General features: G+C 40.6%; 5 protein-coding genes across 5 annotated transcripts; 3 read left to right on the top strand and 2 right to left on the bottom strand.

The window, feature by feature from the left end:
- Positions 1-4752: 4752 nt before the first annotated feature.
- Positions 4753-9949, top strand: NMT2 (N-myristoyltransferase 2; the record flags this gene model as incomplete). The annotated part of the gene is made up of 4 exons (XM_080609616.1): positions 4753-4896; positions 7532-7699; positions 9598-9735; positions 9929-9949. 4 exons carry the CDS (start codon positions 4753-4755, stop codon positions 9947-9949), a joined length of 471 nt encoding a protein of 156 aa, XP_080465742.1.
- Positions 9950-13734: 3785 nt separating this feature from the next.
- Positions 13735-16628, bottom strand: RPP38 (ribonuclease P/MRP subunit p38). Its single transcript, XM_080610268.1, has 2 exons — positions 16566-16628; positions 13735-14662 (listed from the first exon to the last, which is right to left on the bottom strand). Exon 2 carries the CDS (start codon positions 14629-14631, stop codon positions 13789-13791), a length of 843 nt encoding a protein of 280 aa, XP_080466394.1. The 5' UTR covers positions 14632-14662; positions 16566-16628; the 3' UTR covers positions 13735-13788.
- Positions 16629-17964: 1336 nt separating this feature from the next.
- ACBD7 (acyl-CoA binding domain containing 7) lies at positions 17965-25776 on the top strand (the record flags this gene model as incomplete). Its single annotated transcript, XM_080609614.1, has 4 exons — positions 17965-17976; positions 25327-25444; positions 25554-25616; positions 25703-25776. 4 exons carry the CDS (start codon positions 17965-17967, stop codon positions 25774-25776), a joined length of 267 nt encoding a protein of 88 aa, XP_080465740.1.
- Positions 25777-26351: 575 nt separating this feature from the next.
- Positions 26352-32285, bottom strand: OLAH (oleoyl-ACP hydrolase; the record flags this gene model as incomplete). Its single annotated transcript, XM_080609613.1, is given in 8 exon segments — positions 26352-26485; positions 26704-26792; positions 27665-27768; positions 27772-27831; positions 28850-28949; positions 29545-29683; positions 31018-31149; positions 32228-32285. Coding segments are annotated over 7 exon segments (756 nt in total). The 5' UTR covers positions 31148-31149; positions 32228-32285.
- Positions 32286-44781: 12496 nt separating this feature from the next.
- On the top strand, positions 44782-61637 carry CROT (carnitine O-octanoyltransferase; the record flags this gene model as incomplete). The annotated part of the gene is made up of 16 exons (XM_080611451.1): positions 44782-44896; positions 47374-47498; positions 48401-48582; positions 48745-48869; positions 51254-51362; positions 52964-53057; positions 53151-53276; positions 53716-53817; positions 54444-54527; positions 54620-54727; positions 54988-55118; positions 56869-56992; positions 59135-59213; positions 59981-60074; positions 60246-60365; positions 61451-61637. 16 exons carry the CDS (start codon positions 44782-44784, stop codon positions 61569-61571), a joined length of 1839 nt encoding a protein of 612 aa, XP_080467577.1. The 3' UTR covers positions 61572-61637.
- Positions 61638-71636: the final 9999 nt, after the last annotated feature.

Genomic DNA, 71636 nt, shown 5'->3' with positions numbered 1-71636 from the left:
AGAAATTACCTGTTGTGACCCTGACTAACCTGAAGGCCTCAGTGTTTGTCAGGGTGGGGTTTCCATGTCTCCTTCCTTCCTTGTCTCCTTTTATTTATTTGTTTTCCCCCTTCCTTCTTTCCTTTCTTCATTCCAGTGTTTTGGATAAGAACTGGACTATAATCTTCTTGGACTATAATCTAACTTTGGGTTTGTTTATCATACCTTAAATAGACTAATAGATGTTTCTGTTGACCTTCTGGTGGGAGCCATGCTAGCAATGACAACATTGTATACCTATGTTTTTCAAGTGGTCTGTTTCCCTGCTGGGGCACTTCCCTGTTGACATGGTTGCTTGCCAAAGACGGCAGAGCATTTCTGGGAATTGTATGATTTGCTTTTTTGAAATACTTTCATTTTTCCTGGAGAAAGGAGGACTTGATCAGCATTTGATAAAGGTGGGAAGACTATCACATGAGAAGACTTGTATGAAATCAAGGATAATTTTTGTTTGCTTGGGATGGATTTTATTTCTATTTGCAAAAGTTTAGTTCCCGCAGTATTAGTTCAGCTGTCTGTCCTGGAGCACAGGGTACTTCTTCATTTGAAATTCTGTTTGTACTTAGCAACACCAAAGATCCTGTAAGCTTTTGTAAGGAAGGGTAGACAAAAAAAAAAACATGCTGTGTTAGAGTAACTAGGGATGTTCTGTTGGACGATGATCTGCTAGGAAGGGGAGATCTCCTTCAGCAGACTACTTAGACATGAGTAGAGGGTCCTGTCTGTACAACAAAATAAATGTTATGGTGAGATATTCAGGGCAATGTACTAAAATGTTATTATTTATTCTGTAATAAAAATGCTTAGTTTAAAGATATGGTGGTAGCAGGCCTTGCTGAAAGCTACTGCTTGGATGTAACTTTTATTTATATGTTTTTTGCTGAAGCTTCTTACAGGCATAGTACAAGTTTGCTTAGAAACAAATTTGTAGATGAGGCACAGTGCGAGAAAGTAGGGAAATGAATGCTATTCAATCTCATTATTAATTTTATTTCCAGGTATTGGCATCGATCACTGAATCCCAGAAAACTGGTGGAGGTGAAATTTTCACATTTGAGTAGAAACATGACTCTACAAAGAACAATGAAGCTCTACAGACTTCCTGATGTAAGCAGTATGACTTACAGAGAACCCCACAGTTACTGTGAGGCCTAAAATAACCTTCCATCTGTCTCTGACAGCACAGGCTTTTCTGTGGAAAGGCAGTGTGTGCGGGACATTGGGTTAAAAAATAAAAATCTCTGGTTGATAAAAAAGACCTTAAGGGATGTGCTAAACAGAAGAGACTGTTGTTAGAAATGTAGATCTGTATATGGAGAAAATAGAACTTTTGATCTAAAAGCCATAAACAAAGAAAAAACCAGAAACTTTGACTTCTTATACATGTGGGGTTGAGCTAAAGATGTGTAAAACTATTCTCTGTATGATTAATCTAATAAGAGATTACTGGAACAGCAAATCATCAGTTCATGTCTTAAAAATCTCAGAGAAGTCGGTCAGAAAGCTGATCGAGTACAGTGGGGTTGTTGATTTGAGTCTAAATCACAGCTTTTTCTGTCGGAGAATGTTGTTGTTCTGCAGTAAGCAAGCTCAGCAAAAGCCACCTCAGTATGTTGTGTACTGTTTATTTGGATGGTCTAGCGAAAAAAAACCAAGTGTTCTGGCATAGCTAGGTTGGTTACAAATATTTTTCCTTATGTTTGCAGCTAGTAGTTAGGCTGGCAAAAAGCCTCAGAATGCATTTCCAAGACAGGGCAAGTCACTGTAAGTAGTCTGAGATGTACTATTAAAAAATCTCATTGCCGTAATTAATAGCTTATAGAAGATGGCCTGAGCTTTATGATTTGAAAACAATTTCTTTGCTTGTAAAAGCTACTTTTCTATTTGGAGAGATTGCAGAATACCCTTTACCTGCACCATATCAGTAAACCTTTATTTAAACAAACCCTCCCTTTTGGTTAAAAAAAAAAAACCAACATTTTTCTTCACTTGTAGTACTTTGTAATGATTTATCTGCCTTGGAAAATTGCATCTGTTTATATTTAGCTTGATGCAGCAGGTTCTCTTACTACTTGCATATGTTAGTAGTACACTAAGTACTTCTTAGTATAAAGCACATGCCATGGCTTGATCTGGACTCCTGTTGCTGTCAGAGAGACTGGTTTTCTGTGCTGCCTGCCTGTACCTGTGTCTGCACATGCAGGTTCTCCTCTGTTGCAGGGCAGCAGTTTTCAGAGCTTAAGAATTAATAACCAAATTAATTAGGTTTTAATCATGGAGAGCTAAATATAGCTTCCATCAAATCGAGAAGACTTTTTTAATAGTCTGAAAAAGTGCAGTAGACCATTTCAAATACAGGTTTTGATGGCAACTGTAGTACTATTTCTCATGGAAGCGGTACAGGTAAAGAATAAAGAATAAGGATCTTTCTTACAGTACAAAAAGTGTACCTACAGAGAATCATTAGAAACAACAGCAATTGTACGCTGATCATCTTCCTGTCATAATGATAAAACCCCAGATTTCAACAGAAAAATAAATTATGGAAAACAAAGAATACATCGTATCTCGTTCAGAACATGCAGCTAAGGCAAACATACTGTACAGAGATGTGCAAATAGAGAACAGGTGCTTTGAAAAGCAACTTTTAAAAGCAAGTGATGTAGGAGTCCATATGCCCCAGCTGTCTATTTTTAGATTGGATTTGGGAGCTTCTCCCATGGAAAATAAAGATTTAATCTTCATGTTAATGTTTTCTCTTTAGGTCTTGTGCTATGGGGTTTATTTGGGTTTTTTTTGGGTTGGATTTTTTTTCCTTGAGAAAAGGTTTAAGTGCTCTTGAGGATCTTAATCCTCAGCTTCAGGCTATTGCCATAAACAGTACCATCACATAAATTTGTTCATTCGGGCTGCACTGTCCTGTCCCTCAGCACCAAACACTGTTTCTTGCATTTTAACCTCTTTTAGTAGTGCCCTTGGAGTATCATTGCTACTGGAAGTTAGTCTCCCTTTAAGAGGAATTAATCATTCCTAATCACTTCAACACTGAATTAAAAAGGTTATGTTATTAATTAATAAATACCACCCTCACTCAAGGTTGCATTTGTGCATGTACCTATAGATATAATAAATAAAGTGGGTTTTTTTCCTAAGTGTTTAATCTCTTGAGCAAGGAGTTTTCTGAAAGAGATAGATTTTGGCTATGTTTAAATTAAAGACAGGACCATCTTTGTCTCTGTATGTCTTTTCCTGACTGTCGTCCTGAGCCAGGATACTGGCATGAATATGTACCTGGTGAAGCTTGGTATGTGGATCAGAGAAACAAATTTTAGCTGAGTTCTGTATACTTTCCCTTACTTCTGGGGCTGCAAGTAATCATTTACTGGTGGCCATTCAGAGCATTTCTGGGGGATAAAGATGTTCCAGCCCAGCTGCTTTTCCTCCCATCGTGTTCCAGTGTATGGCTGCAGAAGAAAGACAAAGGCTTGGAGGATGCCAAAATTAACCTTTTATAGGTTATGAATGAAATACGGCATAGGAAATGCGTTGATGAGACAGGTGAATACCCTTATGGATTTAGGGCATTTAAAAATCTAGATGAAGTGCTGTTGTGGAGACAAACCGTAGTCCCAGGCTGCTGAGGAAAGCAGGAAGACTAAAATGTAATACACAGGCCAGAGCTGTGGAAAAATATGCCTTGATTTTTTTCATCTTGCTGCTGACTCCCAGAGTATGTGAATAAATACCTCCCCCTGAATAATGCCTTTTGAGCAGACCATAATCAGATACACTAATTTCAGGATTCCAGTAATCAAGTCTCTACCTGGCTGCTCTTGCGATTGACTTTGCTGTGATTAATGTAATATGTGTATGTAGTTCAGACAGATGAAGCAGGATAAATGAGCTCTGAAGAGAACAAGCTTTAGCATCTCTAAAAGGAAGCATTCAGGAAAGCTAATAAAAGCTGTGGAGAAAGCTTTAATCACCTTTGCATGTTTAAACATTAATTGCATAGTACTGGAAAGCAGTATTTCCTTTGGTGATGTTTAAAGCGATAGAAATGACTTTATTTGTTAAAATACTGTAGGTTTTTAATTTTAGGCACTTTGAAGTTATGAGGAGCTTTCTTGTTAACACAACAGCAGTTATGCCTGTATAGAAAGTTGAGTTAGCAGTGGAGTTTGCAAGCATTAATAATAGGTGGACTTTAAAAAAAAAGTGATTTCTAATTATACTTTATCAGCTGACTTTGGTTGAATCACAAGTGTTCTTCAGATTAATTTCTGATACACAAGTTGCTTTATATTTTGTTTCTGTGTCTGGGCCTTAGGTAGTTCAGAAGAAGATAAGAAATAAAGACTGTCCTAAAAAAACTTAAACAATACAAAATGAGTAAAGTCTAGGCTGTTGGCAATGGCGTCTATTTCTCTGGGGAAAAGAAGCTGTTTCAGTAATGAATTATAAAGATTGAAGTGCCCGAAACTGTCTCAATAATTAGAAGAGAGGGAATTTTGATTGAAAGCCGTTTGCAAAATAGCATAATGAATTAGGTGGCTGGGGTAAAGTAGGCTAATAATGAATGCATTATAGCAAATGGATTGAGTCTGCAACCTACTTTCAGCCTTTGCTGTGTATGCAGTTTTCCTTTCGACATCTTAACATCTATTTTTCTTTTGTTACAATAAGGCCACAAAGACTTCAGGTTTGAGACCAATGGAACAAAAGGATACTAAAGCAGTACAAGAATTAATCAACACTTACTTGAAACAGTTTAATCTTGCTCCTGTGATGGATGAAGAAGAGGTAGCCCACTGGTTCCTGCCTCGGGATCATATTATTGACACTTATGTAGTAGAGGTAAAACATACCCTAACTACTTGATGAATGTGTATGTGAATGGTGCTTACAAAAGCTCATGTCAGCATCAAGTTGCTGAAATGCGGACAGTATGAAAAATGTGTGCTATAGGTAGAATTTGATACCATGATTCCAAGCTTTGTTCTTTGCATTGCATCCTGTTAATGTGAGACCGTTTGGTTGTGATAAACTGTAGCTCTTATAACAGGATATTTTTAAGAATTTTAAAAATTCAAAATATCTTGGAAATATTATAGAAAAGAACTTTACATATTTTAAAAAGAACCCTTCCACCTCCATTTATCCATTTTTTTCCATAGAGATATGACATGGTAATAAGCAGCAGTCTTCAAATCTTGTTTTCTAGAAAAAAGGAAAAATGACACAATGACTGAGATAAGGATTTGGTTTGAGTTCAGTATCATTCTCTCAGGTGTCTGGTTTTGCCATGCACTAGTTCAAAATTCTTTATTTTTAAACCCAACTTTAGGGGCACCTGCTGGGGTGATAAGGTTTTTTGATGGTCTACTTCAGTAAAATGTTTTTTTTTCCCAGTAAAAAAGTGTATGTGTCTGTGTATGTGTCTTTACATATATACATGTAAACGTAAAATAGGGAAGTAAAAATTAACATCCCTTGGTGCTGTTGTGAGTGTTGTCAGCTAACAGTTAAATTATCTTGAAAATTACAGTCTTTGTCCGCTAAAAAGATGGAGAGCATCATCTATTCCTAACACTTACTCTTCCCTCCCCACCCTACTACTCCCACCCTCCAGCCTGTTGGTCACAACACTTCTTGCAAAATAAGCAGTGCAGGAATAGATCAACATTTGGATTGGAAATCTCCAAGGCATGGTTGAAATAGCTGCAGTAAAGCTAGAGGAGAAAGAGGCACTCTTCCCTGTGAGTCCATACCAAATCAGTTGTAGAGATTGTACTTAGATAGTGTATTACTTTGGTTAGAGACAAGGTTATTTGACAATAATCAGCACTAACATTCCTCCGCCTACCAGCTCCTCACAGAAGCAGCAGGTTGTGAAGCTCAGTGTTTCCACATTGCAGCCTGAATTTGTGCAGGAGTCTCAGCTGAATTTAGAAACTTACTGCTGCTGGAGATGAAAGGTCCTGCTTTGTCAGTTGTCATTGTCCCAAGCTTAGCTTTCTACTTTCTTTGCAGTGGGTCTAGTGCTCATTGGAGTCTTCCATGGTATAATTTAATTTATTGTCCCTCCTTCGTTCTCCACTTCCTCTTCTTCATTGCCCACTCCCTGGGTTGGTTTTTGGCTTTGTTGGTGAGTTGAAGACTACAGAAAAATCTGGTGATCTATTAGATCACCATGAGTATACAACTGGCAGTGCCATTTTAACTGAACAGTGCAATCTTCACTTGTTTGTTTTACGCTGTGTCTTGAACTAGTTTCTCGCTATACAAAATGTAGATTGGTTAGTGCTTAAAGACATGTGTGACCTGGAGAAGTTGGCATCAGATTTTTAAGTCATATTTGTAATGTGCAGCGCTAAAACCTTAAAATAGACTATATAATTCCTGAATTAATATTTTTATTGTCCTTACTGAATTTAGTGAGGGACTTAGTAACTTTTCTGTTACTTGTTTTTAGTTTATCTCTACTATAGAATCTGTACCTGCTCTGAGACAATAGCTTTTTTGCATGTGGTGGGTTCAACTCTCTTACTTTTTACTGTAGAAGTACTATCAATTTAAGGATCCATGTGAGGTCCTTCACTGAGCTCAAAATAGTGGGCACCAGTCATTCAAAACAAACCAAACAAGCAAGAACAAGCATTTGTGTGTCTCCTTTGCCTTATCTTCTTGGAGATATCAGGAGACCCAATCGGAATAGCAGGAGTGAAAATCTGGGTAGGTTTTTTGTGCTCAGCGTGTCAGTCGTAACCCATTTAATGATTATTTCCCGTTTCATACTAATCTATGCTCCAGCAGGTAGTTAAACTGTGTTCGGTGCATGACAGATGAAGAGAGTTTGTGTAGGATACTTTAGATTTCTGTATAAGTACCTTTTTTGATCGCTACTGTTCTTAATAGAATGTCAGTGTGCTTTAGCAGTTGTCTAGCAAATGGATTAATAATTGTAGCAAATGGATTAATAGTTGATTAATAATCACTAGAAGTGATTTAACTATGCTTTGTAGACCAGCACTGTACATTTTTTCCCTGGTATTAGAAAGTTGAGAAAATTACTCCTCACTGAACATCAGTTCTAAAAAGCATTCTTTTAAAAATTATTTCAGTTGCAAACAAATTTCTGTACTTTTTTTGGAAGTGTGCTCTTCTGATATCGGGCTAAGCCTGGAAAACAAACTGTAATGCTTTGCAATTGCTTGTCAAAATGTTATTGGCGTAATAGACTAGAAAAATCTAAATTATTTCCTTTTCTGAAGTGAATATTTCAGGCTTCAGTCTCACTCTGATGTATAGATACATCCTTGGCAAGAATTCAGTTTCTTCAAACCTTAGCCAAGATTACCTGTTACACCATAATACTCACAGACCACAGAACTGTGCTGTATTTATTACTTTCCTTAGAACAGTCGTGTTAGCGTAACCAATACCCAAGCGGTTACTTCTTATTAATTGACTTCGGGTTTTTTTTTTGTAGGGCTCAAATGGTATTTTAACAGACTTCCTGAGTTTCTACACATTACCGTCAACAGTAATGCACCATCCTGTTCATAAAAGCCTCAAAGCTGCCTATTCCTTTTACAATATTCATACAGAGACCCCCCTCTTGGATTTAATGAATGATGCTCTCATTATAGCTAAATTGGTAAGTTATGCTGGGTGGTTTTTTTCTGCTTCTTTCACAAAAGTATTCTTAGGAGAGCTGGCAAGGTAAGAACCGGCAGGAATTTTTCCGTATCATTGCATTCTGATTTCTTCTACTGTTAACAGCACAGAGTGCAGCTGATGAGACATATACAATATATATATATATATTAAAGTATAAAATGCCATGCTTGTTTTTCCTTTGAGTGATGTTAGAGAATGACAAGTGAATGAAGATCAAGTGTTTGCAATAGCTTGGGCTCTGTAAATAATCCAAGAGCACACTCATGACCATATTCACTAAGTACCAGAAGAATGGAAAGTATCACTAAAATAGTTTCCCTTGAAGATGAGTTAATTAGTTCTATTAAATATATTTTGGTTTTTTAAAACTATTTTTTATTTCTACAAAATGTGAAAGGTTTTTTGTTCAAGCTATATAATTTTATATTGCTGCCCGTAAAGGTCTGTTATGTTGTAGCTTTTAAACACACCTTCATGCATGGAATTACACTGATGTATGGTTTAGTTGAATGGAAGGGAAGAAACTATAAATGGAAGTTTATGAACATAGGAATTTTAAGAGTTTGGTGCTGTCTGATGAAAAACTTAATACTCGGCCCTTAATCATCAGGGTTTCATGGGCCTGCAGTGCAAACACCAGTGGCAATATAGTACAGAGCCGTGCAAGTAATGCACATCCCAGCACTCTGAATTCTCAGGGACCTGTTTAGCCCTGTCAATTCACAGCACTGCACAGGCTTCATCCAGTCCATGGTATTCATTCTAGCAACCGTTCCCAACATGCTGCAGAGCAGAGGCATGTTTTCTGCTCCTCATGCTTGAAGCTTGCCCCTCCCATCTGAAGTGTTGCTGCTGCACTACTTGTGGTATTACACCTACCAGATTGAGTGCTCAATGCAAGGAATTCTAGCTGTGGTCCAGCAGACCACATTCAGAGCCATCTGTGCTTGCATGTGGCACAGGATTTCTGTGCTGATCCTGTATGATGCCAGGAATGGTCTGCAAAGGCTGTATCTGTTCAGACTTCAAGCTACATGAAAGCAGTCACATGCGTGCCTAATGTCCTGCTGGCACAATGCCTTTGTGCTGTTAAGAGTTCAGGTTCTTAGGTCAGACTCCCTCACAGTTAATTGCAAGCAAATGGAGTTTTATATCCAGATCCCCAAGCAAATTCAGCTATTTGTACATGATTGTCACTGTGATGGTTTAGCTGACTTTATTTCTATGTTGCTTGTTAAGAGTTCACAGTAAGCTGGAATTCGGGTATGTTTGTTTTGCTGCACAGAACCCTGAGAGTAGGTCGGCTGTGTGGCTGTTCTGGGAGCAGAATGGCTCTTTGAGTGGTGAATTTGGGAGGCTGAAGAAGAGAGAACTTGGTAGAGGGTGCATGAGGGAGAGTAACATGTGGAAGATTTGAGTTCTAAATAGAACGGCATTTCAGAAAAGGGCCAAATCACAGAAATAAAATGTTTACCATTAACAGAATGATAAATGGCTGAAAGCACCGTAAGCTGTATTTATGCAGCTTTAGCTGGAGTAGCCCATGTGTGTCAAAACACTGTATGTGACTGTAAAAAATACTTACCTGTAGGATAAGATAATGGATAATGCTTTAGGGACTCTTCAGACCTTTACCCCTGAAAGTGGCTTTAAAATTCCTGCCTTTTTGGAGGGAATCTTCAAGCAAATTGTGCCTTATACTTCACTTTTTATTGGGAAGATTTCTTTATGTGTGTACCTAATTAAAAGGGAAGATTTATTCCCTTGTCTTTTTTCCCACTTAATTAGCCAGTCTCTTGGATATTGTATGCCACATTGTATGCATCATTTGAAGCTTTAAAAGGTAAAATTTAAAAAATGTTTTGCTATTGCCAGAAAGGATTCGATGTATTCAATGCACTAGACTTAATGGAAAACAAAACATTCCTGGAAAAGCTCAAGTTTGGGATTGGAGATGGAAATTTGCAGTATTATTTATACAACTGGAGGTGTCCTGGCATGGAATCTGAAAAGGTAAGGGAGAAAAAAAGAGCTCCTGAATTCTCTTTGGTGTAAAGGTACATTAATCTACACTGGCCAAAATGTTTTAAAATAACTTTTTCAATCGGTCATATTTAAGATCTGTAATTGAAATGCAGAAAAGTAATGCGATTTAGATTTATTGCTATAATTGAACTAAAATGCTGTCTTTTTCTTCTTCCTTTAGGTTGGTCTTGTATTACAATGAGGACACTTACGTTTCTAGAACTTTGAGGTCATCGTTTGAGTTAATTTGATCTCCATAGCTCTTGGAACGGTGTTGTTCAAGAGAAGTAAAAGCACAATGTCAGTGATACTGAGGTAGTCCATTAAACCCGAACAATGAAGACATCCATATGTGACCAAATTTATGCATTTTCAGATAGATCAGAAGGTCCATGAAACTCTTTTATTGTCCATGAAAAGAATAAAAGCACATTCATTTAAGTTTCAAAGCTTAGCTTGCACCTTGATGAGAAGAAGGTATTTTTTTTCCACTCTGTAGAAAAGACTGTTTTGTACAAACTGAACTTCAGTGGTGGATTAGGGTACAAAAATATTTGCTATTATGTGGATGAACTGCTGCATTTCTATTTATTAAGTGGTGGTGTATGTTTGTCAGTGTAACAGAATGAAGGATACAAACTTGAGTATCTTTGCTTATTTACTTCACATGGATATCATCATTTGGGGGAAAAACAATGAAGTACAATACGTTTGTAGCTCTATGGAAGTCCTGGATGTTTTTGTAACTAGAGCAGTATGACAATGTACTGGTTTAACTAGTGCATTTGTTTCTCCATAAGCAACGCTGCCAAATCAATAAAAATAGATTTGTACTTTGATCTTCGATAGATCAGTGGATTGATTTAACGGTATCGCACTGTTCAGTGCAGGTGTTATCTATGTTGCCGGAATGATAATACATTACTGTACTTAATTTACAGTTGTGGCACAAAACCTTAGTTTTTCCTCAGTAGAATAACATCAGCCTGTGTGTAAAACTAAGAATTTTAGTAGTGCTATCAGGATATTTATAGTTTGAATGTTTTCAACGCTTCTGCAAAATTGCACATATTCCTTTGTCTACTTTGATTTCCTATGAAGTCTGTAATTCTAATGAAAATTATCTTGTGTAAATACGTATTCAGAAATTGTTCCTGGTAGTGTTTTTATCCTGACTTTGGAACAAGAAGTTTTACTATGTATGTGGCTGGTAATCAGAAGAGAAACGCTCTACCCTTAGTCCTTGGAAGTCTTTATACTGCGCTTCCTGAAATGTAGAAGGGCTGATCTTTGTTGTTGGGGGGAGCTGTTAATTCCCTCATGAACGCTTAGCAACCAGAGTGGCTTCTGAAGCACTTTATATGCATTCCAGCATAGTGTCATAGCTAGGTATGATAGCAGTTCTTTCAGCTCACGCATGCTGCAGTAACGTGAGCACTGAGGAAGTCTGCAGTAAGAAACTGTTCTAGCTGAAAGTGCCAAATTGTGGTAGTGAAGCCTCCGTGCTGTAAGCATCTTTTGAATGTGACATGAATATCTCATGAAATGCAAATGTCTAAACTTTCCTTTTAAACATGCCTGTAATTCTGAAAGCAGATTTTGCTGAAAGTTGAGTTCTGTACCTGAAAACATCAACTTAGATGAAGATAAATTTTGTCTGTTCTTCATAACTGCTAGCCCTACCACCTCCTTATAGCAGTGGGGTTCTTCTTTCTTCCCACTCCTTCTCCAATGTTTGGATGGTTTGTGGTTTGTTTTCTTTTTCTTGTGGAATTGCCTAGAGACAGTGATAAATACTTTCCCTTATGCTCTATGATTAAAGCATTTGACTTCCTTCAAACAAAGGAAGGGGTGGAACATGATTTGTCTGACCCCTGAGTGTGCATCAGCTTGGGACCTCATTAATTCAAAAGGGCTTCAGAGGAGATCTTTCAGACATCTAATGGTGCAGCTGCGCTCTACAACTTTGGCCCTCTGATAGCTGTCTGCTAGTAGCATTTGTAACAGATGGTGCAGAGGGAGCTTTGACTCCCTGTGTGAGGCCTGAGCAGAATTAAGTGCCTGAAACTGTAACTGATGGTAATGATATCTGAGGTTTCAAGAAGGATTTAATCTCAACTCCATCACAGACTTAGTTCTTAATTCCCAAAAGGCAGGAAGGTGCCTTCCTGGCTGGACATTGGCATTGGAGCCTGCTGGGATGCGGAGGAAGGTGCACCAAGGGGCTCAGTGCGTTCTGCTTCAGCTTTAAAGGCAGAGCTCACTTGGGTGCTGTTCAACATGAGGTGAGACAGCCGGGCATAGCTCTGTCTTCATGGCTAAGGTACTGAGTTGCTAAGAAATGGTTGTGGCCAGGCATTCCCTTACCTTGAGGGGTGATCTTGAATGCCAGGTGAAAGATATGCTCACTGTTTTCTGCCTTCCCTTTTCTTCATGGAAATGCAAGTGGAAGAAGGGATAGCCAGACCTTTTCTCTGAAATCAGAAGGGAAATCTTCCCGAGCACTATTGTTTGGAAAAGCATTGAGGCCATGATGGGCTCAAATACGTCCAGGTAGAAGACAGACTTGAACCTGGCTTTCTGCCCTAGTCTTGGGGTAACTGCACATGAAGGAAGGTGTGTGGCCATCCTTGTGCTGTATTCTGGGAAAACAGTGCCATTTGCTTCTGAATCTGAAGGGTAAACTTCCCTGTTGTGTAAATGTTACAGTTAACTAGCATGGCTAAGTACACTAGTGCTAGCATGCCTTCAAGTTTTTTGCATACAAAAAGCCAGAACAAGGGCTATGTATGAAGGACTACAAAGCCAGGCAAAAAAACCCTCATCTCTTCTCACCACCCTCAGCCAGAGATGACACAAACTTTGGCATTAAATATCTTTTGTTTAAACTTAAGGGAGTATCACAACTACAGAATCATTGCTACTGCCTCCATTTGCAGTTGGTATCATGAACTAAAGTCACGCGTAAAAAAACCCCAAAATACAGATTAGGTATCTGATGGTACTGGATATTTGGATTAGCAAATTTCTGAAACCTACAACATGTAAATTCCATTTTTAAGAATACAAAGTAACTCAAGGTATTTTGTGTTTCGTCTACAATACCATACTGATGTTTGCTTAAACTGCAGAGCGCCAAGTTCCTCGGCTGTTTATTTTGATTGTCTGAATTGCAGCACTATTCCCCCTCCTTCCTACAACACAAGTATCTCATTAGGAAACTATTTGTAGTCTCTAGTAAAACTAAAGAAAACTCAAAAGATATGTGGAATGTTTTCAGTCTTGTAGCAGTTACAGCTGTCACCTACTTTATACCCAACAGTGTATGGCTTATCTAATTTCCTGGGAAATTAGTAGACTCCATTTAGAAATCAAATGGAGTTTAGGTTAGCTTACATTTTCTCACAGGGTGTGTGTTAATAGCTTGCATAAGGAATTCATCCTTCAAAATGCAGCAGTAGTAATTTGGGTTTGTTCTGTATTTGAAAATATTGTTCCTTCAGGATATGAGACACCAGGTATTATGGAAGTCAAGTCTGCCTGTGTTCTTCACCAGAACAAGGTTATTGTTCAGCAAACTATGACAGTTTCAAAGGGAAGTCCAACTGTGCTGTTTACTTGAAACAAGCATTGAACCAGCTTTAAAAGTTATACTGGCATGGACCTTTGTTTAAATAAACTTTCACTTTTGGTATTGACTTGTTTGAATAATTATATTTAAATCTGTTTTGCTTGAAGCATGTTCATCTGTATAAAAATACAAAATTTGTTTAGTGCTTTGCATTAATTCCAAAGATGTACTTATTATGATTTCTTAAATTACATCAGCATATTCATTATCAATTTTAACTCTGTGCAAATGAAATATTTGCTCCCAGGTAAAGACTCACACCCAAGTTTGAGCAATATTCTTTATTAAAGCAGAAAGTACCTCAACTGAATGCAACATCAAGTCCACCTTGTATTCAAGTGCTTTACACCCTAAAGCCTAACAAGATAGTTCAGTTAGAGCTGTACTTCACATTGCATTTAAAAAATCAGTTATGCTGAAAAAGCTTTCTTCTTTTTGCGAGGTGGCTTTTTAATCTTATTTGGATTTGGGACAAGTTTCTTGATTTTCATAGGCTGCAAAATTACATTTGAAAGATTGCTTTCCATACGCTTCCGCTTCAGGCTCATGAACTCATCCCCCAGCACCTCTGCAAGCTGCTCAGGTTCCTCATTTTCTGAAGAACCTTCATGAGCAAAATCCACAGATTCTTCAGTTCTGTACTGAAACCACGGCACTTCCAAAGCTGGTATCCTGGGAATTATTGCTGCTATTGCTTCTGTAAATTTATCAGACTGCTTCTTAAAGCCTAGTGCTAAAATGGATGTTAAGCCGAGAAGCGGTGCAATAGTTTCGCTGAGGCGGGGAACCTGCCCTGCTGGCGTGGCTCTACTTGCGCTCAACTGAATGAGGTGCGATGTGATCATAGCAGGCTTTGCAGACTTGCACACCAGCAAGAGAACAAGTTCATCTTTTTCCAATGCTTTTGTAACTTCATTAACTCCAATAGCAAGCTGTCTTCTGATACTTGTGTCAGTCCACCCCGTTTTTTGTCGATGGCCTTCTGCATTCTCTTCCTTAGGGAGTTCACTGGTGCTAGCGTTACACTTTCTTTCCATTTGTTTTTTTGTAAGGGAACGTTTTTTCACTCTTGGAGTCTCAATCTTTTTAAGCCCAGTATGTTTAATCCTTTCTTCTAAGGTCTGTAGTATAAAATGCATGTCTTCTCCATCAATGGTTTTCCACTCTAAAACAAAGGGGTTATCTAGACATGTTTTTACAGCGGCTTTCTTTGCTTTGCGAAGTGTTGCTGTCCCTTGCTGAATTACAGACATCCTGAGCCTCTTCTGTGTTTTGCCACCCTAGCTGTGAAGGGAAGGAAGAAGTAAATGTTAGTTCAAATACTGTGCTGGTTGCTGCGGACATCAGTACCAGAAGCTGCTTTTGGGAACGCAGAAGAGAAATGTCACATCTCAAAGTGACACTGGCAATTATTGCCCTCTTCATATAAGCTCAGTGCTGATCCTTAACACATATTCCACCAGGCAGATGCTGTGCTGCCTCTTTTTAATGAACAATAATTAAAACAGCAGAGTGGACAGGAAGGCAACACCAGTGACAAGAGACCTTCTGAAGCTCACAAGCAGATGGAGATACCATAGTTCTAAAAAAAAAACCATAAAACCCAGAACCACACAAGCTGAACGACCACTCAGTTTTCACTGTTGAGCAGCTACGCTGTAGCAGGATAATGACATGAAAAACAGCAAAACCAAAAAAAGCAGAATCACAATGTGAAACAAGCTCCAACTTCCGAATTTGAGGATTTTTAAAACTTTATAATTTGCCTTTTCATTCCATAATCCATGTCTTGTGTTTGTCTGCATTTAGAAGGTATGATAGAAAGCTGCAGACTCTTATTAATAAACTTATGCTTTCCATGAAGGAAGGGAATCCTCTATGGGCTTCCAGAAAGTTCACGTGTCTTTTACTCTTGTGTGACCTAGACCATGCCTTTAGGTTCAATGAAATGGGTGTAGGGAGAGCATAACTGTTACAGCTCTGACTGATCTAGTCCTGAGTAACAGTGAGAGCAGGAACACAGGCCTGACTACAGTCCCTAGTAACTTACCCAGGCCCCACACTCCTTGGATTACCATTCACCATCTCCTTGCTGAATCAGTGATATCTTCATTGTTGCACAGCTAAGCTTACAAACAAGAGTTTTATCAATGCAGTGCAAACTGTGATGGTGTCATCCATGAGTCAGAAACACAGGAGTGATTTTCAGAGAACAGTGAAACTGAACAGGTATTTCAAAATGCAGCAAAGCACTGTGCCCTCTCAGTACTCTCAGAACCTGCGCAGTGCCCTGCAGGGCATCCAGACCATGATCTATTCATCCCAGCTGTTTGCCACCAATACTGGGAACTGGAGAAATTGTTTGGGGAGGGCAGGGCTGCCATGAACCTCTGCTCCCAGCCACACAGAATGGCTCCATCAGGGATGGAAGATCTGCCAACCTATTTCATTAGTCCTTAATGGAGCTATCATCCATGCAGTTATCTGATCCCCTTTGCTTTATCATCACAGTTGCAACAACCAAAACGCAGTAACAGCTGTAGACTGGAAATCACCACTAGAAATCTTATATGTGACTGAACTGGAAATGGAAGCTTATGATAAGTTAAAAAAAAGGAGCTGAGGGTTATTGTTTTTAACAGCTTTCAATTAGGGATGCTCTGATGGCCTTTTGCAAGGGTTATCAAGGCAAGACAGCCACTTATATCTGAGAAAGGAGCAGGAGGTGAGAGATTTTTCAGTTTAACTTTTCAAAATGGGCACTACTGAGGAAAACATACGTGCAAGAACAGGAAATAAAGCAACGATGAAATAAGACACGCTGAAGTCCCGCACCTCGCACCACCCTCCCGGCCCCCTGCTTCCCGCGGACGGGAGAAACGACCAAACCCCGCGCTCGACCACGTCCGCCAGCAGCCAGCCCCTCTCCACAGGCTTCCTGCGCACCCGCTCCGGCAACGCGGGTACCACGCGGCACCAGCAGATCGCGCTGCAAACGCACCGACCGGCTCGAGGCAGGGCCTCCACCGCCTCCCCGGAGCCGCTGGGCCCAGCCTGCCAGCGGATCAGCTGCAGGCCGGACCGGGACCAAAGTGCAGCCACCGCAGGAGCGGGGCGCCCTCCCCTGCCCGTCCCAGGGCCCGGGCCTCAGCCGTCCCTCTCCAGCCGGCAGCTGAGCAAGCCCTACCTCCGCTGCGGCCTCCGCCACCCGCATGCTCCCCGGGCACACGGCGTCGCTCGCAGCGCGTCGGCGCCCAGAGCGGCTCCGCTCCGCCCCTCGGCCCGCCTCTGCGCTGGCGTGGCGGGCTCCGGCGCTCCTGGTGACCGCCTCCCGGTCTGGGGCATGTGCTGGAAGCGGGCGGAGAAGGAGCTGCGCAGGGAGGGAGGAAGAGGAGCGCGTAGATCGGACGGAGGGAGAGCGAAGTCACCGGGGCCCGGCTGCACGCGAGCGGTAGCCAGTACCGGGTAGACAAACAGCGCATTGGCCTCTGAGCGCCGATGGTAGAAGCTTGCTCTCGGCATTTCCTCGTTCTGAGTGCTACCATAAATTGCTTTATAGGGGGTTATAGATCTGATTTGTCGTACATCATCTAATGAAGTAATGGCCAAGTCAAAAGGCACTTCACAGCGATAAGGAGGTGTGTCACTGCTGTTCAATGTGTGCCCTGCTGCATGTATACATCGTATTCTGTCACAGTAAGGTGACAGGTAAGAAGTAGCTATGCTCAGGGTTTCCCACAACCTGCTGAGAGCCAGTGACAAATCTGTACAAGCACACTCAGTTTCTTGGTTTTATCTGGCTTTATAGGGGTTAAAACGCTGAAGCATGTAGTGGTATAGCTTAATACTATACAGATACATGTAGATTAAACCTGTTTAAGGAATTACAAGTGTACAGAGGCATGAATATGAGTAATTTATGAGTTGGCAGATAAGGGGGGATGGAATTTTTTCTGTTAGTGGTTACCATGTAGGTTAGTTTATCAGTTAATATTCGTTTTTTTTAATCTGTATTTAGCAAAGCAGAGGAAAAACAGCATTCTCAAGGTATTTTCTCTGTGTGTGACTGCTGGCGTGTGGTGTCCCCCAGATGACGCCTGTATTTTTCAGAGTTGCAGCTGGAGGATGCAAGGTGCCAGGCAGGGCTGTGGCAGAGGAACAGTGGCAATAGCTGGGGTGGCTGAGGTTTAAATCACTCAAGAAATTCATTTTTCAAACAGGGGGCTTGGAAGTCTTGCTGTATCTCTGCTCTTAGGAGGGCAGCCTAATCCTCAGGGGTGTGGAAGCAAGCTCAAGCTCTCTGAAGAAGCTAGTGTGTGTTTAACACTTAATGCTTCCACCAACCCTTCCCTGGCACTTGTCGCCACTCAGTTGTCCCTGCAGTGTGAGCAAGCCGCCGTGTCCTGCCCCAGCGTGGCTGGCAAGCGTGCCGTGGCTGGCAAGCTGAGGTCACTGGTACGCAGCCCAACGCCCTCCTTGGAGCTTGTCTCCACCGCCGCGCTCACGCCACAGGACTCAAGAGGCAGAAGCGGTACATCCCCACCGGAGAAGGAGGGAGGCCGTTCCCTGGGCATCCTCGCAGCATCATGACTCTCGAGGTAAGAAATTCTGCATTTGGTGGGGAAGAGGCACAAGGAGAGGAGAGGGAGGGGGATGTGCTGTCCATCTGTGCCGTGTCGTGTCGGAGATCAGCAGTGTTTCTCCAGCATAAGGATTATAACTGCAAACTCAAGGTTACCTTGCAGCTCAAGAAATTTACCTAAGCCTTTGGAAGTTAAATAGTGCATTACTTCTTGCAAGTGAAGGATGAGAGACATACTGCTTATTTTGAACTCGCAGAAGTCATGTAATTTTTGGAGCTTTACCTGTTTAGAGAGTGCATGAATTGTTTGTGTGTGCAGCTGAGTTTGCTAGGACTGCATTATGCACTGAAAGGCAGTTACATATTTATTTTTTTAGGATTTAGCTATAAAAGGAGGAGGGAAGCTTCCAGCACTGAAGCAGCGGTATGTGTGCATTTGGAAAGCATGAGTAATTTTTAACGGAGTTGTGCATGTATTTTTAGAGTGTGTGCATGTTTGGAGTGGTGCATTTTGATGGGCTTGTGTTTTGTTAGGAAAGCTGCTTGCTTTCTTCTTGGCTAGACAGCTTCCTTCTACCTTGTCTCTGACTACAGAGTTAAATAGTTCTTGAGGAAATTATCTCCATTGCTGGCTTTTAGCCTCCTACCTTTGTAGCAGATGATGAATACTTCCCTTGTCCTGCTCATGCCCTGATGGATTAGACTGTTTTTCTTCATTAGGCTTTCTATTATCCCTTTCACTTCAAGATTTGCAAGCCCCTTTATCCCAGTCGCATTATAATGTCCCTCTCAGCTTGTTTAGTGTACATGTTTTGCAAAGAGCAAGCAACATAATGCTCTGACCTAGATGCAGAGAGAGTATTGCCAGTAGCTCAGCAATTTTCTTCTGAGCTCCAGTTACACTGAATGGCACAGAGGTTTCATTGTGGTGTTTTACAGCGAAGGAAAAGACTTACGTCTTCAGTGGGTCAGAATTGTCGAATCCCAAACATAACACCAAATTAAACACTTTGTTTAATTAGTGATCATTGAAATTACAGTTTGTTTTATTCTGCCTTGGATTCACTCTAGAGAATAAATTTATTAGCTTGACAATTATGCAGTGAGCCATAAATCACATTGGAAAGAGCTGAGTGCAGTATGATATGCCATTCCTTTGCTGTGTACAGTTACACTTTCACATAAAAATCAGTGCTTGAATGCTACGACATGTTACACATTCTGCATTAAACATTATAGAGTTTTCTATCCACTGTGGCTTTGGTTGACAGCTACCATCCATATCCATAAAAATTCATTGACTCAAACTGTATGGGAGTGAAGACAAAATTAATAAAACAATTTTTCCATCAGGGAGGCTGTAAAAGATTTATAAGTTTTGCAAACTGGTAAAATACTCTGCTGTAAATTAATTCATTCAAGCTTTTTTCTTTGCACAAATGGAGCCTGTGATAATAATCTGATGATTTGTGCATTTGCGGTTAATGCATGTGTGTATGTTATATCTGTATATATACTTGTCGTGGTTTTAAGCCCCGGCTGTAAATTAGAACCACGCAGTCTACTTCCCCCCCCCCCACTCCCCAGAGGGATGGGGAGGAGAATCAAAAGAATGTAACTCCCACGAGTTGAGATAAGAACAGTCCAGTAACTCAGGTATAACACAAATCACTACTGCTGCCACCAATAATAATAATGATAAGAGAAATAACAAGGGAAGAAAATATGATACCGCTCGCCGGAAAAGAGCCCGACCGAAAAGAGAGACGTGCCCTTCCGGGTAGCTCCCAGTTACATCCTGGGCATGACGTGCTGTGGTATGGAATACCTCTTTGGCTAGTTTGGGTCAGGCGTCCTGTCCCTGCTTCCTCCCGGCCCCCCCTCCTCCCTGGCAGAGCATGAGACTCACAAAGTCCTTGGTCAGTCTAAACATCGGTGTTATCAGCTCTGTTCCGAGGCTGAAAGTCAAAAACACAGTGCTGCAACAGCTACTAAGAAGGAGAAAAACTGACTGCTACTGCTGAACCCAGGACAGTATCCACCCCTTATTCCATACCATTCACGTCATGCTCAGATCCCACATTTTCCATATACCCTCACTCTCATTTCAGTGCACTGTTATCTTAGTGCACGGACCAATTCCTATAGAGCTACTGAGTCCGTTCGGTTCATGATGTTGGGCTCCATCTCTTGTAACAGTCTTTCAGAGCAGGAGAAGCTGTGTGCAGTGTTGGATCGTTGTCTGCTGATGCTGATCATTCCTTTACTGTAGAACTCATCCGGTTCTATCAAAGTTCATTCTCTGTTGGGATGATGGTCGGAGGGAAGTCAGGGCCAGTCGCTGGTGCCCTGCAGACTTCTAGTTGATGGCTATAGCAGGCAACAGCGTACAATTGAGTTCATTGTCTGTTTTCCCCTAAAATCAAATCCCCTTGAGGTACACATCGGACTTCCCCATCTTCCTGCATTACCCACCAAGTATATCCAGGTCCCTGAGCAAAAGCAATCCCACGAGTGGGTTTGCCTTTACCTGAGGCAGGAATAACCCAGACTGTCTTCCCCAGCAAATTCTTCATGTGCACCACAGGAACTTTGTCCCCCTCTACAATATGTAAAAGTTCTGACGGAGCTGGGCCAGCCCTGTTGGCAGATCCTCTGGTATGACCAGGATGACAGCACACCTCATTTAAGTGTTTTACTAATTCTTCTGGATTTTGCAGTTGTTCGGTGGTGAAATTCCAAAACACTGGAGGGGCCCACTGACCTAGATACTCGCCCATACTATCCCACACACCCTGCCACTCATGGCTGTCCAGCCTCGGGGAAAATCTCTCGGTCTCCCTATTTTGTCGTCTAACCCCAGACAAGACCCAAACCCGACTCTGCTTAACTCTTGAGATCAGACGTAATGGTTGTGGACAAAACACACTCTGTATGCGTGCCAACATGGTGACCCCCATCACAATCAGCAAACAGGTCTCAACAATATTAAAAGGCCACTCAAAAACTTCAAAACTCTCAAACGATGCTGTAAACGGTCTGGGAGGGGCACTGGGAGGGTAAAAGAATGTCTCCTTCATAGGTTGACCACCCAGGAAGGAGAAAAAAGATGTATAGTTGCTAAGCATTTGTATTATATACCTCCCAAAGTATAAAGGTGGTGACCACATTGGGAACACAAGCCAGATCAGTTTCATGATCAATCCTTCTATTGTATTACAAGTCATTGCCACAAAATACAACGAGACAACAACCTTAGCCCAAGCCCCACACTTGAAAAACACCAACACAGCAAATACCGGCTGTAAGTAACCTACGGCATATTGAGACTGTGAGATCAAAAACAACAACTTTGAGAGCCAATAAATCAGCATTGTGACGAGTGACTATTAATCTAAAACACTGAATGCTTATCACAAATATGACTAGACACACTCCGGTCAGATCTGTCGTTATCTCAACCCTTCGTGGGTTCGAGCCCCACGTTGGGCGCCAAAAAGAACTGTCGTGGTTTTAAGCCCCGGCTGTAAATTAGAACCACGCAGTCTACTTCCCCCCCCCCCACTCCCCAGAGGGATGGGGAGGAGAATCGAAAGAATGTAACTCCCACGGGTTGAGATAAAAACAGTCCAGTAACTCAGGTATAACACAAATCACTACTGCTGCCACCAATAATAATAATGATAAGAGAAATAACAAGGGAAGAAAATATGATACCGCTCGCCGGAAAAGAGCCCGACCGAAAAGAGAGACGTGCCCTTCCGGGTAGCTCTCAGTTACATCCCCGGGCATGACATGCTGTGGTATGGAATACCTCTTTGGCTAGTTTGGGTCAGGCGTCCTGTCCCTGCTTCCTCCCGGCCCCTCCTCCTCCCTGGCAGAGCATGAGACTCACAAAGTCCTTGGTCAGTCTAAACATCAGTGTTATCAGCTCTGTTCCCAGGCTGAAAGTCAAAAACACAGTGCTGCAACAGCTACTAAGAAGGAGAAAAACTGACTGCTACTGCTGAACCCAGGACAATACTTTTGCTTTTGATTTGAGGAGTTAAAAGGGAATTTTATTGGCATGTGATTAAAAGGAAATTGTATTTTGATAGGCTGCTCCTAAGTATATTGTGTAAGCAAGCGAATCCTGAGCAACAGTGTGTGCACAATGATTAGCTAGAGGGAGATGAAGAAACAAGTATTTGCATTTTATTTCTGCATATTTCTTGCTGTGTAAGATATGCATTTGCATCTTTTTAAAACATTATCTTGTGATACTTGCCAATAGATCCAGATAGGATATAAGTGTATGAAGATAAGAAGCTTATGAAATTAATGGTTTCCTTTCTTAATTTTTTTTTTTTGAGTTAATTTTTGTTTTGTACAAGTCCAGCAAGGCTTCTAGTTCATTCTTACTGCGAAGTTTAGATCAGAAAATAATTCAAGGCATGTGGAAGCTTTCCACTGACTTGAATGGTCCTTGTACATCAGTGCTGGCAGAGGCCCACATGCAGCAGTGGCCACAGTGTAAAGGTGAAGGTAGATAGAACTTATTTAAACTTTAATCAATTGTGGCAACTCAGTTATGTTTTATTATTGATAGCACTTCTTAATCTTGGTGTTAACAGAGCATGAATGCTGCTTTTGTTTGTATGTGTATGGATAGTATTAACAGATGTCTGTGATGTAGGAGTCTGTGATAGGTATAGTCAAGAATGTCACAATCCTGGTGTTTGGATTTAGAAATGAATACTTATTTTAATAAATTCTACCTATAAATGAAATCTCAAGAGTGGTGGGCCATCACATTTCCTTTGGTAAGCAAAGGTACATCCCTTTTATACATCTATACCAACAGAGTGAGTATAAATGCTTTGCTTTTAGGACTGTCAGAGATGTACAGTTCCAGTTTCCTTCAGACATTGTTAATTCAATGATGTTAGTTGCGTCGCTGATTTTGTTTCTCTTTGTTGAGTGATTCTGCGTAATAAATGCTATACATCTATTCAAAATACTGTTGTATTTTAAGGAAATCCTTGAGCTTAGTTAGCTGGAAACAACTAGATGCTTTAATGATACTTGAAGTGTTTGGGGAAAATGTTTGCTTTTATTATTATTTAATTTTAATCACTAAGCTGCTAATATGGCCACTGTTAAATGGGACCCTCCGTAGACTTTCCAAGATTTGTATACTATGACTATATACTATGTCCAAGATTTATATACTATGACATATGTATGACTATTTATATGGTACCATCTGTGGAATTTTGTACTTTGTCACGTTTCTAAGGGGAACATCAGGCAATTATTACTGTCTGTATCATTAAAGTATTTGGAAGACCTAGCCAAGAGTGCTTGAGTTCTGCAAACAAGAGCAGAAAGGTAGGACTGGCTTCAGGGCCTGCAGCTGTCAGAAATCATAGAATCATAGAATAGTTAGGGTTGGAAAGGACCTTAAGATCATCTAGTTCCAACCGCCCTGCCATGGGCAGGGACACCTCACACTAAACCATGTCACCCAAGGCCTCATCCAACCTGGCCTTGAACACCACCAAGGATGGAGCATTCACAACCTCCCTGGGCAACCCATTCCAGTGCCTCACCACCCTCACAGTAAAGAATTTCTTCCTTATATCCAATCTAAACTTCCCCTGTTTAAGTTTTAACCCATTACCTCTTGTCCTGTCACTACAGTCCCTACTGAAGAGTCCCTCCCCAGCATCCTTATAAGCCTCCTTCAGATACTGGAAGGCTGCTATGAGGTCTCCACGCAGCCTTCTCTTCTCCAGGCTGAACAGCCCCAACTTTCTCAGCCTATCTTCATACAGAAGGTGCTCCAGTCCCCTGATCATCCTCGTGGCCCTCCTCTGGACTTGTTCCAACAGTTCCATGTCCTTTTTATGTTGAGGACACCAGAACTGCACACAGTACTCCAAGTGAAGTCTCACAAGAGCAGTGTAGAGGGGCAGGATCACCTCCTTCGACCTGCTGGTCACACTCCTCTTGATGCAGCCCAGGATACGGGGTTTCTGGGCTGCGAGCGCACACTGCCGGCTCATGTTCATTTTCTTATCGACCAACACCCCCAAGTGCTGAATTTTACTTCAATGCAAAGAACAGGTTCTGCTCACATAGCTGCAACTCTGGAGTGAAGATTTTAGTTTGTGTTTAAAATGGAGACAAACAAGCCCCACAAATGTTATTTAAACTCTTGGGTGAATTGAGGCAGAAGACACTTTATAATACGTTTTCTCTTTCAACTGAGGTGAGGAAGCTTGCACTCCCATTTTTTAGCCTTCAGGAAAACAAATAATGAGGTTTTGTATTTCTGACATTAAACTTTGTAGAAGAAAATATTTACATTTTCTTTATCCAGAGCAAAGAAGAGAAAGAGCTTTTGTTATCCATATAATCCATTTTCAATTCTGATACAAGGGGATTAAATCCAGTTACTTCAATTAAAATAGTTTTCATAGTTTTTAAATTAGATACTAGGAAAATCTTCAGCATGAGGGTGGTGACACACTGACATCCACTCTGGTTGCCCAGAGAAGCTGTGGCTGCCCCATCCCTGGCAGTGTTCAAGGCCAGGTTGGATGGAGCTTTGAGCAACCTGGTCTAGTGGAAGGTGTCCCTGCCCATGTCAGAGAGGTTGGAACTAGATGATCTTTAAGGTCCCTTCCAACCCAAACCATCCTATGATTCTATGATTCTAGTATGTAGAGAGAATAATGGCTATAGCTTTGAGTTGATATGAGTGTGGGTTGCATGATGATGAATGGGGTAAATTTAATGTTTTCCCCTGTGTTTTGAGTTGGGTGTTGAAGGTGGTCCTGGCAATAGCAGGCACGTCTGTGCCAACTGTTGGTTGCCTACTTCACTGTCAGCAGAGAAGTGGAAATGAAGTAGGAAGTACCTCCCAGAGGGTATTTGAGCTCTGCAGCTCAGGTCAGCACTATGCAGTCAGGGCCAGAAGGATTTAGAGATCACTGCTGGGGTGTAAAGTTCAGTGAACATCTTCATACCCCCAGTGTGACTGTGGAAGACATTTGCACTGTGTTGATTGTATAGACTGCTTGCATGAGTGTGTTTGTACACACCCTGACACTAGACAGGCAGTAATGGTTCCAAGTGTTTAGATGTAAAGCTGTTGGAAAAAATAGGTTTACTTGTTTTAGTGGTGCTGACCCCATCAGCTAAGTAGGCTTGGTTCCCTTTCTAATAACTTATGGTTTTATTAATCTTTCATGGGAAAATGCCTAGATTTACCACTAAACCCAAGTGAGTAATTGCGAGTGTCTAATGATACTACTGTGCGTGTTATCCTTAATGTTTTAAGCACACTCCTTGAGAGGAAAACTTTCTTTTCTTCCATCAGGCTGACTTTAACACTGCTGCAGAAGATGTAAAAAAATTAAAAACAAGGCCAACTGATGAAGAACTGAAGGAACTATATGGATTATACAAACAGGCTACTGTTGGAGATATTAACATTGGTACTCCTATTCCTATATATACTTCACATTTACTCCCACATCTTGATGAAGTCAAGCAAATGTTATGTAAATCTACGTGATAATTAAAGGTATACATTTATTTTGACAGAATGTCCAGGAATGCTAGATTTGAAAGCCAAAGCCAAGTGGGAGGCATGGAACCTGAAAAAAGGTGTTACATCAATTAAATTTACCTCATCTAGTCACGTTTATAGGATGACAAATATGGAAGGATAATGACTCTACTTTCCTTTGCAGGTTTATCAAAGGAGGATGCCATGAAAGCCTATATTTCTAAAGTAAAAGAAATGGTAGAAAAATATGGGATCTAGAATAATCAAAATAATTCCCACTAACAACTAACCCTTCAGTAGCTAATGAACTAATGCTGTTGAGAAAAATGCAACACTAACTCCTTAACTCCTTATTGTATAGTCTAGCAGCAAAATCTTTTAATCATAACCTGGTTGACTGTAAAGGGTATTTGCATACCCACTCTATATTTTAGATTGTATCTTATTCTAAATAAATTTAAACCTAATAAATTAAGCTTCCTGTAAGAATTGTGGATTTTTGTGGGTATTAAATTACATTAAGCATATTTACAGAGAAGCTCTAAGAGTAAAATAACGTAGCTGTCGTTTCTTGGAAATGAGGTTATGAAATGAAGTGAAGGATTTGTGCACATGCAAGATGAGAAGAGGGAAAAAAGAAAGATGGAAACAGTTTTATTTTTAAGCCCCAAAGCCAATGTTTATTTTCAAAAAATCAAAAAACTCTCTCTTCTAAAGGAAGGAACAAAACAACTCTTAGGCATAACTGCATGCAATTGTACAGAAAGAATGACTTATTTTGAACTGCTGTGAACTAATCTTACACTGTCTGCCATTAAAATAGAGGGAAATACTTATATGCCAGCATGTTCTATACATCTTGTTATATGTTTTACCAAGAAAATTTCATTAGAGGGCTCCAGCAGATAAAAGTGACCTCCAGGAAGTTTGTAGAAGGAAGTATCTCCACTTGTTAGATCATGCCAGGCTGAAAAAGATATTTAAATGAGAAATGTCAGAGAAATGTTAACAATTGGAGTCATTCTATGTAACAATTTCAAAATTACTATTTAATAATTATTTTAAATCCCGTATCAACTGGTTTGGTTCATACATTGAGACTGCTTTGTTGATTTAAAGACTGTAGAGAAGCTCTTCATTAACTGATTTGATCAACAGGCAGATGTGTAAGTGTAAGCAAAGTACCTTCTAAATCATGTGCTTGCTGATCTTCAGACCCATTAAAGCAGGTAATATCACAAGAGAAGGGGATATTCCCATCTGCCATCTCAAAACTGTGAACATAAAGCAGTATGAAAAGCAGTAATAAAACTTTCCATCAGATAACCCCAAATACACGTTTCTTCCACATACAAATTAGCATTTTCTTTCTCCTCCAAAACATAACAAACTTCAAGAATTAGATTTTGCAGAACATCGAGGGAAGGAATTACTATGTCTGTAAGATTCTTAGGTCCTTACCCTACTGCAATTACTAAAAACTTTAATGAAAGAATGACCCAATAGGAAAAAAAGGAGCTTCAATCTGCAACAAAAATTCTCACCTACAATAAACGAGTATGTTGTCTGCTTGTATTCAAGTTCTAATGTTTCAAGGTGTTATTAACCATCAGGTTCCTATGGCTAAAATGGGTCCCACATCCAAGAGTGTCCTTGTCTTCGCCAAGGTAAGAAACTTTAACCACTCAGCTACATGAGCTGTTGTGTAACATCCACTTGGAACAGCAGTTAGGGCAGAAGCAGCTGGTTGCACTCTGGATGCCTAGAACACAGGGATTCTTTGCTTCTGCTTAGGCATGGATCAGGATGCTAAATTCAGTGATCCTGAGGCACTATCAGTTGAGATTTTTAGCCTCAGAAAACAATAAAAGATGTGAGAATATTACTTTAGATCCTACGTAGAACTGTAATTCTACCGTGACATGTTCACTTCTGTAATAACAGTAGTGGTTGCTACAATAAGCAGTGTTTTCATCTAGTGCTTAACTACTAGAAGCACACAAAGGAGAAAACTTACGTTTAGTGTTTCATATTCTTTTTGTAACAGAAACAAGAACAAATTACAGAAAAAAATGAAAACCTGAATCAGACAGAAATAAAACTGTAAAATACAAGTATAAATGTAATACAAAATTGTAAAACTTACGACCATGTGTGAAGTACTCTACAGTCTTCTCTGAGAGTATTTATCAGCTGCTTCTTACTGTCTTTATTCTGCAGAAGCTCAGGAGTTCCTCCTGAAATTTCTAGTTATGTAAGAATGTCTTCATCTTTTCTGTCATGTCCAGTTTTGAGGCAAATGAATGCTTCAGACTGTCAGCCAGACAAAACAGATCAAGTGTTGTATATAACATACTTTAAATAATACTTTAATTGAGAGTTGTTTTAGCGAAAAGTACAATGATTCTGTGTCTCCAAAATGCAACTAACGGCTGATTAGTTTAACATCCACAGAAAACACTTCTAGGAAAAGCTTAGTAGCCTGTGTTTGCTGAAAATACAGATTATGAGTGAGCCAAGTACCCTCAAGGTCTGAAACTTTCACACAGACAAGTAACCATTAAATTAATTTTGTTCAAAGTTTGATTCTCACAATTGAAATATAACTAATAAAATAATCTATTTAAGAGAAAGAAAAGCCTAGCAGTGGACACAAATCTGACTGATGTAGAACTAGAAAGTCCAACTGATTATGGAAATTCGTAGGAATAACAATTGCTTCCATGAAGTACTAGCTCATACTCAGGATTGCTCAGAAGCCCCAGAAACAGAAGAATGGAAATAGCAAATGCTGTCTGAGGATGGGAAGACTAGGAAAAAGCCGCTTTACTGTTGTTTCGCTGAAAAGACAAGCAGACCCACCAGAACCTCAGCAGAAACTGGGGACAGATTAAAAAGCCAACAAAGAAGGTGGAAAGAAACAGACAAATGCACTGAGGGTTGGTGCTGGAGGTTTACGAAAGATTAGGTTAAGACAGCTATTTCACATGTTACAGAGTAGGGAGTGGCACTTCATGTTTTGTTTTGATTACTTTTCAGTATCAAGCCAGAGGCCATTAGTAAATAATACAGTATTAAAAAATGTGGCATTAGCTTAAGGACACTGTTCTCCCCAGGCTAAGGTTAGCAGCAGTGAATACTCTGTAATGTGGAATTCTTCGCCTCAGAATTAATTTCCTTTAAGAAAACAAGACATTTTTCTGCATAGATTCAGAAGCAAAGATTGTTTTCTGTTAAAGCCACTCTACATCCCATACTCTAAAATGTTATTTTTATTCTTGGTAGCTAACTTACTGTTTTGTTTCATACTGTTAACGATTCTGAAACTTACGTTTAGGGTGGGTGCCCCTGATAAAAAAAGATGGATTGGTTCTAGTCCATACTTTTCTTTCAAGTGTAGTGCAACTGCAAGACTAACATACGATCCAAAACTGCAGCAAAAAGAGAAATTAAAGCAAAGTAAGCAAAAACATATGTAAAACCCATAAAATTTAAACATCATTTGACTTTCAGTGTTAACTGGCTATGTTGAACAGTTACTGAAACTATATGACATGTATATTATAGTCATATTAGCTAATTGACATGAAGTGTATTCTTGTGCAGTCTACTTTTACAAATCAGACCTTTTTTTGTCTCTCTTTCTTTTAGTATTCTCCTTAATTTGCAGTAAGAACAGTTATTTTGAATTCTTGTGACAGAGTGATCTTCAAAATCTATGTGTTTTGTGAATGGTTTACCCCCTACATTTTAGAGCAAGCACTGACACAAATATTAACAGTAAGAACAATTACAATTTGTCAGCGTAGAAAGAAAAAGAAACACAACACTGCCATTTTTAGAAGATGTGCCTGAAGTAATAGAGTCTTTGACATCAACAGCATGTTTTAGGATGACTTGACAAAAAGCTTTTGCAGAAGGGTATTTTCCTAAATTTTTTGCAAATAAAGGCAAGTTACTATCTATTTCTAGAGTTCAAAGTTAAAGCTCCTTCACCAGAGTATCTACAAATCTATGTATTTTTACCTGTGACCAAAAAATGCAAATGGTTTTTCTTGCAGTTCTTTTAACAAAACACTTGCAATTTCATTAACTACATCTGTCATGTCTTTTGCAAAAGGCTCCCCCTGACGAGATTCTCTTCCAGGAAGGCTTACAGAGGACACTGCAGAAGAGGTGGAGGAAGGGAGGGAAAAGAATTATAGTTATTTCAGATAGAAATAGTGCAATAATTTTAATTAAGCTTTTAAATCTATTTTGCAGAATATATAGATTATTTAAATTAAGCCTTCTTAAAGTTGATACAGAGTATTTGCTATTCTAGTACTGTTTTTTAATCTTTTGAAGAGATTAGGTTTACACCCCTTCCTTTACTCCCAAATGTTGCCTCTCCAACAGTTCTGATTGAAAAATGCTTTGGGTCAGAAATCTGCAGTGTAAGGAATAAATAGATGAGGGAAAGAAGGTTGGTTTTCTAAAATCTTCTTGATGTCACACATACTGCCAAACTCACATGGAGGTAATGGGTCAGATGCAAAGTATTTTAGCAGAGAAAGAATAAACCACTATCTAATACAATAGACAGAAATGTTTGCATCTTACATACTTCCTTTCTGCACAAAACTTCTCTGAAAGAGCATGCTGCACCCTAATTTTATTCATCCATGTCTGCATTTGTTTCTAGGCCATCTCCTTAGTAACTTCTTTGGAAGTAGTTCCAGTGAAAAAAAGCTTTTTCTTCCCCCCCCCTTTTTTTTTTTTAAATAAATAAATAAAAATCCAGGCAAATCTGATGTGACTCGTGCAACTGCTTACAGAAAGCACACAGCATACAAGCATTTAGAGGACTGGTACAATTGCCTTGGCAATGGTCTGTATTGTCATACTGACTTATAAATCCACAGTTTAAACTTCAGTTTTGATACAAGTAGTATAAAACCATGCAAACAGTCTGGGTAAAAGAACTTCTGTTCAGTTTCTCAACATTAAAACTAGGTTCTCAGATCTTCGTTGTTGACTTTGCTGATGCCTTTTTTTAACATATTAACAGTATGACAGTGTACTGCTGTTTCTGAATCACACCAATAGTTTCTGAAGCAGTCAAGCATAGAATCATAGAATCATAGAATAGGTAGGGTTGGAAAGGACCTTAAGATCATCTAGTTCCAACCCCCCTGCCATGGGCAGGGACACCTCCCCCTAAACCATGCCACCCAAAGCTCTGTCCAGCCTGGCCTTGAAGACCGCCAAGGATACTGTAGTCTTGTGAAATTTAGCTGTGAGGATACAACTTTTTAACCTATAATTTGATCCAAGGTGGCACAGAAATTTAACAGCACCCTAATGCAAATGCCAACTCCTAATGGAATTCCTTTCTGGATTAGATCTACTGGATAAACATTGCAGTGCTATCAAGAACATCATAGTCCATTCAGAAAAATTTGCTACCATGTATTTCAGACATGCTTAACTTCTGCTTTAGCTGCACAAATGACTAACCTTCAATTGAACTGCTGAAGAGGTTGCCCCATTGAGCAAAATGAGAAGATCCACTTCCAGCCCATGGAAAGCATATCAGCCTATAGAGAGCATCTGGCCTTTTATATGGACAAGCAACCACCTTCTCCATTCCTTGCAAAAAGCCAAAGAAAACAACACATCATTCTAGAACAAGACTTTTCAGGTAGAGCAAATTAAGTCTAATTTGATACAATGGGCTGCAATATTTTCTGTCATCAAAACTACTTGTGGTACATTAACTATCAGTTATACTCTTTGAGATGGAGTAACTAGAGCCGCATTCAGCTTTATCACAGCAGCTTTAGTATTTTCATTAACTGACTGACAGAAGTAACAGCGGAATCAAGATTTATAACTCCTTCCTTCTTGCTGAGAAGGAAAAATAGCATCAAATATGCCAACTGCATTGTCTCTAGCACCAGATACTGTCTTTACTATCTGAATCTTCTTTCCAAATTTTCTTGTCCTCCATTCTTGCTGATTAGATTTGTGGATATAAGCATTGAGATGATATCCTACAATTGGTAGCATATGCTCAGTATATGTAAGGGCTGATTCATCATAAGACACACCTATATGCCTACATGCAGTCTTTTTTACCTGCACAGAAAATTTTAGAAATGCAACCAGATCAGAATAGGCAGCAATTCATGCCTATTTTAAAACTATGTAATGCAAGCAAGGCAGAAGAAAATCTACCCTAATGCTGCTGTGGCAATTTCTTAATTTTCACATATACCTACGTCTAAACTGGAAAGTTAACTTACTTTGTTAAGAATCACTTCAGAGAAACTCTAAGAAGAACAAGTGAAAAAAAGTGTATCAACAATCACTGGGCAAACAATTGAAAATAGCTGAAGGATAGTGGAACCAGTGCTGCAGAAGACATAATCCCTCTGGTAGATTCATTTAGTTCCAGTACCATTAGTCCCATTTACGCAGTCACTTTTCCCACAAAAAGACACAAACCCTCAAACATTTCTGAAGCCAATGTTTTGACAATCGAATAAGAAAAGAAAAATCAAACTGATTCCAAAGGTGATACAAAAATGTAAAGCCTGATAAAGAAGCACATTTAGTCTAAGCCCTTCAACTATTCAAAGATACACTACCAGTCACTGAGAATTTTCCAGTTTCTACTCATACACGTTTATTCCATCCCCATTCAGTTTACTTTAGCTGCAAATACCTGAGTAGCCAGGAAGACCAGCAGTGTTAGGAAGCAACAGCCTGAGGGTGGATCTACTCCTCAGCACTGCCCAGCAAGGAAGAGCAAAGCCAGCTTCACAGGAGAAGAGCAGATGTGCACCCAGGTGGCACAGCTGCCTGGTTTTAAGTCTTTTGTGGGCTTAAGGGGAGGAGCCCACACTCCAGAAAAAAGGCAGGGACTGAGATACACAGCATCCCAAAAGGGAAACAGGAACATCGTGTGTTAGGTGTGACACATATAGCATTTGTCAGCAATATGAGGAAGGTGCACTGCATCAATCCCACTGATTTAAAAAGCACAGGTTAACATGCCCATGGCAGTACAGAAGTTGAAGCAATTTCAGTACATAGTGACCCACAGCTTTACTGAAGAAAAAGCCTGATAAAGTATCCAAGAAAAGCCTACTTGAATGGGTTGCCCAGGGAGGTTGTGAATGCTCCATCCCTGGCAGTGTTCAAGGCCAGGCTGGATGAGGCCTTGGGTGGCATGGTTTAGTGCAAGGTGTCCCTGCCCATGGCAGGGGGGTTGGAACTAGATGATCTTAAGGTCCTTTCCAACCCTAACTATTCTATGATTCTACCTTTTGTAAGAAATGCAGCACTCACACCTCTGCTTGACAATTTTGTAGGGGTCTGAAAATGTTGATGTAGACCATTGCCTGATCTGAGTAAAACACTGCATTTGGTTAGCAGGCCAGTTGTAATTTCTACAAGCTGGAAGACATAGTGGTGCATGAACAACACACTGGTTATATTCGATGATTTTATACTAGCTACCATATTATGCTCCTAGTGACCAGATGCTATCAGACAACCTAGAAACACCAGGGTATTTGTAACCACATTTGTAGTACTAGGAAGATTGGCTTTTTTTTTTTTTTTTCCATTTTTAGTGTTACTCTACCAAAAATAGCTGTAACAAGAATAATAAAGTAAAAATATTCAAAAGCAGTGACAAAAACTAAGGAACCTGAGTGCCCAAATGGGTTCTGATGCTTAACTTGAGACACATAAGCTGGACTGCTTTGTGGTTTTCACATCATTCTTCATTCTTCCACATTTCTCTTCATCATTTCTAGGAAACTGACAGATCTGTGATGTTAAGAGGAAAGCCCGCCTGTAGGCCTACCCAGTCAGTAAGCACTGCTCCTTTCCCACAGAAGGTCTGCATTTTTTTACTCACTCCTGATTTCTGCTTTCCTGGGAAACCCTAAATCAACCCTTCTGACTGCAGCAGTTTCTGTGGGAAGGCCCAGGCTCCACAGTGAGGGCTGGTCCCGAGGCTTGCAGCTGCCACTTCCAAATGGAAAAAGTGGAATCTGTTGCTAAGGCTAGTGCTTTGGTGTTGCAATTATTATGAAGTAAGATGAGGCACACTTATGTTTGAGAGGTGCACAATTTAAAGCAGGTTACACTGGCTAGTCCTGACGGGTGCTGTTATACACAGGACTACTTCTCCACATGAGGTATCTGCTATTATCAGAAGTGTTTGATCATAAGGTGAAATTTATAATGAAGCATCTCATATGCTTTATTTATTCCTACCTCAAATTGTGCCAACTGTAGAATCTGACACCCTGTTATAGCCCTGTTTGTAACATTAACCATTGTTAATGTTATAAAAGCCAGCTCAACCAAAATTACATTTGCCATTTCCAGGGCTGAAGATAAAAGAGGGCTTTACAGAACTAACTTTGATAACCCAGTACTAGTACAGAATAGGACAGGCTATTTTGGTTGGAAGGGATCTACAATGATCATCCAGTCCAACCGCTTGACCAATTCAGGGCTGACCAAGTTAAAGCATGTTGTTAAGGGATTCTACAAATGGCTCTCAAACACTGACAGGCCTGGGGCATTGACCACCTCTCTGGGGAGCCTGTTCCAGTGTTTGACCGCCTTCTCAGTAAAGAAATGCTTCTTAATGCCCAGCCTAAACATCCCTGGTGTAGCTTTGAACCATTCCCATGTATCCTATCACTAGGATAGGAAATTAACAAGTGATACACTGAATAACTGCAATGTTGTTTTTTTTTTCCTGGATACAAAACTGTGCATACCTGCTGGAAGCAGTGAGTATTATTATGGAGTAGGAATCACTCTTCTGAATAAACCCATACCATGGGATTTGATGACAGTGTTTCCCAAGTAATTATGCAGGTATCCCAGAATATTTTATGCCATCATCGCACATCACACCCTATGGATAATTGCCAGACCTTCTAGGGAAAAACTCTCAGCACTGTTGGCTGAAAAGCAAGTGATTTTTGTTCACCAGTTGAAACAAATTACATTGATCAGAAATTGCTGAAAAAGACCTGCATTAACAGCTCTGCTGTTCAATCTTTCAGGAATCATCAATACTGTAGGTGAGCCAAGTAAAAAGTTGCCAGAGACTGAATCACAGAAAAGACAGAAATAGATCCTAAAAAGCATGAAGAAAATGTTCTCAGAAAGCTAGGAATGTTTATGGACAACCAAGGGCACAGGGTGGTAGATAATCGAAGGGAGAGCTCAAGGAAGGAACAGCAGACTAGACAGTGACAACAGCTCACCAAAACAAAAAGGAAGTGAGATGTGGGACCAAAGAAGTGCAGGTGCTTATGTGTGGAAATAGCAGGAATCCAGGAAAAGTAGAATAGGAAGAGGCTGTAACTGTAGATGCTGATTTACTTCACCAGCAAGAGTTTAAATCTGTAGCATATTAGGTAATATGCATACGTATATAGAATATTTGAAGACAAAATATTTTTCTTCTATAGTCAATGATATTAGTGAGGACGCCTGAACATTCAGACCCTGCTGTTACCAGGAAGCAGAAGTGTCTCACCTCTACTAAGTCACTGATAAAGCAAGGCACAAGCAATTCTGCAAACAGCTAAATGAGTATTAACTGATCATACACTGACCTTTATAACATATTGGACAATCAGGTCACAGCATTGAAATTTTGATAGGTGTATTGATGAAATGAGGAATGTTCCCTAGAACAGTCATTTTGCAAAATGGAAAGAAATGCTAGAAATACTCTTGCCAATGTACTAGGGAAATAATTCAGCGTGGATGTAGTTTAGTACCAGGATCCTTAACATAGAAGCTTTTCCTTGAAGGGATTCAATCAGGAAGAAATTGTGTTGGTTGTCACCCATGACTAAATCACATGACAGCAAATATGATGAGAAGCTTTATGCTAAGACCTGTGGATATTTTTCTTTACTATTTGATATCTTTCTCTTCGTAAATGGGTTGAGGTCATTCAGGTGTTGCCATCATTGCCAGTGGCTGCTAGTAATTATTACTTCATGACACCACCTACAGATACATCAGCATCACAAATAAGCCTCATCTTCCCACCTGTCTTCCCCCTCTCATAATCCCAGAGCAAAGCTATGGGACCAAAGGAGGATTTGGTAACATCTTTACACAAGTTACTGAACAGCCCATGCTGTAAGCATGAATTCACTGATGGTCCTGGTGAGATGTGGGTCCCCAGGGAACTGGCAGATGTAGTTGCTAAGCCATTATCCGTCATATTTGAGAAGTCACAGCAGGCTGGTGAAGTTCCCAGTGACTGAAAAAGGGGAAATGTAACACCCATTTTTAAAAAAGGAAAAAAGGAAAACACAGGGAACTACAGACTGGTCAGTCTCACGGCAGTGCCCAGCAAAATCAGGGAGGACAGCCTCCTGGAAACTATGCTAAGGCACATGGCAGATAAGGAGGTTTTCTACAGAAAAAAGAAACTGGAGAGGGTTTCAAGGTTCATCGCACAGTGTCCAGAGGGACTTCCAGCTGGCAATCACAGTGCTCAGGATGCTTATGAAGTCCAAAGTTAGTACTAGTAAGGCAGCTGTTGCTGCAATGGTGGTTACAAATCAAATCTAATTTTGTTGCAAAATCTGTGGGGAAGGCAAGTACGGGGAGCAGGAAACTGCATGGCTCAGAGAGTAACCTAAGACAAAGCTGTAACTGAGCTGCAGGTTTGTCATCAGCTTTGTCTGGTCTTGCTGATGATGAAAGAGAGAATCCTGCCCTTCCCATGTTCTTGGAGCATAAATGTCTACCTCAGCCTTTCTGCCAACACTAGCAACTATATGGCTATGTAGCAAGAGCACATTGTTTATCAAACTGAAAACTTCACCTGCGTCAGTCAGCTGATCCCATACAGTCTCATCATCCTCTTGCTTTTAAGGCAAGTTGCCCCTCGTGACCTTTTGGCAATCTGTAGCCCCTTAAATAAGCTGGAAAGGTGCATGCTGAGATTACACATAGAGCCCCAAGGTTTGGATGTAAAAGACACATCTGTGCAAACCTAATGGAGTAATTTGCCCTTAATTATTTTACAGCCTTTACTGAAACAAAAATCCTGCGGAGTCTGCCCTACTGGTTTGAAAGACACATTCAGCTGATCTAATTTTCATTTAGAAAAATAAATATCTAAGCTACACACAAGACAGAATTCTTGCATGAATAATCAATCTGTGGCATGCATACAGCTGAATCTGGATTTATTGGAAATCTAAACATATCTGGATAGGGAAATGTCTTTTTTTTTCTTCTTTTTTTTTTTTTTTTGTCTTTTTCTTTTTTTACAAGACAGCAGTTAAAAAATAATAGATTATTTCAAAATTTTCTTTATCTTTCCACTGCTTTCATCTATCGGCCTTATGCGTAAGATCTTAGACCCTATTACAAAGAAGAAAGGATACATAAGAATAACCCTGCATAATCGTGATTTTCCTGGATTGTAAGGTTTTCAACAGAAGCAAGTTTTTATTTTATTACCTATGAAGTTAGATATGTGATCTGACGAATTAGTGGCAGACAAAAGCTGCTTTAGAATGTTCATAGTCAAAAAGAATGCTTCTTTGTTGAACTATTGGCAAAGAAATTGCTCAGTGTGAGAAAAAAACCTACTGAATTTAAAGAAAATATTTCCTGGGGGAGTGCATATCCTTTTATTCACATTTAGAATAAGCTGAAAATAAAATTTTAGTTCTATAAAGATATAAAGATTGTAGTGGTTTAAGCCAAGCTGGCAACTCAGAACCACGCAGCCGTTCGCTCATTCCCCCCAACTTCCTCCCCCGGCTCCTGGAGAAATGGGGAGGAGAATTGAAAGAATGTAACTCCCATGGGTTGAGATAAGAACAGTCCAGTAACTAAGGTATAACACAAATCGCTACTGCTACCACCTGTAATAATAATGATAAGGGAAATAACAAGGGAAGAGAATACGACCGCTCACCACCTGCCAACCGATACCCAGCTTGACCCCAGCAGTGATCTAGCCCTTCCGGGTAACTGCCCCCAGTTCTACATCCTGGGCATGACATGCTGTGGTATGGAATACCTCTTTGGCTAGTTTGGGTCCTGTCTCTGCTTCCTCCCGGCTTCCCCTCCTCCCTGGCAGAGCATGAGACTCAGAAAGTCCTTGGTCAGACTAAACATTTCTGAGCAACAACTAAAAACATCGGTGTTATCAGCACTGTTCCCAGGCTGAAAGTCAAAGACACAGCCCTGCACCAGCTACTGAGAAGGGGAAGAATGACTGCTACTGCTGAACCAAGAACAAAGATATAAAAGATTAAAAGAGCAGTCAGATAAATCACAGAATAATTTTGGTAGAAAAGGGCCTCTAGAGATCATGTAGTCCAAGCCCTGCCTCACTGAGTTTTGAATATTTCCAAGGATGGAGACTCTACAACCTCCCTAGGTAACCTTATTGTAGTGTTCAACCGTGCACATGGTGGGGGTATTTTTCTTCCTAACTAACCCCTTGTTGCACCTTGTATCTGCAAGTCTTTTGTCTTTTAACTGACTATATCCAAGAAGAGCCTGGCTCTGTCTGTCCTGTTCATACCCTTCCGTTAGGTAGGTGAAGATATTAATAAAATCCTCATTTAGCACTCTCAAGACAAAACCTCTCAGCCTCTCCTATACACCACCCACTCCAGCCACAATCACAGGGGCCCCTGCCACACTCACTTCTGTATTTTGACATCCTTCTAGAACAGTGGCATCCAAAATGGACACAGATGTGGTATACTAAAGAAATTTTGGATTATTTTTCAGTTGTGCTTTTGAGAGACAGGCTTTCAGGACATGATGAGCTTTTACATTTGCTTTATTCATTGTCATGGCATGACCTTAGTAGGTGGGCAAATACTAATTGAACAGTACAATTAAACCACAAGCAAGAACAAAACTGCTCTTGCACTGAGCAGCCTCCAGAACAAACATAGAAATAGACCCAACAGCCCCACCCTGCAGAGAACATAAAGACAAAGGTAAAGAAACACTGAGCGCTCACAGCACAGGCCTGTTTTGATATTTCCCAAGTGAAAAAATATTCTATGGTGCACAGTCTAGAAACTATGGAATGAGTCTTTGTGAACTGCAGGACTGTGGTATTTGCCAGTTGGGCAGTCCAGGACCAGAGAGGCTTCTCAGCTATCTAGGCACTTGTAAATCTTACATACTAAACACATTTTATTCAAGCACACATGGGTGAACTGCTTGCCTGTAGATTCTGAAAGCCAGGCAAAAAGCAATCCTATCCCCAGATGGTCTACCTACTCACAGAATTTAGGTCTAAGGTAAGTCAATTCACCAGCCTCCCAATAAGCACAAAGTGGATGAGGGAGCCTTGGAGTCAAACCGTCCACTTCAGTGGTACATATGGAGCCTGCTATTCATGCCGCTGGATTGCTGACACCCAGACAGGCATCTGAAACATCTGGCTGAGAACATGGAAGCTTTAACAAATCAGGGCATTAACAACTTGGCATCTGCAAACTTGTAATAACACATCTGGCAGGCTGGAGGACAGTTAGTCAATGTCATTCTCTATTGGTTTTACCTTTACAACAGAAATGTGGAACAGCCTACGGATACCAGAATGTCTCAGTGTCCTAAACATTGTGATCTAGTTGGAATTTCTTATTTCTGCAGCTGTGTCAGTACCTTACATGTTACCGCGTCACACACATGCTTGTTCACATTCATTATTCACATCATCATTAATAAAAGTTAAAAAAATACTTATTTTCCAGGGTAGATACTTAGGCTTTTTGGAAAATAACAGGGTCATGAAAAGAGGTGTCCTGTTAGAAAGAAAGCACACCTGTAACATATATTGTAATATTCATTACAGGGTTTTTAGGATTATGGACTCAAATCCCTAAAAGTTTTCCTAATTCAGGGAAAAGCAATGGTGTGATCTTGCATTTACGAGGTGAATAAAGCACAGGGATAAACTCTGTAGGAAACCATGTCCCAGCAGCTCCTGAGTCCATGAAAATCCTGGTCTTTGCTTCTTGAAAAATAAAGCCTAAGGCAATCTTTTGTCAATAGACATTATAAAGTAATGGAGAAAAGTATGGAGTAATACTCAGCCTTTTTCTCCATTGGTCATATTTCTCCCAGCAACATCTCACTCATGCCTGCATTTTTAGCAGATTACACTCCAAATAGGTTAGTGCCATTGCTAACATCTAAAAGTTGCTGCTGAAAGATACCTGTATTTGTCTTTATCAACTGATATTCTATTCTCCAGAAAGCTGCCTTACCCATCCCTTTACTTAGACTTCAAAAAAAATCTGGGAAATCATGGAGAAACTTGTTTGTGGACAACTTGCAGCTGATGTGCTCACAGCATCACTAATGCAAAATTACTGAAATAAATATTAAAGTTACACAGCACTCATTCCCAGTTTTATTACCTGGACCTTCCAGGGTGTTGAAACTGCAAATATAAAGACCATGTGGATGCTTCAAAGGTGAACATGAAAAGGAGCAACATAACCTCCCCTCTTTCCATCTCTTTCTGCTGTCAGCTTAGTTCTGCTCTGGCAGAGCTGCATAACCTTTGCTCAGATTTTTGAGGAAATTGTTAAATTGAGAGAAGGAGCTATGAGGAAGTCCGTAGAGTTGAGCTGTGAAATGTAAGAAAGGTAAAATTGGAGGTAAAAGGTAAAGACTGCTGAGATGAGGCCAGGCAGCTGCTCAAGGATCAAGAGGAAGGACATAAATATGGAAAGATATTAACATCTCAAGGGAAAAAAATGAAGTGGCAGACTGCGACATCAAACATGTGCCACAGGGAGCAGTGAAAGCTGACCCTTTTCCATCTACTATCAAAGGCTCTACAGGTGGTTAACATACTAATTTAGTAGGTCATTAATCCTGGCTATCTTTTGTGTATATTAACCACAAAGTAACTGCTTTACATGTAACAGCACATACCAGAAGGTGACTGAACAAAGTGGCCCAGGGAAGAAGAAATAGTGAGACAGGTAATGAGAAGACATTTTGGCAGCGAAGACATGTAGCAAGAGGGAAGCAACCAGAAGGTGCCACTGCTGCAGATGGAATGAGGAAAAGAAGTCAAGGAACAAAGCCCTGTTCACATAAGCTGCGCGTGATAATGCAGTATAGCAATGCTGACATTATGTTCTGAGCATGGCAGTTTATGTCACAGAAAATATTTTAAAATTGATGTCAAAAGAAAATGAAGAAAAGGAGATGAAGTGATCCCTATTATGCCATCTTCTGGCCTTCATCTTCCTGCTCTAAAAATGTACAGTTAGATAATAATCTTTCTTTTTACGAATGGCAGAAAAAGAGCATTAGGGAGCAATTCAGGAGATGAGCAGTTTATTTTATCTGCTTTGATTTCATAGCACCTATGCTAGGTGTGCTTCTGTGCAAGTACAATTGTGAAGAATGATTAAAAATGAAACCCTTCCTATTTCCATCTCTACATGCCAAACAGGGTATTAGAATGTGTAAGTGTTATCTAAAATATGCGGATGGAAAATTATGGCTAGGGCCCAACTCAGATAACATCATAGCAATTCCCGTAACTACAACTAAAAACCTTGACACAACATTTTAAAAACTTGCCATTTGCAATGCAGAATATGAAACAGCAGTCATTGCTATTTCCCAATTACCAATGCTTCAGTGGTGTTGTGACCTGAAAGGGGTCATTTAGGATGTCCTCCCTCCCCTTGGGACCAACAACCAAGTTCGTGATACCCTTGTACTGAATTAAGGTGAAACAATATCAACCAACCAGTTTCATGATTTATTAATACAAAATATAAGGCATGTGGTTAGATGTAATAACAATGATTACTTTAATTGGATCAGCAAGTCCCATGCCACACATTTTCACTTTGATCTAGTCACTGTTCAATGGAAAAGAGAGGAGAAAAAGGGAGAAAAAGAGGGAGACAGACAAAGTATCACCACCTGTGGATCCAGTGATGTCTCATTGGTTCTCTTCACCCAGGGTATTGTTGGTGGTGGGAGCTCTCCTTCTGACCTGAGCCCTGCACTTTCATGTTCAAGTTCTTTTGGGGTTGTCATGGTTTAAGTCCAGCCGGCAATCCAGAAACCAAGCAGCCGTTTGCTCATTCCCCCCAACTTCCTCCCCCGGCTCCTGGAGAAATGGGGAGGAGAATTGAAAGAATGTAACTCCCATGGGTTGAGATAAGAACAGTCCAGTAACTAAGGTATAACACAAACCACTACTGCTACCACCAACAGTAATAATGATAAGGGAAATAACAAGGGAAGGGAATACAACCACTCACCATCTGCCGACCGACACCCAGCCCGACCCGAGCAGTGATCTAGCCCTTCCGGGTACCTGCCCCCAGTTCTACATCCTGGGCATGACGTGCTGTGGTATGGAATACCTCTTTGGCTAGTTTGGGTCAGGTGTCCTGTCCCTGCTTCCTCCCGGCTTCCCCTCCTCCCTGGCAGAGCATGAGACTCACAAAGTCCTTGGTCAGACCAAACTTTACTTAGCAGCAACTAAAAACATCGGTGTTATCAGCGCTGTTCCCAGGCTGAAAGTCAGACACAGCACTGCACCAGCTACTAAGAAGGAGAAAAATGACAGCTACTGCTGAACCCAGGACAGGGGTGTTATCCATAATCTGTATATGAAGAGTAGAGGGGCATTACTATGATAATAATAGGCATAGCTTACTGAGCACATGTGCAGTTCCAAAGCTGAGCTTCCTCAAGGGTCCTCTAAGTGGTCCTTGTCCCTCATATCCTGGTGTCTGCTTTTCCAACTCCATCCTCTGAGTCAGCTCATCCTTGAGTCATCCTTTCACATTCCTGTGGAGGCTCATCAGCTTCCAATAAAGGGGTCAGAACAATCCTATCTACACCGTATTGAGAGCCAACATCCTTGATATTTGCTTCATTTATGCTCAGGGCCTCCATGGCCAAATGCAAATTGTGCAGAAGATAAGCTCAGTTTCCTGTCTCTGACTCACACTATGGAATTAGACAAGCTCAATGTCCAGGCTTTCACAAGTGGCAAGAATAATCAAGAGATTGTGGGGTTGCAGTTTTGGTCTATCGCATGCTGACTTTGCTACACTCATTCAAAACTAGACTTACATTTGTGAACAGAAACCTGAACTAAATCTTAAATCCACTAAGAAATAGCAACTATCACTGCAAACTCCTCATTAAACTGCACTTTTGGGGAAAGAATTGTGTTATACCTTTGTTCTTTTGCACAGGCTACTAATTAGATTTTTAGATGAAGACGTGACTGCCTTTGATTTTAATCTATAAACTGCCTTTGGACCTACCTGGAAATGAGTGAGATGGATCAAGCAAACACTTAGTATTAAAAAACAATGTGTGACAGGAACCTTTGATGAAGGGGAGGGCCACAGGGATGTTAAGTCTACCGTTCCCACAAGGGAACAGGAAACAATAGGAAGCTGCAGTCCCCATACAGCCTCTAATAGCAAAGATGTCTGAAGCCTTATAAGCATGGAAGTGAGCAGTAGGGTCTGCACTTTGTCAGGGTTATACAGGGTTTCTGTAGGTCCCGTGTCTCTGCCTGGAGGCAGTGACAGCAGGCACCAGGCTACATCCTTGAGCCTGATCCAAACCTTCCATTTCATGTAGAGACTCTTGGATGATGCAGATAGCCACCAAGGCAGGAGATTGAAGTGCATGTAACACTGTCACATCAAACTGCTTCAAGACCTACCTGAAATGCCAGTCTTTAATTATCAGTCCCCCAGGACTTGGGAGCAATTCAGAGCAGCCAGGTCTCTCAGCAACAGTAGGAGAGGGGGAAATCTCTGGGCTGAGCCATAGGTCTCCATCAGACATCACCCACGTACGTACACATGCAGGTGGCAGAGACTCTTTCAGTGTGTTAAAGTACAGTACTGGCAGGTGTTTCTGCAATTAGAGACCTTTTAATCTTTTTAACATTAACCACGGCAAGTGAGACTGGGCAGGTCGCATGTCTTTCCCAGTCCAAGAAGTGCTTCACCATCTGGTGACGTGTTTGCTCCAGGATGTGAGGAACGCTCCAGATCTCAGTCTCACTGCTGGTGGTTTGCGCTTACCGCCACTCCCGCAGAGCTGCAAGTCACACCCCACAAGCCTCAATCCCACACCTCATTTTAACAGGTAGCACAGACCTGCTCCACAGAAACGGGAGTCCTTGCAGACTCCTGATCTCTTCCCCACCCGCAAAGCAGTCGGGCCTTTTACCCCTGAGCCAGGAGCCCCTCGTGGCCAGGGTGGGCTCGCAGCGGGGCTCGGGCTGCCGCCGGGGTTACAGGCACAACCCGCAAGGAACACAAACGGCGCTCCCTTGTTTTACCCACACCCCAGCCCGCTACCGACGGCCCGTCCGGAGCGTAGGGGCGGCGAAAATTTTTCATGCTCCCGCCTCTGCGGCCGCAGAGCCACTGCCGCTCCGGCCGCCGCCTCCCGTCTGCGGCCGCCCCGCCCCGCCGGCGTGCAGGCTTCGCGTGTAATCGGGGCAGAGGTGAAAGCAGGCAGGCAGAGCTGGTTGAGGCTGCTGTGGGTCTGTTCAGGTTAAGGTAAGCGGCCCTCCGCGGGGCGAACAGTGATCTCCGTCGGTCTCTTTCATCGGGGGGTGAGCTGCGGTGGGGCAAAGGGCCGTGCGGACGCCGCCGCTGTGTCCTTACTTCCGTCCCCCTGGGCCTCTCTGGGGCAGCTGCGCAGTGTGGGCCCTGGTAAGCAACGGTGCGGCGGGGTGGTGGCCCCGGCCGTGTTCGGTACCGTCCCTCGCCGGGCCGTTGTTCTGCCGGGCGGGGATCGCTGGGGTAGGAGAGGTGGGTCTGCGGGGACTGGCGGGTTGCGTGATGGCGGCCGCGGTGCGGATGATTCCCCCTTCGCCAGTTAGCCACCGATCGCGGTCGGCGGGTGTTCTAGGGCTGGCTGGCTTCTAGTCGGGAAAGAAAGCGACAGGCCTTGAGTTTGCTAATCGCGACATAACGCGGACGAAGCATCAATAGCCGCCTGGTCATAGTTTTCCCCTGTTGTGTGTATGTCTCTTGTGACTTCAGGCCAGCAAGAACCACTCGATCCTGGTTTTGTCAGGGGACGCTTTCTCGAGACGGGTCTTTCATCGTGGAAATGGCTAGGGGGCAGGGGGAAACTGTGCGGAGATACATCATGTCATTCAGACTTCGCTAATGGTCTGTTGATGTCGTGCTGCAGATCTGCATCATGCAGAAGCAAGTCCTTGAATCCTCTGAGGAGCGAACATTTCAGTACCAAGATTTTCTGCCTTCCCTGCCAGTACCTCCTCTTGATGAATCTTTAAGTAAATACCTTGATGCAGGTAATGACTTAATATTGTAATAGTAGTGTGGTGTGTGCTGTTGTAACCAGGGTAGCCTTGAAGGAGTTTGTGATTTGTAGCGGCAGGTTGCATCAACTGATGTAATTGAGGCGGGGAATCTGGGCAAGTTTTCAGTGCAAAAGGTCTTTTTCAGGTTCAAAATGGGAAATGAAGTGTCCAGAGCAGCCTGAGTAAGAGTTGCCATTTAATCCCTGTTTACCTTTCTTCAAGGGAATTGGAGATCTAGGAAAGTTAATTTTTTGGTTTGATGGTTTTGGGTTTTTTTAGGGGTTTGCATTTTGGTGTGTGTGTGGTTTTTTTTTTTCCCCAGCTGTATCATCAGGTGTAGTAAAAGATACTTATCTATCTGAAAACTATATTTTGCATAGTAACTGCTTTGCTTGTGTGTGACTGTGTTTGCCCAGGATCTTTGTAAAAAAAACAAACCCCAAACAATCATCGAAAACTTTTTCATGCTTATATGTTCTTATTTCTCACCAGTACTATTAACTCTACAGTAGTAGGAAGAGGCAGTGGTGGACGTTTTTGGATAATTTAACGGGTAATTTTTGCTTTAAAATGTTTGCTGTGTTAAGGTCAAAGTTTTGAAAACAGTATCAATGCACTTGCCTAACTTTGTTTATAAAGCAAACATGACTGGTTAGTCCTTAATATCTTATCAGGCTTTGATATATTGGGGTTGACAAAGATATATTACCTTTAGTTTCCCATGTTTCTTTAATAGTCTTCAGAACTTGGAGACATTGAGCTTTTTTCTGGAACATGTTCTTCATATCTTACCTGTAATGCTAACAGAGTAAGACCTGGAGTTCTTTCCTTAGCAGAAATATATTGCAGCAAAATTTCCCTTTCTCAAAGTAGAAGCTAAGTTCACTCTTGAGTTCCCTTTTTCTTTTTTCTGAGTGTAGCAGAAATGGCCCAGTAGATGGTAATAGGTTTTCTTTGGTGTTCCTTACATCATCGCTTTTTGATGTAATATGTTGAAATGGTGGTTTTAGAGGAAAAAATGCTGTATGTATATGCGTGTGAAAAAATGTTTTCTTTTTGTTGCAATGCAGATTAACTAAAGTTGTGCTGTAGTAGTGAACCTGCAGAATTTCTGTTTATAACTTAGTTTCATAACTCCTCACTCTCCAAGTTAAAAAATAACTCTCATGGAGTGATAAAGCCTAATAGTGAATTTGTTTTCTGATTCTGAACTGTGTTTTCATAAATACCTTATCACACGTCCTTTTTTTACCTGAGTTACTTCCTTGTACATATGTCATTCTATAACTTCAGTGTTGATATCATTTAGTCTTGCTGGAGGTTGGAGGAAAGTTAGTCTGGTATTTGTTGTTCTGCCCCGTCTTCCCTTGTACAAATCACTTATAGCCAGAACATGTACAGTTCTAGATGCTACTCTCTGATTCTTGTTGCTTAAGCTTGTAATGTGTTTAGTCTGTGAAGGTGAGCGGAGGAAAGGAGATGCTTCTGAAGAACAGTTCAGAACCTCCAAATGACCTTTCATAGATGCTGTGAATCATTCCTTGGAAACTGCTGTCTTTCACTGATCGAATGAGCACCTCAGGCACTTAACATTAGTTAGTATACCTGTTGGTAAAGCACTTGTCCGTTTAAAGCCAATCAACTGGAAAAGCTGGACAGAATATGCTTCAGAAGGCACCTTGTTTAGGACTTTACAGTAGCTACCTCTTCACTGGATTCAGAATGACTAATCTTGTTTTAAAGGTAGGTCTTGAGCAGAGAAGTGGCCATAACCAAGTTATTTACTTGGTTTATTTACTCAGCTCACCCCAGAGGTTGAGACTTGGAAGCCTGGACTTGACCAGAGAGTATGAAAACCCAAAGTTCTAGCTTTCAAGAGGGTTCCTTAAGTATGCAACTGAAGGCGGCGTTCGTGGGATGCTTCCTGTTCATGAGCTGATCTCCTATGCAGAAAGGAAGGCAAGGTCTGTGGAAGGATCTGGAGAAAGTGGCAAGACAGAAGTTTCACCAAACTCTAGTGAGAAAAGGGCTGAGGTCTGCTCCTTCCTAACAGTGCTGCTGATCACATAGTTGTTAAATGGAGAAGAGGCCCTGTAGTCATAGAATCATGTAAATCATCTAAGCAGCCTTCCAGTATCTGAAGGCGGACAAGGATGCTCTTCATCAGGGACTGTAGTGATAGAACAAGGGGCAATGGAGGCAAGCTTAAACAGGTTTTCAGCAATTGCTTTCATCTGCTAACATCTGTATTTATTGAAAATATGTATTTGTTTCATTAGAAAACACTGACCTATTTGCAGATACTTGAAAAGGTGTTCTTCCTTCAAATTCTTGTTTCAGAAAAACAAATTTTGAGTATTTTTATCCATTCTATAACCTGTGGATATCTGAATTTTGGAATAAATCTCAGTATAAATGCAGCTTAAACCACAACATGTCTTTAAAATAAAAACATTTCCTTCTTACAGTGAAGCCATTTGTTAATCAAGAAGAATATCGAAGAACTGAGGATATAGTTAAAAAATTTAAAAATGGGATTGGGAAAGAGTTGCATGAGAAATTACTGGAAAGAGCTAAAACAAGAAGGAATTGGGTATGTATTTGGATAAGTAGGAAATCATAATTCAACTTTGGAAAGTTGGTTGTTCAGAATATAATTTAGAGATTTATTTAGCTTTTTTTTTTTAATCTTAGGTTTTTCCTTATATCTGCCACTTTGCCTATGGATATGAACACATTCACTCATATGTGTGATTTGGTTTTCCCAAGGTTAAGTGGCTAAGAGAACTCACTAACTGGAATGTTAAGTTCCCTGCCAGCTTTTGAATGCTCTGTCAGTCTCCTTCTATCTCTTCCATCCCTCCTCCCTCTACCCTGCCTCCCCACCCAAAAAAGAAGAAAATGGAATTTGGAGTTTGGTCCCTATCCATTTCTTTCCCAAAAAAAGCTACATGGTAGCATTTTTAAAGTTATCTTTCAACAAAGAAAGGGATACAAGGAGGATGTTGCCAATTCATGAATAGGTATGCATGAGAACTTTGTAAATTTTAACATGACACAGTCCAGAGTGGGGGTTGAAATGATGAAGATAGAAAAAAATACATTAGGAATTATCTGTCCCAAATCCTCTCTCAGCACAAATATCCTTTTGTTCCATTCTTCGTGGAGTAATCTCTCTGATGTGAATACCAGCCACGGCTGACATCTGCAAGAGTTTAAGATGATGAGTATTGGGCAAGAACTCTTTATCATAACTTACAGTTTAATAGTCTTAAGCCATACTTAATTTTATTTCAAGCTTGAAAATAGAGCAGCTAGATATGTTGTTACCCTCAGCAGTTAGTTTTGAACCACTGTCCTCCTTTCTGTTTTATAGAAACTACTGTTGAAAATTAAAAAAAAAAAAAGTTAAAAAAACACTCAGTTGAATAATGAGATGATTATTAAAGAATTAATGACTAAAAATTCTGATGCTAGACATTTTTCACTTTTCAGCTGGAGGATTGGTGGCTGAATGTGGCTTATCTTGACCTTCGCATATCGACGCAAATACACTGTAATATGGGAGGCCCTAGTCCCTATATTGAAAACTGCTGGCCACCAAAAGAGGGCACTCAGATAGAAAGAGCATGTGTACATACGTGGCACATCCTGAAATTCTGGGATCTGTTACGAGCGTAAGACTTTAAGAAAAAATAATTATTAGAATGCTAATGATCTATGTGTGCTTTAGTTGCAAAAATGTGTTTATGTTCATGTTTTGAAGTAAAAGATGGGGTTGGCTTGCCTTGGTTTACTTACATAATCTTGTTTAATTTTGGTTGGTTTGTTTACTACAGAGAGAAGGTGCCTGTCGAGAGATCTCTGGATGAGGTTCTGGACATGAGCCAATTCCGAATGCTCTTCTGCACTTGCAAAATTCCTGGAGTTACCAGGGACTCAATCAGCCATTATTTTAAAACTGGTAAACAAATGCTTTTGTATTAATAGGCTAATGGAGTGGTCATTTTAACCATAAAATACTCACTTCCTAGCATCTAAGTGAGATATTCATGAGTGCTTATATAAGGAAGCGAAGAAAATGTGCAATCTATGGATGCCCTTTTTGGTCCAATATTTAGTCCTTATACAATAGATTAAAAGAAAACTCTGCTTCAAATTGTATGTTACCAGCCTGATGCCTATAATAAGTAAGCCAGCATTAAGAACTGGAAAAAGACAAATTCCATGGGTTTATAAATGTGGATGGATTCCTTGTATTATATGGACAGAATTTCAGCATCATTGCTAGTTGCATCTTTTTCCCCAGAATGCATTTCTTGAGTATGCTTTTGTACATCCTGTTGGAATAATTCTTATTTTCTATCATTGTGATGTTTCTTGACTTGATCAGCTTCTTCTGTTCTCAGTCTTGAAAGTACTCCTTAGTGCTTCTTGAAGTCATCCTCTTAAACTTCCAGGTTTTCTGGGGTGTAGGATCAAGAGCCAGAGTCTACTGTTACTGTTCATCCTCCACTAACAAATACTGTAGTATTAGTAATCGTCTAACTAAATTGTAAGACCTCTCCCACACACATTCTGATGCATCTGGAGTTGTTCAGCATTGTCACTGTAGATAAGCACGGGAGATTTAAATTCCTGTAAGACTCAGGAATTCAAGAAGGAGGAGGTATTGCCTTGTTCCATTAGAAAATTTGAAAGGAAATCTCCATGCCGCAGGATATGATGAGAAAAAAATGCAAAGTTTAAATACCAAAACGTAGAAGAAACATTCAAATGGTGGAAATTCAGTTTGTTCTGTTACGATCACATGTAATACACAAAGCTATTATCCTGTGGAGATACCATTTACGTCACTCGTGCCTTTTCTGGGTCATTAAGGTATGCGTGTGTCTTAACGTAGACAGAAGGAATTGCCATCTGGAGAGGGATCCTGTTTTTCTTCTTTCGCTGCAGAGGGAGCGGATAAGGTCTAAACACTTGAAGTATTATACGAATTGCAGAATAGAGCACCTATTGACAGGTAGCATCAATTGGAGTCGGAGACCACACTAAAAGCCAAGAGGGCCTGATCAGTGGAACCTGGAGAGCTTTTTGGTTCAGCCTGCAGCAGATGCCTTAACAAGAGCACGTGGAGAGGTCATTAGATGTTAAGTGTATTGGTAGATCTCTGCTAACTCTAGTGATCTCAGGCATTTAATTCAGCTATGTTAAGTTTCAAACTTAATTCTGTCTCTTGCTTCAGACAGCTCGAGTTAGGAGGATGCTACCAAAAGTAGCTGAATTTGATGTCATCTCTTCTGATTTATGTTAGAAATTAATTTAATGACCTATGATGATAAGGTTTGTATGAAATGACAAATCCTCACTCTAGAATGTCTTTAATCCAGTATCTATTGAATTGTGGTATCTGTTTAGACAGTAGGACCATAAAGATAAGTGTAAAAGCTTTATAGATTAAGACTTCTGTGAATGCCTGTTCAGTTACATACTTGTGAGTAAAGTAGCATATATTTCTTTGGTTTGTTGTTTTCTTTTTTCCCCAGGGCAGATACCTGGACTGGAAGAGCTGTACCACAGTGGCTTGAGAAAATTTGAGAAATTTGAGAAAATGTAGCCACATTTCTTGGGGGTTTTAGTATCTGGACTTTGTCAGAATCATTTCCAACTTTAGTCTTGTTTCCAGATAGATGGTGATGCTATGCAAACATACCTGGCTAGTATGGGCCAGTGCTGCCTGTGTTTCTGTATAGTGGCCAAATTGGTGTGTCAGTGTTCCCTTTTTACAGATTTGCATGTGCCCGCCAGGTCTGATTGACATGGCAGTGCACCTTAGATCTTGAGGTGGTTGCTCAAGATAACTGAAATTGGTTGCATAAAAGCACTGACAGCTGAAGGACCCAATCATTTGCGAAGTGTCTCAGCAGCAGGCTTGCTGCATTGTATTCACCCCTTTTAAAAAACACATAAACAAAACTCATGCAAGAGAGAAATGTTACTCCGTCAGCTGTCATCAAGCAACACTCGTGTTGGCAGAGAGCATTCCTGCCTATGAGATACACAAATAAATGGCACTTGCTGCTAGGTAATGACAGTGACTTGAAGTAGTTAATAACAGTGAAAGTTGTTTTCTGTATGTTTTCTCAGATGGTTTTAAAACTGTCTTCAGGTTTGCAGTTGAACTTCCGAAGTTGCCCTTCTTTCCTGTTTTTAACTGTATGAAGTCTGCCTCATTTTGAATGAAAAAAGAAAAAAAGAAAGTGGGTCTGCAAGACTTGCTTGTTTTTCCTGCCTCTCTCTTTATCCCCACAGGTGGATTTTCATGTTCTGTTTTTTGTTTCATTTCAGAGACTGAAGGTGAATGCCCGTCTCATTTAGTAGTCCTGTGTCGAGGTCGAGTGTTTGCATTTGATGCTATACATGAAGGCAATATCCTGACGCCTCCAGAAATTTTCAGGTTTTCAAACTACCTTGTTTCAAATGAGCTGTCCTATTTAGGTTACTTAGCAAAGAGAGTCTTTCTGTTCCTTTTGCCACAAAGAATTAGGTGTGAGAAAGAAGAATATAGCTCCTCCTCTAGCTGAGGGTTCAGATTTGAGTAAATTTTTGTTTCATGGATGACAGCTTCTTGCCACGAGGCATGATGGTTATGTACTGTTGTCATACACTCATGGAACATCATGCAGAAAGTCTGAATTGAGATATTTCAGCAGGAAACATCACTTATATGTGAAGTGTCTTGACATGGAATTCTTAGGATTGTAAGTAACATCATTCCTTTCAGGACCAATTCACAGTGATAATTGTTTCATTGTTGCTTTATTGCATTATTAAATGGGAAGTACCACTATCATATTGATTAAAATCTGATACATGTGAGGTCAATTTTCTCTAGAATAGAGGGGCTGATGTTCCTGTTGGTGAGTGTAGCAGATTCCAAAATCATAGTATATACTGACTGACTTCCTGCTAGCTACACAGCAGTACAGCAGCGTTTCACTTACATTTCTTGTCTTTGCACCAGACCTGTGACAACCAGCCGTGGTTGTGGCTCTTCTCATATTCTTGAGCTGTTGCAAAGGAACCGAGAGAAAGAACTTGGTTCCTTAAATACTAAATTTCAGTACTAATTCAACTGGCAATGTATAAAGCTTTTCCATGCTGTCCCCTACCTCCCAGCAGCATGTGGAGGTGCTGGCTTTTCAAATTGTCAGTGCAGTTGTGGCCACAAGGTTTCGTATTCACATACAGAGGTAGTTTCAGCATAAGTCTCTGGTGATCAATTTTGGCTTGGGATTTTGTGTGTTGTGTTATTTTGTTTTGGGGTTTTTTGTTTGGGTTTTTTCTCTCTTCTTATATCTCATTGTGGCTGTCTTACATTTTTGGTAACTGTGTAACTGCTGATCAGTAATGAAGTTTAATGGACAAGAGTGCCAGAACAAACGATAAGCCATGTTAAGCACTTGTGATTTGTGGAGTTTCTTTACCACCAAGAACAGCATGTGGAAAACTGAATTTGCAAACTATTAGCTGTTAACAGCTCTTCAAAGGGAAAATGCAAGGAAAGAGTAGGAAGAGAAGTATTCTTGTGTAGTTCAGTGTCTGCATCTAGGCTGTACAGTAGCTACTGTTCTGATTTTAATTTAGGATTTATCCTGAGTGGAAGTTTTGTCCTTGTATCTGACTAGTTGCTATAAAAGCTGTAAAGCTGCACTATTGCAGGTGTCTGCTCTTTGGGAAAGTTTTATCTGTACTGCTGAAGTCTTAAATCTAGTTTCAAATTAAGTGTATAATAACACTTTAGGACAACGATTGTTTACATGTAAGGTTTTAGTGGGGTGGTAGCTGCAATTTGCAGTAACCATTAATGACTGAGAACAGAACAAGTCTTCAACTGCTCATGGAGTCTGAGGGAGCTGATTCATGCTCCCTGAAGATTCACATTAGCTTGTGAGTGTGAAACAGAAATTGCAGTTTGGCAAAAAAGAAAGATTAAAAATTGTGACTTTTATCTTCGTATATTCTTTACTAACTTCAGTTATTGAAATCTTCTTAAAGGCAACTTACACATATACAGAAAACATGCCATAGTGAACCAGATGGACCAGGACTGGCAGCCTTAACAAGCTGTGAAAGGACAAAATGGGCAGAGGTGGGAATATTTCAGCAGTTGCTTCCTGAGAAAAACATTGTGATCACTGGAAATTCATCATTTCCCTTACCTTTGTCTTCTTGTGCTTTATAGTTACGTGAATATTTGATTAATCTTGATCCAAAGAACTTAACTCTTCTGGAAAAAATTCAGAGAAGTTTGTTTGCGATTTGCCTTGATGATTCTAGTCCCCATGCAACGCCTGAAAACTACACTGAGGTAGTTAAGGATTTTTGATAATTTGTATCTGGTGGTCTTTATGTAAAAATTTCTTATGTATCTATGCAGCAGTAGCACTTCTTGCTCTTTCAGAACACAGACAATGAAGCAGATAAATATGCAAATAAGGTTTCTTATTGATCTATAGGAATAGTTAAATAGTTTGAATGTTTAGGACATTGGAAATGTCTGAAATATGCCTTCATTATGTTTTAGTCCTGTATGCCTCAGGGTCCTCAGAAATAAAGTTGTCAACTTGTTATCACCCTGTAATTTAAAAACATAGCCTTATAATCATGTTTCATCTTCAACTGGATGAAAGTTTCATATCTCTTAGGAGGTCTCGCCATCTTAGTTATTGTAGGCTTGATTTAGCTGACAGAGGTTGGCAGTGTACGCCATGATTTTTAAAACCCACAGTGTTCAACTTCTGCTTTAGGTTACCAGGCTGGGGCTAACAGGTGATCCAACTGTACGCTGGGGAGATAAATCCTACAGTAACATATTCTTTTCCAATGGAACCTGTAGTGCATTCTGTGATGTAAGTTGAATATTTTTTTGCCCCCCTTATGAGCCTTTCAAGTATTTATTTACTCAATTTTCCCTTTCAGAGTATTATTTTAAATGCTTAATGTGTTTCTCTAGTATAGCCTGGTTTACCAGGCACCTTGTCTGGCAAGTTTCCAAAAGCTTTCACAGTATTTGGTATTACACCGAACTTGAATTAAGAACATGAGATGTGAAATCGTAATCTTATTTCTGAAAGTATTTAATGAGGGAGTTCCAAGGCACAAAGTACATTGCATAAGCAGGTTTAAAATTAACTCTTTGTATGATGTAGCTATTTGAACAGCTTTGGTTGTTGAACTCAGATTTTTTTAAAAGTCATTATTAGCCACAATAGTAGCCAGAAGGGCCAGTAGATCTGCCCCAGAAGATCTGCCCCAGATCTGCTTTTCCACAACAGTGGTATATTGTGCCTCCCTATCTGGCTGCAGGGCAGTTGAAACAGTGAGTGGACTTACAGTAGTTCTGTATGCCTTGTAGAACTAGAAAAACTAGTCCAACACTCTGCTCTAAAGCTTTGGTCTGCAGGAAAAAGTGGGTTGGGGAAAAAAGGAATCAAATCATGCAAATAATGTGGTATCTTGTTTTATGTGATTCTAGCATTCTCCTTTTGATGCCATGGCTTTGATTTCCATGTCCCATTATACCGAAAAGGACATTCTTGAAAATGAGGGAAAATGGAAGGTATTTATTCTTTAAACTTTCAAGTTTATTAGTTACTGTGCCTTTTCTTATGGATAACATTTCCTGTTTTCTTTCTGTCTGCATCCTTGCAGGGATCAGATACAGTGAGGGATATTCCGTGGCCAGAGGAACTTGTATTCACAGTGGATCAAAAAATCATAAATGAAATCGGATATGCTAAAGAATTCTACTACAAAAAGGTGGAATTCCTTGCTGCTTTTCTTAACTGTCACTGATTTTTATTTTTTTCATTTCCATGCTATTTACATATTTTTAGCTGGTCTTTCTCTATGCTGGAGATCAGGGATTTGCGTCTTAATGATTACTTGATGAATCAGGGAACTTAACGCCGTGGTTAAATTTGTTACATTGTTGGTTTATGTTGAGTGTGTTTTATTTGCAGTGGACCAAGTTGTGATATTTCTTGACTTCTCTGGCTTTTCCTCCTTTGGTGTGACAGGTGTCTGACTTGCAGCTAGTGAATTATGCCTTCACATCCTTTGGCAAAGCATTGATTAGAAAGCAGAAACTTCATCCTGATACATTTGTGCAGCTTGCCATTCAGCTTGCTTACTACAAATGCCATGGACGGTAAGAAAATTACCCAGATTAGGAATAAAAAACTAGTTTCTTGAGTAAAGGCATGGATCTGGAGACACAGTGCCTTGCAATGCCAGTTTGTAATTTGCTGCAGTGATGTAAGAAAGAAGAAGTGAGGTTTTGTTAAAGTAACAGTTGCATAGAGTCTTAGTTTTTGCCATGGGGCTTGTACCCTTGGCTTCAGAAGAATTGTGTCCCTGTGCCTACAGAGGTCTTGCATGTACGTGTTACGGAATGGAGGGCAGAAGATAGCCCATGAAAACATGAATTTCCACTGTATAGAGTAAATATTTGGGCAAATACCAAATGCATAATGGGTCAGGATTCTTTAATGTCGAACAGTTGCTCAAGTGGAGAAGAAAGCTTCAGCTGCAGCAGGTGACAGCCATCAGTAAAATGGTTAGTTTTCCATGCCTGTAAAAAGCCTCACAAATGTCAGTGTCTCACTTTAGCAACATTAGATGTGAAGTTTGGAGCAGAATAATAGAGATACAGATAGAGACCCTCCGAATGCCTGGTGCTACATTTTTGGGTGTATAATTTGTTTTGTTTTATTGGAAAAAGGCAGTGTTTTTTCTGCCATTGGTGTTTCCAAATTTCTCTTTGCTAACTAGCACTGACTATAGCTTGTCTAAGTCATAACTAACCTGGCAAGTACTGCTTGCTTCCAAAAGAGAAGGGTTTTTTCATGTCATGCTTAATCACTGGAGATGTGTATCTCATCATAAGAAAGGTCGGTAGATCTCAGTTTGCTGAACACTGGAATAGATTAATTGTCTGACTAAAGTAGCCTTTGTGAGGTCTGTTTTAAACACACAAATAAGCTTCGTGTAAGTTGTGTATTAAATAATAGACTGTCATAGGGCTGGGGATGCTCCAGGTAAAAGCTGGATGGGTGTCAGCATGCAACAGAGAAGGACTTAAGCACTGGGACACACTGCTGATCAGGGGACTGGAGCACCTCCCATATGAAGATAGGCTGAGAAAGCTGGGGCTGTTCAGCCTGGAGAAGAGAAGGCTGCGTGAGAAGACCTCATAGCAGCCTTCCAGTATCTGAAGGGGGCCTACAAGGATGCTGGGGATGGACTATTCATCAGGGACTGTAGTGACAGGACAAGGGGTAATGGGTTGAAACTTAAACAGGAGAAGTTTAGATCGGATAGAAGGAAGAAATTCTTTACTGTGAGGGTGGTGAGGCACTGGAATGGGTTGCCCAGGGAGGTTGTGAATGCTCCATCCCTGACAGTGTTCAAGCCCAGGTTGGACAAAGCCTTGGGTGGCATGGTTTAGTGTGAGGTGTCCCTGCCCATGGCAGCAGGGTTGGAACTAAATGATCTTAAGGTCCTTTCCAGCCCTAACTATTCTATGATTCTTAATTTTTGAGGTTTTGAATGGTGTAGATGGTTCCTTTAAGGAAATAAATAATGGAACTGAAGCTTGCATATTATCAGTTTTTTATACTAGAGGCTGGTAGATCTGTAGTCTGCAGAAAGCAGCCATGACAACACAGTCTTTCTCAAGGTATAATTATAGCACTGGCATTTTTTCAGTTGTCTGGCTCATAAAATCTTGTAGACTTCCTTTGTGGCTCTTTGACAGCCACACAATTTAAAGAAAATTAGTGTCTGACTGATACTTGTAACTGATCTAGGTGTGTGATATACTTGGCAGGGCTTTTTTATTCCTTGAGAGAGCAAATAGTTAAGTTAATGAGATACTCTTCCCTGATTTTTCTTTTTAGCCCAGGCTGCTGTTACGAAACTGCCATGACTAGACGTTTCTATCATGGCCGCACAGAGACTGTAAGATCGTGTACTATGGAAGCAGTGGAATGGTGCAAGTCCATGCTGGATCCTTCTGAAAGTGTAAATACTGAAATCCTCCTTTAATAATCATGTATTTAGAAGGCCTGTCATTTGAGCTGCTTAAAACACCTTTTTCTGTTGTCTCATTAATGGGAGTAGGCCTGTTTCCACTGAGACAGCTTTCAAATGTTGGGTTGTGTGAAGTCTGGCTCTGGTGCTTGTGGCTGAGGTGAGCTGTCATGTGTGGGTTTGGTTTTCTGTCCTGTTTGCCTTTTGGTTGCAAGAATGTAAGTGTCATGAGTTACAGTCACACTGATTTTTCTTTTTTTTCTTTCCACACCTCAAAAAGTAACTGCTTTGGAACGAGTGTACTCTGCTTGTGGAGTGGTTCTGTTGTTCTAATTTTCAAGTGAAATCAGGAAATGTTAATCTAATCATCGAGTCTGACAGCAAATTTAAATCTGTTTGTGTCCTAGTGGCAGCAGGGATGTATTCCAGATTTTGTCTCTGAATAGCTGAACTGGTGACCTTTTCTTTTCCCAGCAACTGCCCCCTGGTGCTTGCCTGGCAAAGCTTGTTGTGCTTTATATGCCAAGCGAGAGCTATACTAAAGCTCTTTCTGTTGGCTTCGCTGCACATTTCTCAGAGCCTGAGAAATGAGCCTGAGAAATGAGGCAAGGAGAAGGTTTTTGGAACAAAGGGCTCCATATCTCTAGGAAATTAAAAGGTTCTATGTTATTAATGCATTTAAGAAACATACAGGAATACGGCCGTCAGGCAGTATGTGTGATCAGTAATTATAGTTTTCAAGAGCATATTTTCCTGGTCTTCACTGGCTTCTTTTGGCATGTGCTGCAGCTTTAAAACTCAATTTCTGGCCATTACTCAAAACTGTTTTCCTATTGCAAATATGGATTCATTTTATTTCCCTGCACTTCAGTTGTCTTCTAACCAATTACTTCTGTGGGTAATACACATAGAGGTTTGTTACTTCCAACAGTAACTGTAGCCTTTTTCTTTTTATCTTTGTAATTTTAACCAGCATCTCCAGTTATCTTCCTGTTGCTATTTTTTTTTTATGATGAACTCTTGAGGCTTAAAGAAAGTGTTAAATCTGTTCAACAGTATTGAAGATGCTTAATAGTCTGCCTTTAAGGTATTAGAAAATACCTAAAGTTAGGTACTTCAGAAAAAAAGTCCTTTTGCCTCAACTTTTCTTTTGCCTCTTGTGACCTTAGTAGCTTGATTTTAATCCAAATTGAGTGGCTGCTACCCTTGTTTCACATCCTCTGCGGCAGCCTCTCATGTAATGAATAAAAGGGTAAAGGGTGCTTCTTAAGTAGTTAAAGAGCTAGTAAGATCCAGGATCATAGAAGTAGAGGTCTTGGGTGTCTACAGATGTTTTGCTAGGCCTCCTTTCCTAAAATAAATATTTTTATTCTGTGCTCTCTGGTTTTATTATGTAAGTTTCAATATAAAATTGAAAAAAACCCCATGACATTGGACAGAACTACCGTTGTGGAAGTAATATTTCAATCAGCAGAGAAAATTTGGGAATGCGGTTGTCATCTGTGTATTTTTTTAGTTAGGGTCTTTTTTGTTTTCTGATTTTGCATCACGTTTTCTTAATTAGTTGGGGTTTTTTATTTTGCTTTTTTGGTTTTGTCATGGAAAAAATGATAGAATAGGATGGAATATTTCAGTTGGAAGAGACCTACAGTGATCATCTAGTCCAGCTGCCTGACCAGTTCAGGGCAATAGTGAATGGTATAAATGCGACTGCACCAGCTAAAAGCTAGTGTGCTTCTAAATAAGTGGTATTTCAGAAAGTTTTGGGGTTCGATTACTCTAGTTCTCAGTGGTTACTTGCAGTTGTTTCTGCTTGTTTGGGAAGGAGCATGAGTTGTAGGATATTGTTCAGTGCAAAAGTGATGAGAGTAACAAAACACAGCCACAGGAAACAAATGAGCGAGTTCTCCTGACAAAGAAACTTGGATTTGGAAGAAACAGTTGGAGAGATGTTCTGATGTACCTTTTAAGTTTCTCCATTTTCTTCTATCTAAAATTGCTAGAAACTGTGAAAGGGAAAAGCATGCTGATCTGTGATTCCTGATGTATTACTCACCTGGATTGTGGCTGTGGTTTTATTTTGTTTGAGTTTTGAGTTGTTTGGTTTTTAATCCTGTCTCCCCTAATTTACAGACATATCAACGACTGCAGCTGATGTATCGGGCATTTTTAAAGCACAATAAAATGAGGAGAAACTGTGAGAGTGGAAAAGGTATTCTGGTATTCAATATCTGTTTTATGTTTTCTTGTGGGTGGAAAGGGAATACTGGTGTACGCTAATACATTTTCTTTGTTTCTTTGTTTTCATCCTGAGTAAAAACTACCCGTTAACACTTTATTCTTCAATTTTCATGAGAGAAACTCAAACCTAGTCCTTGTGCCCTAAATACAAGTTCTCTTTGAGTATTAATTCACTTTTTCTGCCCAGCTAAACTTTATTTCATTATACCTTCTGATCAAATACATGCTTGGCTGGAAAGTGGGAAATGTGGCCTTTAGCAGTGGAGGAGAGATTGGGAAATTGTGAAATTCTAGGCTGCCTATGTTAGTGTGGTAAGTTATTCTGTGAATGAGAGAGTAGCTGGGAAATAACCACCCGATGAACCTTCATACTCTTTCCATCCTACCTGGTGAGTTATCTAGGCAGTTGTAGCCCTAAAAGCCTTTTTACCTTGCCCATGTAATTGCCATTGGGCCAGTTTTGCTGCATGGAACTCCTCATCCTTGGCTGAAATGGAAGTTTTCTTGGTTTTTGTTTTCCACAGGAACTGTGCTTGGTTTATGTTACTTAGTTCATTTGCATTTGGGCTCAGTGTTGCAGACTGAAAATGATGAAAGCCTCTTAGATCAAATATTTGGGAAGTGGTTTTGTATGCTACTTTTCTGTCCTTCAGATGATATTTGAACTACCCAGACCACAAGAAGCAGAAAAACAGGAATACTGCTGTTAATGATGCAGTGTTTGCATTTATTTGACAGGCTTTGATCGTCATCTTCTGGGTCTCCTCCTCATAGCACAGGAGCAAGGACTGCCAGTGCCAGAGCTTTACAGGGATAATGCCTTCACAGCTAGGTAATTTGGAATCTTTTCCTGCAGGGAGTATCCTTTGATACTGAGGTCTTTGTTGCACTGGCTATACATGTGCTGATTTCTTGATACCTAGGAAAAATAACTTTTTTGTAAAACTCACTTTGTTTGAAATTACCTTTCAAAGTGCTGCTTTTGTTTTGTGCTGTTTCACAGCGGAGGAGGTGGGAATTTTGTTCTTTCGACTAGTCTGACTGGCTACACGAGGTTTAATGGATGTGCAGTCCCTATGGTAGATCATGGTTATGGCTTTTTTTATTCCATCAGAGATGACAGGTAAAGATGAAATTTTGTTTTGGGTATGTTTCTGTCTCTGTCACAAAGGGAAAGGCAGCTAACAACAAGAATGAGGAAAGCAAAAGAAGAAACATGGCTGAATGCGTCAGGAAAGGTTGAGAAGCGAGCTACATGAGAACAGAGGCATTAGCATTCTGGGAAGGCATGTGTGGGAGGAAGGGTGAATGGTGGAGGTGAAGTGAGCACCAAGATACTGACAATAAGCAGAAAGAAAAGCATGGGGAAGGTGAAAGAAGGGAGGAGCAAAAGGGGTTAAGTTACTTTAAAATAAGCTTTAATTTTAGAGATAATTAAATGTAACATGCAAAGGTGTGTTTTAAAAAGTAGCAATTGACTGAGCCCTGTTAGAGCACAGGTGAGCACACTGTCCCTGCTTCTTGGCAGTGACACACATCTCTGGCTCAAACCAGATCCCTCTGAGCAGCAAGGAGAAGCTAAAACATTTGGCTTCACTTCTCATAAAATTGGTATGATTTGGAAAGATCCAGCCCTGGTTTATTGGTCTTGTGGACAAAAATTACTGCTTCTTTATAAAATCTGATAAATTACTTTGATTATAGGTGTTGAGGTAACTTGCTATTTTGTGTTTTAGATGTTTTCAAATGACTTCTTCCTAAAGCTATATATATATTGTGTGCAGATTTGATTCAGTTTGAGAATGCAAACCTCTTAGACTTTGATCAATAGCTCTGTTAAGAGAAATAGAACTAAATAAAGATATACCTTTTATTAGGTAAATAGAAAAAAAAGTACTTTAAACCTTGAACTAGTTGCATAGAAGAAATATAATTCAGTCTTTTCAAATGTAAGTGGAAAAGTTCTGTCACTGTGTATGTAGAAATACGTGTTTAAATCAAAGTGTCTAGTTTCAAGATCTATCAGCAGTATTCCTTACAGAAGACATGAGGTATCTGAGTCCTCTTTGAATGTTGAGACAGTATGTTTATGTGACAATTTGCTTCAGGATTTATGTCCATAATATCGCATTTCGGAGCAATTTGTGTGACTTTTATCCTAGACCATAAGAACTAAGAGTGGTAACTTCCTTGTTTTCTTACTGATAGGATCATTACTAGCTGTTCTTCCTGGAAATCCTGTTTGGAGACTGATGCGGAAGTGCTGTGTAGAACTGTGTACCAGTGTTTTCAGGACATGATACAGTTAACAATTGCAGCTCAGCTGTAAGGTTGATAATGATGTAAAAGCCTTTACAAGTTCACAAGTTATATGTAGTACAAGTTATATGTAGTTTGAAAGAAATGCTACTCAAGATTACTGTTACAGGAAAGTTAGGACATTTAACAATTTATGTGAAATCTACCTATTTTTATGGGACTGTGGTGACAGTACCCATTTAAGAATAATATAGCCATTTGCAACAACAATGCAAGGAGTAGTACCTTACTTAGGTGGAACTATGCAATATTAAAATATGCCTCAACAATGCAAACATACTTGGGATGTTGGAAATGGAGAATTTATGGGAGACTTGGATTTGTGATCTTAGTAGTAACATGTAGAATACCTGGTAGTCTACTGATACTGTTTATGTCAGTGGAGCGCTTAACTGTGTACTTAGGAGTAACCACACTATCCTTCTAGGTGATAATGCTTCTTAATGGTAATGGCTTATGAAATAGAAAGTCTGCCTTCTATTGAAATGAAATTTATCTTTCATTTTTGCTATTGGGATTATACCAAATAGACATATCTGTAAGTGGGGAAATTCCCACTACATTTGAAGTAAGAAAGCACTACAATCTGAAGTATTTTGAAAAAAGAGCTCTCAATAAGAATGACAGAAAGCAGCATATGAGTTCCAGATTCCTCAGAGTTTTCATCTTCTAGTGAACTGTGAACATCTGCTTTACACTAATAATATGTGATACAACTAAGCACTGAATGCAGGTTGATACAGTTCTCAGGATTTTAAAACTTGATTCCTCTGAGCAGCTTTGTATTCCTGCTATAGAAATAAAATTATTCTAAAACCCAGCTTTTCATTGATTGTTTCATGGTGGACTGCTTAATGTGTAGCAAATCTCTTTGTGAAAGAGGGATTATCTTGGGGACAGCTGAACTTGCAATTCTAAAGTACCCATTGTTTTCTCTAGTTTTTGGAGTTTTGAGAGACATCAGAGATTATTATTTGATTTATAGGAGCAACTGCCTCCTCAGCTAACACTGAGCCAGTCTCTTTGCCCTCTGTGAGCTCTGTTGCTTTTTTTTCCCACAGCGGCAAAACCAGGGTTTCCCTCTTGGTTTCCTTTCTCAAAGCCTGACACTTCCCTGAGTAACAGGCCAGGATGTGTTATACTGTGTCTTGTTGCCTTGGAAAGGAGCTTTTGTCTTCCCTGCCTTTATGGACTACTTGTACGTCCTGTCTCAAACCTGACAACCATTGATTGTTTAATGGTTTGAAGTCTGTAATTTCTGTGAGATAGATGAAGATTTTTGGATCAAGTTATGCTTGATGGGTTTGGGGTTTTGTTGTTTTTAAGTTCTGTCTGACAGTTACAACCTTTCGCCCCTCAGCTGGGTTTGTAAACCTGGTTGCTACTGTGACAAGGACAGTTTGCTTTGAACACTCTTGAAACACTCTCTTGAAACAGCCTGAGATCTGATGAGGGTTGTCAGAAGGGAGACACAATTTGCTTCCAAGACATGAGACCAAAGGAAGGGGTTCCAGGAATTGGCTGCACCCATTTGCTGGCAAGCTGAGAATAGGAGCCAGGGTTCTGCAGTGGTGGGATTGAGCCAGTTGACAGTTCCAACAGACTTCCTCCTCTTCCTGCTCTGGGTTGCATGTGCATTTATTTAGTAGCGCTTTGGGCCTGTCTGTCCTGAGGAACACATCACTACCTGCCTTCTGCCTCTGCATGCTGGTGTCTGTGCATAAGCAATAGCTACTCTCTTTCTGGCCAGAGACTGCTTTCCTGAAAAATTCTTTGGCTTCTTGCTGGCGTACATCTTATATGTCTTATAATCCTCATCGCTCACCAGAGTTTAGAAAGAACGCAAATTAGACCGTTATCATCAGCCTGTGAAAACAACCCCCCAACACCTGAACAGAGGAGCAAGGACTCTACAGAAACAGCTTGCTGATGTGCTGGTGGAAGAAGAGAGTTGGGTTCTTGAAGCAAATGTGCTTCAGTTATTTCTTAGTTATGAGGTTTAAGGAAGCTATTCACGTTATTTTACCAAAACCAGAAGTAATGAAACTAGTCTCATCCAAAAGATTGAACCAGCTGTACAGATGCACTTCAGCAGCAGGTACTACCTGCTACCATATACTACATGGCCCACTTTGAATGCTGACCAGAGAACAGTAGATGCCTTGCTCAGCCAGGAGCTGCTGATGGGCCCTTGCTCTGCAACCTTGCCATTCTGGGCATAGCAATCTTGTCAGTGTATTAGATGGTGGAGAGGTGGTGAGCTGTCACAATACAGGTGCTACCTTCTCTGGCTCTATCCAGCACTTCCTGGACAATCTGTGCAATGGACAAACCAAAATGTGAATTAGAAACAAATACAGCAGCTGTTGGCACCTCTGATGCCCATAGTCTGTTATCTGTGATAGAGCAATGACAGAGGTGATGTTTCTATGGCCTCAGAGGTGAAAACCTTACCCCTAATGACTGGTTCAGAGTGCTTGCTGGTGTGCAGGTGTTCATATTTTCACTTGCCGCAGAAGTCAGGTCAAGCAGACATCTCCAGGGTTGCAGCCTGGCTCTTCTTCACTGCCACAGTGTCCTGGGTTCAGCAGTAGCAGCCATTTTTCTCCTTTTTAGTAGCTGGTGCAGTGCTGTGTTTTTGACTTTCAGCCTGGGAGCAGCGCTGATAACGCCGATGGTTTTAGTTGTTGCTTAGAAATGTTTACTCTGACCAAGGACTTTGTGAGTCTCATACGCTGCCAGGGAGGAGAGGAAGCCAGGAGGGAGCAGAGACAGGACACCTGACCCAAACTAGCCAAAGAGGTATTCCATACCACAGCATGTCATGCCCAGGATGTAGAACTGGGGGCAGTTACCCGGAAGGGCTAGATCGCTGCTCGGGTCGGGCTGGGTATCGGTTGGCAGGTGGTGAGTGGTTGTATTCTCTTCCCTTGTTATTTCCCTTATCTTTATTACTGTTGGTGGTAGCAGTAGTGGTTTGTGTTGTACCTTAGTTACTGGACTGTTCTTATCTCAACCCATGGGAGTTAACACTCTTTCAATTCTCCTTCCCATCCCTCTGGGAGTGGGGGGAAGGAGGGGAGGGGGAGCGAGTGACTGGCTGCTTGGTTCTGGGTTGCCGGCTGGGCTTAAATCACAACACACAGGCAGGTCTTAGTTGGACAGTTTTAGATATTGTCCCCAATGAACTGGCCTGGCTTCTTTGTCAAGCCATGCACTTTTTCCACTCACTTTCAGCAACATGGAAACCTGCTCCAAATTTCAATAACACTCTAAATAATAATTAATTAATCAATCCCCCAAATAGTTCCATCAGCCTATAATCAAATAACATGCCAGATAATGAGTTTTGTGTTCTAGTTTTAAGCACTAGGTATGGATACTTAGTACACACACTTTTAACACAACACCCCCCTTATTTAATAACTCTGACGGTTATGAATTCTTTAATGTCACCCAATGGTCTGGGCTCTGTGGCTACAACAATGCCAAGTGTTGCAATAATTATTTTGAAAATTGGTAACACTTGTTGTTTGGTTGGTTTTTTTTTGGGGGGGGAGGGGGTGTGGTTTTGTTTGTTTTCTTAAAATAAAAGAGCCTCCTGGTGGCATGACCAGCCAACTTGCAGGTCCCTATTCCCTTTATAAAGCCAAGGTACCTTTTCACTCTGTATCCAGAAGTAGCTTCATCTATCAGTGTGATCCAGGGCTGCCATACAAGATCTGAGGCATTGCTTCTGACCACTGGAGAACTGGGTTCTTTTGTCTCCCACATGTGTGCTATATTCCTAGATACAGAAAGCAAGCACAAGTATAAACCTGGATTTGGACCTAATCTTGTGGAGTGTGACGAGTCTGGAGCAGCCCCTTTTCCAGTCACCGTCAAGTGCTGGTGAAGAGCCTACATACAGTAGCAGAGCTAAGAAACCCATTTCTGGGCGTATTTAACTCCAGCACAACCCCTTGATGGTGAGCAAGAGCAGCGTAACTTGTTTTGGGGCAGGGGACCAAGCTGCAGAGAAGCTGAGTGCAAGGTGCAAGAGGAAGGTTGTGACATTGCTGGGGGTGAACCCATGACTTGTCACCAAGCAGCCTGAGCAGTCAGCTCTTCTTTTACCTCCATGGTTCACGGTTCTCCAAAAGAAAGATAACTCAGACACCAAGAGTGATTTAGGATGAATGAGAAGCCAGTCAAATACAAACCTCTTCTGCCTCGCACTGTATTTTAATGTTGACACAAATTTACTCAAGAAACTTTGTTCCAGCTCTGTGCTTCCCTTGCAAGCAAACTCACTAGAGAGGCACCAAACCTAATTCCCAGCATAGAGTTGTCTTTCTGGGCTGCAAGTGCACACTGATGGCTCATGTTGAGCTTCTCAACCAGCATCCCCAAGTCTTTCGACTCAGGACTGCTCATACATTCACTTGTACCAATCAGTAGAGTGAAGAGTATCCTATAATTCAAAGGAATCCACAAGTCCTCAGTATTTTAAAGGTGACACAAACTTACTCAAGAAATTTGATTTCAGCTCTGTGCTTCCTCTGGTTTTTAACTTGCTATGTGAATGAAGGTACAACTTTCATTTAAGGCATGAAGCTTTGCAGGGAAAGCCCCCCAAGCTCCTAAGTTTGTGGGAATTTATTGACTGAACTATTTGCCCATGCCTTTATATTCCGCAAAAGTGAGCTGACAAGCAGGTGTTAGCTTGAGCTGGTCAGTCAGAACACCATGAGGAAGAGCCTTTGCTTGCATTCACCTGCTACTCAGGAGGACACGAACACATCGACTTCTGGGCTTTTTTCTTTTTCCTAGCATGATTATTCACAACCAGTGTAGAAAACGTGAAACTGCTTTTCCCTCCAAGGTGCTATTTATTTTGCAGCAAGAAGATTCACCACACCAGAAACTTAGCTTTTCATAGATCCATCCAGGATGTAACAACAGGTACAAAGAGGGAAAGGGAGAGAAGGAAACAGGAACAAGATCATAGAATCATAGAATGGTTTGGGTTGGAAATAACCTTAAAGATCATCCAGTTCCACCCCCCCTGCCATGGGCAGGGACACCTTCCACTAGACCAGGTTGCTCCAAGCCCTGTCCAACCTGGCCTTGAACACTGCGAGGGATGGAACAGCCACAACTTCTCTGGGTGACCTATGCCAGTGCCTCACCACCCTCACAGTGATGGTGGTTTCTGCCTGGTTTTCCAAGCCAGCTCTGTGTGTGTGACTTGACATACCTGGCTAATGAGATGCTGAAAAAAGGAGGGTGAGACCAGTGCTCCTTGGGCTGCCTCTGCACTTCGCTGTTGCTTTCACTTAACTGAAGGGAAGTGCCCAGCCACTTTTTCAGTACTTCCTGCATGTCTGTTGCTCCACGCTCTTCCATCTAGAAGAACCTGCCTGAGTACCAATATCACACAGATTATTTTCTCAACAGGGAATTCTCCTGCAGAGATGAAGAGAACCCCCATCCAGGCATCTGCAAAATTATTGGGTTCGGTAGTTAAATGACACATTGTAGGAGGTTCTGTTTCTACCAGATATTTTCTGATTGAAAAAGTAGAGTTAGGTCAATTTTTTAGACTAATGTAACAGTTCATAAAAGACTATGAAGAGCATTAATAAGAGATCAGTTTGAGTTTCTACAAAGGACCAGACTTCTTTTTTTTTTGCAGGAATTAATTGCATGACAGCCATTGTGAAAACACATATTCTCTCTGAATATTCTACTCTGAAGGCATATTAAAATTCTGTTCTGTAACCACAGAGTCCAACAGCTTCTCTTACACCATCTGTTAAAAAAGATCACATTTTCAAAAGTAACACTAGCTCTAGGTGGCTGCTGTCTGCTTTGCAAGGACCTCATTCACATTCTTGGCATGTTCTTTGCTGGTTTTGGGTTTTTTTTCATTTTTGTCATTTAAGATACTGAAAATAATCTATTATTTTTGATCTGTGCACTGAGTCAATCCTTCTACTTGAAAACCTTTTCTAATGGATTTACTATAAAATGTAATATGGTATATGTAATATGGATATATGCCTACACAAGAAATATAGTTCATATGAATGAATATATATAAAATGTAGATATAGACATATGCAAATGACCAATGAACATAATAGCTTGAATGTATGAAGTTATAGGACTTCATAGCTATTTTCCTTTATTATGTATGTATATACAGGTACATATGTTCACACACATACTATACACACATAATAAAAACAAGGTTTACAATATATATGTGTTAGATGTCTGGAATGTTCTGATCTCTTTGTTACATGGCAGACCACATGCACCCATATGTTCATATACATTGCTGGTAACTAAAGTATGTGACAATCTATTACAGGCAACTTACAAATAAGTTATCCCTCAAAAAATTCTGGCTAAATACCAGAGGCCTGGTTATATGTTCAAGATCTGTTCTCAGGTAGCTTCGTGCAAGAAAACACTGAAAAATGATCTCCGCTGCATTAACTCTATTTCCATTGGCTCTTAAAGATGCTTTTCCAGAAGGCAGGTGAGGTTTTGGCAGGAGAAGACACTAAGCAAGGCTTAACCCCTGTTTGGTTGGATGAGTCATATGTGAATGGGCTCACACAGTGCTTCTTCTCAGTACCACTGATGTGGGTGGGAGAAAAGAAAAGAAAACCAGGCTTGAAATAAATTAAAGAAGTATGCTATGCTGTGCATAACAGCGAGCTTACTTACATGCTTGTCTCCTTCCTCCCTGTGGCTATCTACGGAGGGTATTCTTTCAAACAGCATGAACAGGGGAGCAGCTGACATTTTGGCTTTGGCATAGTCTGGAGTGAAAGAAGTGCTCTGTCCTAACACCACTGCACTGAACACAACAGCTGAAAAAACTCTGTTAAGATAAAAAGGAGAAAAATATCTAGACAGGTGGCAAAGGCAAGAAAAGCTGTTATGGGCAGATTAGGGTCTTCAGATAAATTGTCTTTATTAAGGCTGCGGTAGAGTAAAAGCTGTCATAATGCATTTGTAGGGAGGCGAGCAGCACTCTAAGCTTCTCTTCCTTGCCTACTGTCTCTGGATTTATTAGAAATGGATGTGTTGATTTCTGTTTCTGTTTGTAATGCATGAGATGTGGTAGAATGTACAGTTCCTTGCAGCTCAGTTTCTTCATCTATAAAACTCAAGGTGTTAGTTATGGAACAGTGTAGGAATTACGCAGAAATTTGCTGTTCCACATTTCCTTTGAATGGGCTAGTCTTCCAGGCATGATCAAATCCTTAAGTTCAGGTGAAAAAGGCAAAAGGCAAATGGGAGATGAGAAAAAGGCATGAAATCTGGGATGAGCAAAGGGCAGTAGGAGAAGGAGATACATGAGAAGAAGGTGTCCGCTTGAACGCGTAGAGGAAGGAAGGGTAATGCTGGTACTTGAAAAAGGTTGGTGTCATCAGGGTAAGAAGTTGCTTTAGCCTCAGCAGCAGCACACTTTTGCCAGAGTGTGGCAAGTGCCAAAAGCAAGCATTGGATGCACATGGGAGACAAAGTGGCTCTTGACAAATATAGACAGGGATTTCAGCTGCTGGGAGAAAAGCAAGACTTGGCTAAGTGCTGGAGACAAGGAGGGAGGAAAGGGAAGGCTGGAAAGGTGCCAGGTGGAAACATTCAGAGAAGCTTTTTTAGTTCTGGCTGGGCATTTTCTATATTGGGTGTTTGCCAAATCTTCCTCCTACTCTCCAGCTCTCTTGTCACAGGGCTTATAATTTCCTCTCCTTAGTTTCACTTGTTACTTGCTCCACTAATCTTTTAATCTTGTTCACCTACACTCCCTACAATTAAGCCATGTGATTCTGTTATTAAAGAAATCTTGTTGGCCATGAAAACAAGGAATGGCTTTGCTTTGCCTGTCTTCATGTTACCTCCCTTTTACCCTGGGCATCCTGATTACAAGGGAAACTGTAAGTAAGTAGCAAAACACATTATAAAAGTGTCTCTTATTTTGGATTTGTCATATTTTAAGGAAGGAAGGGGAATGTAAGGGTGAACAATGGTAGAGAGAAGTATCTGTTGATTTTTTCAGTTCTATACTCCATGATTTCATGATACCTACAGAAAAATCAAACCTCTTATACCACATGGACAAAAAAGAACCTAACAACAAGATACTTACAAAAGCATATCTTTAAACCACACATGTCCATTTCTCACTAGAGAGGCACCAATCCTAAGTACCCAGCATAAGTAAAGTACATAATAGGTTGTGTGAAGGCAAAAGTAAATCCAAAGATATTATATGATCATAGAATGGTCTGGGCTGGAAGGGACCTTAAAGATCGTACAGTTCCACCCCCCCTGCCACGGACAGGGACTCCTTCCACTAGACCAGGTTGTTCAAAGCCCCATCCAACCTGGCCTTGAACACTGCAGGGATGGGGAACGCACAGCTTCTCTGGGCAACCTGTGCCAGTGCCTCACCACCCTCACAGTGAAGAATTTCTTTGTGGTGTCTAATATAAATATACCCTCTTTCAGTTTAAAGCCATTCCCCCTTGTTCTGTCACTACATGCCCTTGTAAAAAGTCCCTCTCCAGATGCCCCCTTTAGGCACTGGAAGCTGCTCTCATGTCTCCCTGGAGACTTCTCCAGGCTGAACAACCCCAACTCTCTCAGCTTGTCTTCACTGAGAGGTGCTCCAGCCCTCTGATCGTCTTTGTGGCCTCCTCTGGACTTGCTCCAGCAGGTCCCTCTTTTGTTGGGGGCCACAGAGCTGGATGCAGTACTGCAGGTGAGGTCTCACAAAAGCGGACTAGAAGGGGAAAATCACCTCCCTTGACTTGCTTGACATGCTCCTTTTGATGCAGCCCAGCACACGGTTGGCTTTCTGGGATGCAAGTGCACACTACTGGCTCACGTCGAGCTTCTCGTCAACCAACACCCCAAAGTCCTTCTCCTCAGGACTGCTCATACATTCACTTGTACCAATCTATAGTGTGAAGAGTATCCTTCTAATTCAAAGGAATCCCAAGTCCTCAGTATTTTAAAGTAAAATAATCTCCAGCTCTATTTCAAGATCCTAACCTAAGACATCATCATTCCTGTGCACTTCAGTTTCCCTTCTGACTTAAAAAACCAATGACAATATTGGGATAGAAATATTTTGTGCATGTACAGTTTGTATTGTCATACATTCATTAAAATTATTTTCAAGTTATACTACAACTGCAATTCAAATTTTCAGCCATCTGATACATGAGGAAAATCATCAAGGACTTCAGAATTTCTACAAAGCAGAAATTACTTCATTAGTACAAATCTTTGTGTTCTTCTTACAGTGAACCAAAGCAAGTGACAATTCATGATTTTTCACATGATCTGCAATAGTACTTTGATAAAATAACAGTTAACAATACAGAAGCTGCTATACAGGTCCACCTTTCTGGTTCCTTCCTTGGGAAAATCCCACTGATTTTTATAGGAATCTTACCTAAACATACATGTAAAAACCTGCCTTTGGTTTGTTAGACAATAGGATCCCTAAGGAGAAAGGGCTTGTGATTATAAAAATTAATAAAGGCTTCCATTTCCAGAATTAGAGCATCCTATAACAGCATCATGCAGACATTGAAAGAAAACAAAAGGACATTCAGAACATGATCTTTAGAACACTACCTAAAATGTCAAGAACAGTAGCTGGAGGGGAAAGATAATCTATGTTTTTTATGTCAAACCTGATTTTGGAATGAAAGATTTTATGAGGCAGTGATGTACTGACGGAGATAAATCGTGATTCAGTTTATTGGTGTTAATTTATGTTCATTTTAAAAGGAATATTTCAATAACTTTTTATAAGAAACATTCTTTTACCTATATGGTGCTTGCAATCTTTGTCTATACATAAGCTCATTTGTTTTTTCCTGAGTCAAACAACAGTTCGAATATTTTCTACAGCTTCTGGAGAAATCTCCATCAGAGAGCAGATATTCATCAGCAAAAAAGCCGGATTATGTGGAAATATTTAAATGTAATGCAACAAATCCAACTGCAATAGAGATATGTCTACAATATTGTTGAAAGTGTAGTTTCAACATTTGTAGAT

Source organism: Psittacula echo (assembly GCF_963264785.1).
Source record: "Psittacula echo genome assembly, chromosome: 2".
In the NCBI taxonomy this organism is placed as follows: domain Eukaryota; kingdom Metazoa; phylum Chordata; class Aves; order Psittaciformes; family Psittacidae; genus Psittacula; species Psittacula echo.
Note: the sequence above shows the minus strand (reverse complement) of the source record. Positions and strands in the feature narration are given on the sequence as shown.

Bases quoted from the DNA above. Each gene is read 5' to 3' on its own strand.
- RPP38 (XM_080610268.1), bottom strand. From the start codon at position 14,631: ATGTCTGTAATTCAGCAAGGGACAGCAACACTTCGCAAAGCAAAGAAA.